This window comes from Bacillus rossius (assembly GCF_032445375.1).
Source record: "Bacillus rossius redtenbacheri isolate Brsri chromosome 9 unlocalized genomic scaffold, Brsri_v3 Brsri_v3_scf9_2, whole genome shotgun sequence".
In the NCBI taxonomy this organism is placed as follows: domain Eukaryota; kingdom Metazoa; phylum Arthropoda; class Insecta; order Phasmatodea; family Bacillidae; genus Bacillus; species Bacillus rossius.
In genome coordinates, this window is record NW_026962013.1 from 27,380,955 (window position 1) to 27,453,043 (window position 72,089).

At 38.7% G+C, this 72,089-nt stretch overlaps 1 protein-coding gene across 1 annotated transcript; it reads right to left on the minus strand.

Moving 5' to 3' along the window:
- Positions 1-2,156: 2,156 nt before the first annotated feature.
- LOC134543291 (probable G-protein coupled receptor CG31760) lies at positions 2,157-57,284 on the minus strand. The gene is made up of 13 exons (XM_063388200.1): positions 57,183-57,284; positions 45,921-46,104; positions 43,047-43,407; positions 39,303-39,453; positions 36,417-36,528; positions 34,131-34,263; positions 30,074-30,227; positions 26,243-26,352; positions 22,445-22,659; positions 15,393-15,531; positions 13,893-13,998; positions 11,837-11,980; positions 2,157-5,830 (listed from the first exon to the last, which is right to left on the minus strand). The coding sequence occupies exons 1-13, from the start codon at positions 57,264-57,266 to the stop codon at positions 5,624-5,626; spliced, it is 2,100 nt and encodes a 699-aa protein (XP_063244270.1). The 5' UTR covers positions 57,267-57,284; the 3' UTR covers positions 2,157-5,623.
- Between the last annotated feature and the right edge of the window lie 14,805 nt (positions 57,285-72,089).

Genomic DNA, 72,089 nt, shown 5'->3' on the forward strand with positions numbered 1-72,089 from the left:
TTTATTTATTTCTAAATACCTTAAAAGTACAAGAAACATTAAGTAAATTACAAAATTTAAGGGGTATTTTAAAATAAAATTTTAATGCATTACTAAGAACTAATGTATTTTCCTTTTCAATTCTGACTGCCCTATACTGTACTATTTAAAATATATATTATAGGTGTATTATATTTGTGTTCTACCTAGTTTGCCTGTTTGCAGATGTCATATTTAGAGTAAACTAGTTTGTAGAACTAAGTCAAAGCTTGCATCAGTAGCAGAAATTTGTGGTTGTTTCTGCAGCAGGTAAATTTAAGCTAGTTTAAAGCTGCCACACCATCGTCTTAACTCCCTTCATACCTAACCGTGATCTGAAGTCTCGGAACTTCTCAACAGGCAACTTTCTCGAGTATAATTAGAAGTGCTTTGGGAAGATTTCTTTGGAACTTAGGCGTTATGAGCATAATGTGGTTGTTAATATTGACTGAAATCATTTTAAATTTATGGTATGGAGTTTGTGCTCTATAAACGTTTTAAATTTTTGCCTTTTTGATGATAGTAAGCTTACAATTTTGCTTTATTCATTTCTTGATAATTTAAAATATAGCAATTAAAAAAAATAATCATATATCAGTGCTTTGAATGTTTAAGTTTTACAACTATTATTTTAATTATTTTTTTGCAAAAATTTATAAAAAATTTTTTGATAATTAGCAACATGGCATCTTAAAGTATTATCTTATATTAATTTAAATAAAAAATTTCACATGAATAACAACTACATATAACAGTACTATCATCCACAAAAAAGTGTAAATAGTTTTTTTTTCAAAGTAGTTATAGTACCAAACAATTTTATCCACTCAATTTAGTGGTAAATTAATGAAGAAAACTAGAGATAAATGTAGTATTTATGGTTATAAGTAAATGAAACTTAAAGTTAGTTCAAAAATATTTTGGATGTTGGTGTACTGAGTTATAATTTATTATTGCAGATATTTTAAATGAATTTCAGAGCAGGTTTGTTTGAAGTCAACTAACAACATTGTATGATAATATCAAACAGTTTAATTTTAAATTTCTGTTAATAAGTTCTATAATTGGACATTGAACACATTCTACTTGCTATAGAATATAAATGAGGTAGTAACTCCTAATATTTAGGGGATTTTGGACATCTTTGGTCTTGCTGTGCTAACACAATAATCCTGACGAATGACAAGTTGATGGTTAACAGCAGGAAATTAGCCACAGACTAAAACAGGATTAATTATTGTAACTTCACCTCCTCTTCTTAACCTTCATTTTGATTCCAACAAATTATTTTACTTGCAGTGTGTGAGATTCCTTTTTATTTCATGAACTACTGAAAGTAACTATCAAATAAAACTATTTGAAGATCATTATGAGAAATTTCAATCCCAGTGAAACATGCTATGATAATTTCTCTCTTTGATTATGAGGATGTTAATTTATAGATTATCAAGTACCTGCCCATATTATCACCGCTGATTAACATTTTAAAGTATGAGAACAGTTTTGAGAGCTATTAAATAGATAAAGATGCTAATAATATATAAGTAATATATGAATTTACAACTGTACAGTCTTAATATATTGGATGAGGTAATGCCCAATTTTGCAGCATAGCATCATTAAAATAAACAAAATCAGGCCATATACACATGTTTAAAACAAAAGAAAATTCCCCAATTTAGCTACATCTCCTTACCAGTTTTTTCCCCCTCAACTATTTAGCAGCTGAAGTGTTTAATTATTACTGGAAAAAAATTCTGTTACAAAATTTTGTAATACTCATTTTATTTTTATTTTTTACAAAATACTTTTTTTCTGCCATTTAAAGCCAGAAAAAAATTTAATTGAGCCATGATATGTAGAGACTGGAAAAATTCGCGGTTTCAATGACCTCTAGGATAGACTCCACATTTCTCTATGCACTAGGACAAATTGCACCTGCTCATTGGATAATGACTCGCGACACGTGTTACCGGGGATGCTTGTGATTTGATACTTCTTTTGTTGAAGGTTTTTCACTGGCTTAGTGACCTTCAGGTAAACGGTGGTCCAATCACTGACTCAGAATGAAGATGAACGAGTTTGGAGTCTAGCCTACCGCGAAATGAATCCGCGAATTTTTCCGGTCTCTAATGATATGTAATGATAGTCATGATAATAAGTCACAAATATTTAATGAAATACTAACAAATTTATGCATATCTAGACATTCAAATCATCTGAAATAAAGATTTTTTTTTATTATTATTCAAAAGTGACAGTAGCGGCCCTAAACTTTGCTGGGCCTGGAGCCTTAAAGTTTTAGAGGGAGAGGGGCCTATGGTGAATGAAATAGCCCCAACCAAAGAAGGAATTCCAGAGCCCTACCCTGGAAAATTTGTTAAAATAAAACCCTTTAAAACAATTTTTTTTTTTTTTTTAAGCTAGCCTGGAACTTTAATCTAGGCAGTTGTGTAGCTAACTTAAGAAATTTTGTAATTATTAAAATTTGAGTAAACTAAACTCACTTTTTATAATGAACATGTGTCTAAAACTTGACATAACAGGTGTGTCTGTAATATAAGAACCGCCTCAGGGCAATACTTGCTCTGCTTAGAAGATACCCCTGAATACAATCCTTAGAGAGAATAATCACAGCAAATCATTTAAGAACATTTGTTATTCTACTCCAATTAACCCTATTTATTTAAACAGTATTTGATTCACTGTGTGTAGATTGATAATGAATGTAAAAAGAATAATAACCAATGTGTTGTAGAATCCACAGCGTGTTTGCTGAAATTAGAATCACTGCTTCATTCCTAAATGTCAGCTGAATGTGTGGTTCATAGATAAGGTAATATAATAGGTTGTAATGTACGAACATTAGAACCTTTTGACTTGCTGAAGGAGAATAAATTAATAAGCCAAATGCAAATGGCTTATCTATAATTAAAAGATTGTTTTACTGAACCTGACCATTGGTAATGAAAGCTGAACAAAAAATAGTTTTATCAAACTTAGATTTTTTCATGACCTTTCATACAAATATTTAGCGGTATCTATGCATTGCCATTGCTTGGACCAGTGACTATTATTACAACACTTGTGCATGGCTCAAAATAAAAAATAATGTATAATTTTTTATTTAGTTTGATACCTCTTTCTTAGCTACACAATCATCTAAAAATTACTTTTATGTGTGTGTATATATATGTGTGTGTGTGTGTGTGTGTGTGTGTATATATATATATAATTTTTATTTACCTATTTTTTGCAGAGCTTTTGAAAACTTTACAAGTTTTTTCAGTCATAAGTTGAATATGCACGTCATAGATTATGTTTTTTTAATGTTGAGATTTATGTTTTTAAAGTTGGCATATATGTTTTTAGTAGTACTAATACTGTTTGGATTTTTTTTTCCATCTGCAGATAGGGTCCTTCAAAGATAAAAATCTAAAAAAAAAAAAATATTAATTTTTGTCTGTGTTTTAAATTTGGTTTGGAAACATGAAAAAAATGTTTATCGAGTTTAACTTCTTGCATAAGTAGCTTAAAGACTTGTTTATGATTAAAATTTTTCAGCTGGATTTAATTCGAATACGAATGTTGATATGTTGATGTATGACAGAAGGAAGGAGAACTTACAGCACACACCTGAAACCATGATATAAAAACAACATTCATGCGAGCCGTATGCGATAAACTTTCATGCCAAGTTAAAGGATCTGGGGTACTGCACATTCACGGAACGCTATTGATATCTAACACCCAATACAGCTGTAATTTTATTTTTGTTTAACTGCCAGACATGTAGGCCAACATGTACATCTTTGTTTCTTGGTTGTTGATGATAACTTAATGTAAGGCTACTGCTTCACTTATTTTTACAGGCAAAAAGAATGGTAGTAAAATATGTATATTCTTAAAAATAAATATGTTACTTTGATTTATAAAATACACATTAAAGAACTGAAGAATTTCACTTTATTAGAGGTATTTTATTTTCGTTATATGCTGGAAAGGTGACCTGTCATTGCATCTAGCGTATTTACCTGAATATAATGCTATGATTTTTTTTTACCAAAACTGTGGAAACTAAAAGTGGGGGTCACATTAATATCTCAAACTTGTATCTGAACAACTTAGTTGAAAAACTACATGCTCTTGAACTACCCATTCTGCCCGTAAACTTCATCACTTATACCTCTAGTCCGGGGCTTCCGGAACCTCTGCATAGGCGTGACAGATGAGATATGCGGAATGAAGGAGAGGGTGTAAATGAAGTTTGTCAGTCAGTGGGTTCTTTCTGCTTTTCCTCATTGTGCCTCCTCTTTCACCCTCCCACCCTACGTCACCTTTGCTTTCTGAACAGCCACTGTTTTTGAACTGTAGTCAAGAAACACAACTTTTTTCTAACTACGGCATGGTATTTTAAAAGAGACCATGTAATAAATCACTCTTTTTTGACAAAAGGGGCACCCAAAAGGGTCTTGTAAATATGGACTAAATTTAATCATTTAAATAGTTTTGAAATGCTATGTAATTGAATTGCGATTTCCAATCCATAAAATCCTTTTCACCAACTGATAATCAAAAAGTTTGGGGTTGCACTATATTTTTATTCGCATTATTTTCGGGTAAATACAGTATTTATTGCCATTTACATTTGGGAAAAAATTAGATTTAATAACATTACTAGGCAGTTAGTTACACACTCATGTAAAATTTTGTGTTTAGCCAAATACACATAGTAAAATTATTTACTGTGGAATTAAGTGCCCAGTACATTGACAATTTAATGTTCATAGTAGCTATTCAAGTAGTCTTGTGAGAGTGTTCAATACTGGGAATGAGTATGCAACAACGTGATTAATGCATGTTTTTTATGTAAAAAGAGCTAAGTAAAAAAAAATGTACCTCTACAAGTATTTAATGAGGATTTGACTACATACATCTTCCTTTACAAATATAAACATAGTTCATTACATTAAGTGCTTGCATAAGACTACCTGTCAGATTAAAGTGAATATCTGATATTTAATCACAGGCCACCTCACTGCATAAAAAAAACCTTTACTTACCATATTAACATAAAATTACGTAGTGCTTTGAATCGTCAGATTCATAAGTCCACTTTTAAAAAAAATTAAACATACAATAAAAACATTAAGTATGCAAATTGTAAAGCATAGGAATAAAGTAAAGAGAGTAAGAATATCATAGTTTTCCATATTTGTATTTTAGTTTGCAACATTTCTACAGTGTGATAATGGGGTTCCTGATCAGAGGGTATTTATGCTGCGTGAAGTTAATGAACAGATATGTTTTGGCCATTCAGAAATTCGGCAGTTACTAAGAAGGTTAACCAATTTTGAATATTCAGTATCTTCCAATAAAATTGGTGGCATCGCACCCGCCTAGTTTGCTGCAGACGTCCCCGCTAGGTTGCCGAATGCAGAACCGAGGGACATGGCACGGCCATGCTCTGTGGCCGCGCAGTGCAGCCGTCGGAGTACCTAGCGTCGCGCGTGAAGCACGGACCTCCCGATGGCGCGGTGGCAGCCTTAACACGCTACGTCGCCGCAGCCAGTCACAACCACACCTCCCCGCTACTGAGCACTAGTCAGACCCTCTCGGTGGCGCCGCCCCCGTCCGCCTCCTCCGCCGGCCCCTTGGCGCCGCCCCCCGTCTTGCCCACGGGCGGCGACTGCACCGACACCATCGCCGAGTTGAAGTACCCGCCCGGCTTGGGCTTCAGGTGGCGGTTATTCATCTCCATGTGCACGATCTTCATGAACTCTATTTGGGCGGCCAGCTTCTGGATCTCTTCCTGTGGGATACAACCGCTCGCACTGACACACACACGCGCGCCTGCACGCCGCGCAGCTGCCGTGCTCGGGGCCCCCCGAGCTCCCCTCGACTGCATTTCAGGTCAGAACACAACAGAATGACATGCACATTGGGTGTCTTCACCGTCCCAGTACAGTCTCCGGCTGCCTAGCTCCAGGGTTCCACAAGGAGGTACCCCATCAGTTTCTTTATTGATGACATGACTGAGGCAGTGGTTCTCAAAGTGTGTGCCAGTGCACACTGGCGTACCCTGTTGTATTCCAGAGAAATATGTGTGTCGGGATATAAAAATAAATATAGTTACTCGATTACACGATTTCACCACGGACATACCTCCTTTTTTTTTGTTAACACATCATCGTCATGTCTTTTTTTAAACTATTTTTTACAGGTTTTGCTTGAACAGTGATTTAGTTCAGTAGTTAACTATTTGTATATGGTGCACCTACAATTATTTGTAGAATTTTAAATGCACCCCAACTTTAAAAATTTTGAGAACCACCTAACTAAAGCTTTAAACCACACTGTTGGCTCTTTGCAGGTTATCTAAAAATGTACAGAAAAATTAATTTCTTACATGACTCCTACTTGCTTTCTATTGTAGAGTCGAGAATTTTAAAATAACTTAAACTATAGAAAAATTACTGGGTACCATAATTTTCTGTACAAAAAATTTATCCTATTGATTTTGAATGTAAACTAGAAAAACAAACTTTTGTGTAATCCTGAAATGTCACTAGATTCTAAATTAGTTTTTTCATATTTTATCATATACTAAAAAGAACCCTTGGTCTCATTAAATATATTACTAACAATATAATATATCTAATATAGATTACATACTTTGTCCCTATATAGTTTTATTTTGATCTAAACTTGAATATATCTCTAGTATTTGGAACCGCATTAATAAAACTAAAAGTTAAAAAAATTAATCATCAACAAAAAATATTAATCAAAATCATAAGCCAAAAAAGTTATGATGTAGATTACATAATATTTCTTTTTTGGTTCTCTGTCAACTAGAAGGCAAATATTAGATGCAGTATTTGTTTTTAACTACTATAACTATAATCTGAAATGTAATTATCTCCCTTCAAACCTCTGGCTTTAATAAAAGTAAGAAACCATTATTAAGTACTTTAAAGAATGATAATGTTTTTATACAGAGACTCATCACACATTTCAATAAATCTGAAAGATTTTTTTAGCTTTGTTAGATATTAAGATAAGTTTTGAAAAAATTCTAGTATCCCTTTGCTAATTTAAATATCATAAAATGTTCTTGTAAACATGTTCAGTGTTTGTTTAGTGTTATTCAGTAGTTAGTCTTTTATTAGCTATGTCCTTTTTTCTGTAACTGTTTTTGTTTAGTTTTGTGTTTATGTAATAATTGTTGTATGCTGGCTACTTTTTAAGGCTTCTTAGCTGTTGGTAGGCATATCACAAATAAAATTAAATAAATAAAATAAGTATAATATGCTTTTCTGTAGCTTTGCCATTGACCACACGTATCAATTGTATATAATTTCCATGTGCACATGCTACTTATCATTGTTAAATTATTCCTTGTTAAAAGCATATAGAGTTATCATAAATTTTGGGAAATGATTCTATCGTAATGTGTATTATGCATTTTATGTCTAGAGCAACTTCTCAGTATGCTGATAATCAGTTTCAGTTTTATAAATTTAAATTCTTAATGATTTCAAAGTTTTTCATTAGTGCATGACATTGTAATGGTGAATGATGCACATGAAGAAAGCAATAAAAGGTGAGTTCAGCCAGCAGGAAACAAAGGGAAACGACACAAAATTTTGCCTGTGATAAATGAAAACTAATGATTTTGTGATTTGCCTGTTGTCAGTTTTATTTAAATCTATTGTTGCCTTGCATTAGTGAACTCTCTGATATTCTTATCCCAGATAAATATGAATATCATGCTGCCACATTCAGTACATTAATGAACTTAGGGAGACCTAGTTCTTAAATAGCATTCATTATTGTTTGATAATACACTCAGAAATGTAGTTGTTTCCATGATGTTAAATCAATTTTTCTTTTACCAAGGCTTTTACAGTATATTTTATAAGTTCATAATCCATGGTTTTCCCCCCAGTGTTGTAAGTGTTATGAGATTACCTGACTTAATAAAATATTGATTTTGTAGCTTAATTCAAGCTTCTTGTACAAAATGCTGTAAAGATTTCTGAAGCCAAATTGCCAAACATATCATTCAAATTAAAAAAAAAAGTGTAACTCATTACACGTGATAGAAGTGAAACTTCTTTGGCAATTCAAACCTCGACTCGTAAGTATATCGTAATGGGTAAAATGCCAGAAAGAGAAACAAGACAATTGTATAACTTATATAATTAATAGGATTTAAGGAAAGTATTTAAAGTATCAAAATGAAAACATTATAGTGAAAATATCAGTTCAATTTTTGAATTTATTTTCTCAATATTTACACAAATTTTGATATTATACCTAGCTTTAAGGTAACTAAAATACGAAACGTATGTAAGCAACCATTTACGCATTGTTTACAGTATTTTAAACGTAGCTAACCTAGCCTTACCAAATCATTAAACTTTTAATTATTGGTAAATTATTTAAAATATTTAAATTTTACACAATGATTACAAACAAGATAACACAGCATGGAGATTTTTGGCTTTTAATTCTTTTTCAAATATTTAAGAATCCTAGCCTTTTTTGTATTTACTATAAATTTTATTAAAATAAAAATTAAAATAAATCAAAACAAAATTATTACTCACTTAAAAATAACTACTCAATTATTGATCAATCAACAATGATCATTTAACAATAATAATTACTCACTGGTGAAATACTCACACCATAAAGAAAAACTGTGTGTGTTAATGTTTCTTCAAATAATTCTGCCATTTGGAACATGCCAAATATCTGAACGAAATATGAAATTCATAACAGGTAGGGCTATCTATGCGGGAAATGCAGGGACTGTCTCAACAGCGCTCTCTATGCTGCTGGTTGAACAAGCGGGAATGTGAGCGAGCTGGTAGCAAATATTAAATTCAAGGCACTCACAGCTGACTGTACAGGATACCTATTCCTATTTTCTGAAACAAGTTTATGCCCCCACTCTCTATTTATTCTTTTCATTCATCTTTCTCTCTCGGTTCTATTTTTTTGGGCGGGGGATGAATCATCACACAAAGAGGAGACCGAAAACTAGTCCAGTAACGTATATAGCACAGTTCACTCTTTATATTTCTTTGGCCAATTACGTATTCTCTTTCCTTTTAGGGCCAGAAAAGTTTCACAGCAATGTTTCACGAAAACGTATCTAAATTTGGCCTTAAAATTTTACTCTCATCACTCCCAAAGAAGTTTCACTTCAGAAATGTTCACTTATTTTCATTCCATGTTTGAGCCACTTAAACTAATCTATATTTTACATCCTACTGTGTACGCTCCTTCAGTTCACTTTCCATACAAGCAACAGCAAACAGCTAAAAGGAAATTTCAGGGATGAATGTGAATACAACTACCATGGTTTGAGGTGTGTACAAAATTTCAACTTCACTTCTTCCAGATCATCCATGAAAAAAAATGTTGTCTTTATTTACTTACGACAGTTTCCAAACCATTCAGAGCTTTGATTTTTAAGTTACACATGTTTAAAAAACATAGTAATTATTTGGGACAGTAAGGTCTTGTGAACAGCAAAAAAATGTGAAAGCTGATTCATTTCATTAAAAAAAAAAAAGGGTTGTCTGTAAAGTCTGTTAACAGACAATAATTTTACGTGATAATGTCATAAGAAAACATTGATGAAAAATTGCATACTTTTTAATTTTCAAATAATTATTATTTACAAAATTTAAATAATTTGTTTAAATATTATCACGAACAATTAGTTAAAAAGCCCACCTTAAACTGTTTGATATTATTGAATATTTTCTCGCACGGTGGTTGGCCGGTTCTTGCCTGCTCGGCTCAGGCGGAACGTGACAATGAGTCATGCTTTTTCGTGCGTGCAGCCGGTATTCATCGCTTTATAAGACTTTATCACGTCAAAAATGCAAATGCAAATGCAATTATTTGGGAAATGCTGTTTGTGACATTCCAATATACCAAGGAGAAAACAAATTATTTTCTTTGAATTTTTGACAACCTGGAAAAATATTTGTGAAAATTTTTCATGGTGAAAATTTTTCATGGTAAAAATTATGAATTATGCAGTGCAGTAAAGGTTAGTTCATAAATGAGGCATTATTTTCTGGGTTAATATCACACTTATTTGGTTTGTGGTTTGTACATAAACTTCTGTAAATTTCCAGCAAAGAATTTGTTGATTTATACAAAATTCTGAATAAATAAATAACTTTCACAGGAGTATGAGTAACCAAATAATAAACTTTGTTGAAAATCTGTGGCACCTGATACATTGTGGCTGTTATAACTATTGGCAAAACAATGGCATTTAAAATAAAAATAAAGATTTAAATTGTTTAAAAGAATATATATAAATATAGTGTGGAACAAGCTGCTACTTACAATGGCAGTAGAAATAAACTTTAGCAACAGAATATAAACAGGTAAATAATACAGGTGATAATTGTGTGTTTATTTAAGTCAAAAAAATTAAACATAATTTGAACAAAAATATTGAGTTATATTAAATCTCGATGCACAATTGACCTCAAGACATGTTTCTAAAATCAGCTGTGGATGATTTTACCTAACATTTGTGTACAAATATTGTATTAATTCAACAGTAGATATAATTATATTACTTGCACTATTTTAAATTTTACTTCTAAGCAATATATTTAAGTGGTTAAAAACCGTCTTACTTAGCAAACCTCCTAACTTCACGTACTGTCAGTTTTTATTTTTTATTTTTGCCATTTATGTCCTTGGTATAATTTTTTTCTCCTCCTCATTATAACTGAGAAAAATGTACGACGACCACCTCACATATAACATTACCTCAATTGTAAAACTACCTTCAATGTAAGCTGACCTTTAGTGCAAGAAGACATCCAACATATGACCACCTCAAATGTGAGAACCGTGGAATAAAAGGGTATTTCCAAAATAAGACTACTTTGAGTGTAAGGCATTCAAAAATTTAGGTGACCACGACCGTATGGTGACCTAAAATGAAAGGATACCTTAAATATAAGACAATTCACTCATTCAAAACCAAAATAATTTAAAAAAAAATAATTTCAAAATTTGCAATTTTTGGATTTTATACTAAGTTATGTATTTGTAATTTTGGTTATATTTTATTTTATGTTTGATAAGTGTTGTAACTGAGTAACAAATATTATTTATTTAAGGTCAAAAACAAAAAAAAAACATTATAATTTTGTTGTGTTTCATTTTTCACAAATGGCTTCGATCAGTATTTCATTTCTATAGCATATTCATCATACATAGCAATATTCACATAACCCTGTTAGTTATACGTAGTTACAAACATTATTATCCGTTAATGTATTATTACTTCAATGTACGAAGATCTTAAATTTACGAAAAAATTAAAAAAAAAATTAATTTTCAAAAGCACATGTGTTCATTTTTTTTTCTTAATTATTACTTGTCTGCACGCCTGGCTTACTGCACTGGCTAACGCATGGATATTGATAGCCCTCACAAGCTGCGTGGTAAAACATTTTGCATTATATTATAAATTTAGATGTAATTATAAAAAAAATAATGTGTTCGTAGGAGTGTCTACCCATTTGTAAAAAAAAACCGTGCGTGGTGTTGTTTAACTCGAGCTTAATTCAACAATAAGCCGGGAATCCGTCTGCGCCCGCGGCGGCCAGTCCACGGCTCACGGCATCAAGGAGAAGCGGGAGTGGAGCGGCGCGCGGGGGGGACCCCGGCACAGCACGGAGGCTATCTGAACGCAGCGCACCTGCTTGGTGCCGTCCTCCGCCGTGCAGTGAACGTGCACGCTCACCACCGCCGCGTCGCGTACCTTCAGCTCCTCGTTCTCCTGGAAGAGGTCGGCCGTCTCCTCCGGCACCAGGCCGATGCCGTTCAGCGAGAAGGAGGCGGTGACGCCGCGCGCGCGCGCACGGTTGTCCCACTGGTCGCCCTGGCCGCGCAGGACCCGCACCACCTGTTGGTTCATGCACACGAGAGGAGCTCTCTCTCCCCCTTCGACCACACCCGCGTGTCACCTGCTACCAGGGGCGCAACAACAGGGGGGGGGGGGGGGAGAGCAAGGGTATTTTTCCCCGCCCCCCCTCTGAAACCTTGAAGTGGGAGCAAACGGGGGAAAAAGTGCTGTGCAATCAATTTTTAGATGATAAAACTGCTTAAATAGCACCATTTTCCACCTTGAAATACAAATTTTCCCAGGGGAGGACCTTCCGGACCCATCCCCCCCCCCCGCTTCAATTTGGGGGGGGGGGGGGATCAATGATTCTTTATAAAAAGGTAATTGCCGCAAAACCCCCCCCCCCCCCCCTTTTTTTTGGAAATTTAGTTGTTGCTCCTCTGCCTGCTACCAAACTTGACGACTCTGATCACTTGTCTAGTTTGTTTTTTCGTGCACACTCTTAAACGCAAATGATATTATATATAGACTTGTTAACGATTTCAACATATGTATGTTAATCACTTACGACCAACCAGAGAGAAAAAAAACTTGTTAAAAAAAATTATTTTTTTCGGCATCCAAAGATTAATCATCTTTACCATCCAATGTTTTGTTTTTTTTTCCCTAAATTATTTAATACTAGATATATATATTAAAATAAAATTGTGGATGCTTACTGTATTTATCTACATAATTTTTATATATGTCGTGTGCTTACCTCAGTTACATGTAGTAGTATATTATTCCATCGTGTTGTAATGCATCGTATTTCCTTTTCGTATTATCTTTTACTGTATGTTTCAATTATTCACGCTAGGTATAACTTCAGATTGTGTGTCTGTTGTATGTGTCAATGTTTTAATTCATTTTGTTTTTTATTTGTTAATTGTCATTTTTTTTGTGTTTGTTTGTTTTTATGTACTGTGGCTACCACCGTGGCTCATCGCTGTTGGTAGTCATCTCACAATATATTAATAATAATTAATAAATTAATAATAATAAATAATCTAATATTGCTTTCTGAGTTTTAAAATTAAATAATGTATATTTATATATTGTTATGTTAATTATATCTTTATTTTTAATTTTTTTATATTGGCCTTTTTATATATATATATATATAATTCATCAATTTCTGTATTTGATATCTTAGTGACAGCTAAACAGATAGGAGTGTCCTTTCATGGACTAGTTATTTAAAAAGAAACGGAGACATAATTCAGATACTGTGTGTTATTATTGTAAGGAGCTCGGAGGGTGGAGGACATATTCTTGCAGGCAGTTGGCAACGCGTGCCACGTCGAGTGATGGGAAAATGGAGTTGGGAGTGAGTTGTTTATAATCTTGTTAGCATCAATTGTAGAAAGAATGAAGAGAAAGACTAATACACTGTGATAGGTTTTTGAATTAACAAGCACTTGTAAATGTGCATATTTTTTTTAACTGCACTTTGAAATTTTACATTGCAAAAACCCAATGAATGACTGAAAAATAGTCAAATACGGCTGACAACTTGTCTCACTCATATTTCTTCTTGCCACAATATTTCAGTTCCTCACTTTGACTTACTGAGATCATCCAGACAAACACACAACAAAACCTAAATTTTAATTAACATTCTTAACAGATATAACTACATACAATGGCATGCAATAGAAACTAATTTTCTGTGGTCCAGATGAATGTTTTAATAGAAATAAGTCATTAAATTCCTTGTTTTGAAACTTCATTTAATTTTTCATAAATGTTTTCTGAATTTTTGAGAAAAGTGAAAAAAGGGGGTTTCGTTGAATTCATTTAGATATGCTACTATTTCTATGTTGTGATGTACATTTTTAAATGTAGTTATCAATGAAATTATTTTGTGCCTGGTAGGAAAAATAATAGAAAAAATATATACATATCTATTTACAGTAATATTTGATCTCACCTTGGGCCCAAACACCAGTCCAACGGTAACAGAAGTACTCAGCTGGGTACGAATAAAACCCAGCAGGTACTTGATGTCCGGTCCAGCGCGAGGAAGAAGGAAAAGACTGTGGGTTTCAAACAAAGCTCAATAAATTTTTGCATAGATGCTGAGCTTGAACTTAATGTAATAATGACACTCTCCATAAGCAAACATGTTTTTTTTTAATTTAGCCATAACATAAAATTGCAGAAAAACTGTTAAATGTTAATTTAGTTTTTAGTATAATATGGTAATCATACTAATTATTCATTTTTACCTCCCTCCTTCCAAAAATAGGCATTGCCATTTCTAAAACATAAGGACAAAAGTGAAGGTAAACAGTTTAATGTTTAATTTAATTGAAAGGAGGGGTGAAAAACCTGAAAAATTCCAGGGGGGCAGGGGACTGCAGAATTACGTTTATCATTCCCATTTCACGTTACGTGTTTGCAAGCGGAAGTGAGCTCCATAGGAGGGGCTTTTATATTCTGAGAGGGGGGAGGGGCTACCCTTCCTCTACCTCCTGGGATTTAAGTTCATGACTTAAAGGTTCATAATTCTTCTCAAAAAAATGTTATTTATGATTACTTACAACCATTACGTACTACAGGGCATCATCAAATTTTCAAATCTTATTTTGTCCAAAAATATAGGTAATTGTAAAAAATAAAATAACAAACATACTGTGTTTACTTTTGAATTCTATTAAAACACAAACGGTCCAGTGTTTCGTGATTAGGTTTGGTATGTTTTATTTTATTCTTACAACATTTTGATTTCATATTTGTTGCTTCTGAAACATTCTGCATTTGTGTTAATTTTACTTATTACTTTCAAATGGTTCTATGCAGGTTGACAGTATATACTCATTAACCATGGCATTATTTATTTAACAAACAACCCATAAATATGACTATAGTTTGGGATACATTCACAATAACACTTACACAGGATGTATGGAAGTTGAATGCACACAAACACACACAGCAATACAGCTCGTACAGGGCTCACTGAAAGTTTACGAACTTCTAACTTTTCTCCGTGCTGTGCACGAATTTCCATTTGCAGCCAATCTGCACAATCAGCATATACTATGTCAATGGCATAGAATAACCGACAGTTGTTTTGATATTAGTATGATAAAGAGTGAAATATATTAAAATATTAATTTATTTTTAAGGAAATTCTTTGTAACTTATTATTCCAAAATGTTAAAAGCAAAATTGTGAAATATAATGTTTGTATTTAGGTAAACAACTGCTTCTGTAAAATAGCTGACAAATTTCAAACATTTGAAACTGAAAAATCTCAACATGATAAAAGTAAATGAGGGAAAAATCTCTTGGGGTTCGAACTGCTGTGTTGTGTGTGAATGTAGATTCAACTTCTGTGCTGCACTTTTGCATCTGTGCTATTTATATGCTGTTTGCACGCTTTTGCAAATATAGCCTAGGCTTAAGGGTATGGCATGTCACTCACTGGAAGGCGATCATGGCTGTGTTGACCAGAGCGATGTTGTAGATGGCGTAACTAATGAGCCTGGCCTCATTATAAAGAGACTCGGCATTGCGCACGTTGTAGCACACCTTGATGCCCCAGGCCAGGAACAGGATTTCACCTGCAATCATTATAGTTTTCAGTGGTAAGTATTTTTTAAACTTATTTCAAAATATTTACAATGCTATTTAAAGCAAAAAATTTAAGAAAAAGCTTTGGAGATATATTTTCCAAATAATTTACTTCATCTTCACAACAAATTTTTTTTTTAATGTTCTATTTAGTCACCATGTTTAAATCCCAGTCAAACATTTATAGATGTGATGGTTGTCTTAACATGTAAGTATGAAAAACATTTCCTCCCTAGCCAGCAAACATGATAGGTCTAAAAAATGAAAAATAATTTTAAGAATTTGTTTAAGCAAGATTTGCATCCACTAGACTAACAGAACAAAAGAAATAATTTTATTCATAACAATTTAAATCACTTTGCATTGAGCCTCCGTCTAATGCACTGTGCCGTCTGATGCACTGTGTTGTTTATTACTACAGTAAAACCCTCTTAAGAATATTCCACATAAGAAATTGCCCCCATAATGTTTAAAAAATAAAGCACTGGAACTATAAAAAAATACACATAAATTTAATCTTTTAATAAAATTTCTCAGTTTAGTTAGTATTGTTACGATTATTGTGGGAATAACTAGTGGGTTCGTAAGGGATAGCCCAATTAATTAACACACTTTTATTTAATACTAATGTTTACACTATAAATTTAATTACTGCACTCAAGATCTCTTTCCACAACAATCAGTCTTAAACTTATTGAAACATTAACACTTTCCACTGGAGCTTGGCTCGACAGTGGCTCGCTCTTCTGTCCGCCTCTGACAGCTTCCTTCGCACACTCGCCCACTCCGTGCCGCAGCACAGTCGTCGACTATCGCTCGTCGCACCCGACTGGCTCGCCGGGCCTTCTCGCAGGTATCGCCTCCCGATATGTCCGCTTCGCTCACCAAGGGTCACTTTCCCTCTTCACCTCTCGCTGATCGCACGGGTACCGCCATTATCACTCCCCGAGGGGGAGACACTCTCACCTACGATCAGAGCTCTCCGAACCCTTGGAACTCTCGCGGAGACCAGTTTCGTCGCTTATATACCCGTGGCGTCCTTCTCGAAGGGACGAGAGCGGCTGTGACGTGTCGCGTCATCCCGGGCCGACCCGACGCCCGAAACACCCAGAACAGCGACGCTTGTTCATGCCACTCCTCGCGGCGGCTTCGGTAAGCCTGGAATTCCTAGACCGCTAAAGGTGACAACAGCCCGTGGTGGGACGGGGGGTGAAAGGTGGTGGGTAGCGAGGACCCTTGTAATCCGGCCAGGCACGCGTAGCATGCCTTACGTCAATGGATGGCGCGTGACGTCAGTAGCCGTGCGTGGCCATTAGCCCGCAATGAACTTGGCGCGCATCGCCAGGTCTGGTCTCTCGCGTTCGTAACACTGCCCCCTTCTTAAACCTGTTCGTCCCGAACAGGTAACGCATCTCTTCGTGGGTGTTCCCATGCTACTCGAAGATTAGGCCGCCTGCCTTTCCTCCATCGCGGGCTGTACAGCCTCACCAGATATCCCTCGCTCGCAGCAGATGTAGCCTCTCTCGTCGCCCGGTGACACTTCTGCGTCGCAGATGCTGCATGTCGTTCAGCCAGCTGCCCGAGACGGGCCGACCGTTGCCTTGGACGGGCCCGATACTCTTGAGTGCATCGCTTATTACCCTCCAACGATGTGCTTGTTTCTTTCCTTTTCCTCTCTATTCCTTCTCTCGCAGCTACTTGTTCACACAGCATTTCTTCCCGGCTCTTTTTCGTCTCTCGTCTCTTCTTGGTTCCTCGTCTCTTATTGGTTCTTCTGAGTATCGTCTGGACTGCATTAATTTCTGTTGCGGCGGATGGCACGCCTAATGACTTGTGTTTTGTCTAAATACTATTTTATTTAATTTCACTTCAAGGTCTACTAGTTTTGGCACATTGTTATTTAATAATTAACTTTCTACACTTATAATTATTGAAATGTGCTAATTTGCTTATCAAAAATAACTGTCAGTTTCAAGGGAAACGTTTTTGTAAGTCTTTTTTATAGGTAATCTTTATTAATTAAAGTATGGGTAACACAAATGCAGGAGCGGCGTACCGGAAGTGTACGAGAGGTGTGTGCGTGGGTTATGCCACCCTGTGCTGGGACTCATACCAGAATTCCGGTAGGGTTTTTTTTGTGTGTGCGTGAGTGGCGCGCTCTGCGCATGGGCAGTGTGGCACTGATCGTCGGTGCCGCAAAATTGAAAGTCTGCATCGTGACGCTTGGTGGTGTGTATACCTACGTTGGAAAGGGGAAGCCTTTTTTTTCACAGACGAGAGAGCCAAACGTCCGATCGTGCATCTTCGAATTTTTTTTTTCATTGTAAATAAATATGGCAGTGTTGATAAAAGGATACTAATGGTCAATTAGGTTAGTTTATGTACATTATATATACTTTAAAACATTGTGTACGGTTGATTTGGTTAGGATAACTACATTAAAGATACGGAAAAAAAACATAAACTTCGGGGAACTTCGGCTCTCTCTCGTCTGTGAAAGAAGGCTTCCCGTTGGAAAGTGGGGTGCTCAAACACCTTTGTGGGGAGGAACATAGAGTTCAGAGAGACTGCACGACCGCCAGAGCGACGAGCACCGCCTGGACTCTGGCTGCAACTCCTCAACTGTCAAGGTAAGATCCGCTCTTTATTTTAGCCTCTATGGTGACGGAACAGATTCTGGAATTTAAGTTTTGCATGAAAAAAAGTGCCTTTCCAGTTTGCTTTTGCCGAGGCTTAGCACTAATTTTGTTTGTTTGATGCGGCACTTTTTGGGGGGGTGAGGGGAGGGCAGGGGAGGGAATCCTGGAACTATTTTGCCAGTTTTTAACGGGGCCCCGTAACTAACTCATTTTATTTTTGTAACTAGTTTTAAAGCGTGACTTAGTGTTACGTTTCCGCGCGCCTCCTACGCGAGACAATGTTATGGCATGCAGTGAGCAGGAGTGCGCGGCCAGGGTAATCTAGCCCGCGCGCACTGGACTGCGAGCGCGGCGCGTGCAGTGTAATCCCTGCGGTAGCCACCTGTCAGTCTGGAGTGGGAGGGAGGTGGGCGTGGGGGAGTGACAGGCTCTCTTACACTAAGCCGGCACTACCAGGACAGTTACAAAAATCAGTTTTGACCCTTTTTTTTTTGACGTGACGTCTAATAAATCGATGAACGCCGGCTGCACGCACGAAAAAGTGTCCCGTTACGCACATTGGCCCGTTACGCTGTGTCCCGTTACGCTCATTGGACGCTTGCGCCACATCTATCTCCCTTCCACTCTATTGGCCTATGCGTCCGATTTCATTTCTAAACATTGACTAAAGTTTTAATTGCTAACATTGAAACTTTATTATTTGAAAAAATTGACTGTCTGTAAAGTCGGTTTACCGACGATAGTTTAACGTGAAAAATTATGGTGATTCAAATGATTGATTATAGATATTTGATTACATTTATATGAAAACTTGTTCATAATTATATTTAAACTTTATAGCTAAACGCCAGTCTTTAAAATTAATTACAAGTCATCTACACGTGAACTGTTTCGTCGACTGTTTATAAAGTGAAGTGAAAAGTTAATGTGGTTTTCATTGCTTATTACAACAACAATTTCGGCAATAAAGGTTAATTATTCTTGCATTTTAAAAATCTAATTACTAGTATAATTTCAAGTATTTATTCTTTTATTATTAAAATAACAATGATTCAATTTTATTCATAAAAGTATGCAATCATTTCATCAATGTTTTGTTATGACGTCACGTTAAACTATCGTCCGTAAACCGACTTTACAGACAACCAATTTTTTTTTGCCCTATACTGCAGTTTTACTACGAACTATTGCTTCAGTTTTCGTCCCGGACCTGTCTGCGCAAATCAGTTAAGTAATGGAGCCATCTGCAATAAACTTACATTTCACATCCTTCGTTCACGAGTCGTGCAGAGACGCGATCGCACCCACAAGAACAGTGGTAAATTGGTGGCACACCCAAACCATAGACAACACAGACTGGAAATTTAGTTGCTGGTTTAGTATTAATTATTGTAGGTTTAAGAATTGTGTACATGTATGAGTAAAAGGTTTGGTCCACGACTAAAAAATACATTAATAAATTCAGTAAGAAGTAAAAACAGATTATTTCACTCTGAATCGTCTTAATTTTTCTCTCTGTTATTCTTTCTCTCCCCCTATTCACTCTGCAGTTTGTTACACACTTTGTTTTGAATTTTAATGTGTTTAACATTTTGGATGTTAGTTAACTTTTTTTTTGTGTTGTACCCCCCTAAATGATGGAAAGGGGGAGGAAGTTACACTCCTTGTACTATCTTCATGACTCCTTGTGTTCTCATCGTCTCTTCTTGGTCATTCTTCACCTCTTCTTGGTCAATCTTCTTCTCTTTGCATTTCCCATCTATTCTTCACTCATGTTCACTTCTCGGCTTTTCTTAACATTTTTCCTCTCTCTTTTGTCTGTCTTAGACTCTCCTTGATCTGTCTTTATCTCTTCTTGTTCAATCATCATAACTTTGTAACCCATCTTAATCACTTCTGTGCTCTTCTTCAACTCTTCTTGGCCTATCTTCAGCTCTTATTTGATATTTTCTGACTGTTGTTGTTCTCTTGGCTGTTCTCTTCTTTGCTGTTATTCTTCTCTTGGCTTATCTTCACTTCATCAATTTTGAGCATCATGGCATTATCCAACTCCTCTTGCGAGTCTTTCGTTTCAGTCTTCTTTTAATTCTTCCCTTCTTGGTTACATTTACTCTTCATGGCAATACTAGCCTCTTCTTAGTGGTCCATTATTTCACTATTAATTTCATTCTGAATGGCCTCCTGGTTACTCTTCATCTCTTTCTGATCAACCTTAGTCTCTTCTAGGCTATTATTTGTCTCTCTCTTCAAGGCTATTATTCGTCTCTCTCTTCATTTATTCATGGTGGTTCTTACTCTCCTTCATTTCGCTCTGTTTTCACACTCGTAACAATGCGTATATATGAAATTTAAAAAAAAAAATTTTTAACAGGTTGGTTGTAGGTATTTAAACACTTTGAAAAAAACTAATTACGAAAACGAGACACACAGCATCAAATGTGAGAAGTTATAAGATCTTGATCCCCATGAAAGTGGTTGAATTCAGAATATATTTATTTATATATATATATATGCAGGAGTTGCATTGTGCGTTTCTGCCGCTGTAGCTCGAACTTCCGCAGCAATAATTTGGCCGAATATTATATATTATTTCGACAGCTTTTCTTGGAGTGTGCAATGTTCTCAATAATGTGCCAAGTAAATTTACCAGAATATAACATAAATAATCGATGTAGAAGAAATTGCCGAGTAGAAACTGGCAACCGCTCCATTTCAACCGCATACTGTGATACCGGCCAGATGTTCTTCTCTTCCGTTTTAACGCATCGCTAATTAGAAATTTCGGTATTTTGCTTCTAGGCATTGTAAGCGTATGTCACTTCAACAATGTAACGCACAAACCGGAGAAAGTACTCTGACCCCGTAAAATTTGAGGGAACAATATCTATCATCGTGCAGCAAGAATTTTTAATGAAGAATGGAAAGACCTCCTCCGTGTACCTAAGCTTTAAATTTGTGGTTGATTTTAATCTTAGCATGCTGCTGGTAATGTTCAAAACTATGAAAAGTGCCAGTATAACTGCACTGTGTTTGTTGAGGTCATTCAAACCACTGGGACAAGCAATGAGCACCTTCTTATCGTACCAGGACCTGGGGTACTGTCATATTTGATCAGACTGATTTATGTAAGAAAGTTTCCCTAGTTTAAATTCAGTTACCAGTATAACTTCCAATGACCGTCTATGACGACTTTGCTGCTGTCGACGCTAACATGTACAGTCAAGAGGACAATAAAAACAAAACATTAAAAAAAATATTTTTGGAAACCAGTTGCCAAGAAATTTATCTTTTTCTTTTCTTTTGTAAAAGTTTAGGGATAAAGCTGTTAAGTTCTACAGCGTATTAATGAGAAAAAATACAAATGAAATTCTGCATTTCTACAGTACAACTGTCTGTATCGTATCTAACATAAAGTGCCATCTGTCGGCATTTGGCGCAACTTCACGAGTCCACTGCCAATGGTATAAGCCAAGGTCTTAGAGCTTAGGGGGGGGGGGGGGGAGCCCCGTTTGCGCTTACAAAATCGTAACTGGGAAATGAGAATGATAAACGTTATCCCGAGGCTCCCTCCCCCCTCCCAACCCACCCACCAACCAACCTGGGAATCCTACAGATTTTCGTCCATGGTGTGAGCACTTACTTTAACATAATTTTTTTTAATACTACAGTGATTTTTCTTGTGACTATTCAGTAGACACAATATTACAAATATACATCTGTAAAATTACAAAGATTTGAACTTTAACAGAAAAAAAAGTTGTCAGTACGGTACGAGTTACAGATGGAAAGGGGGTGTTCCATGGGGGGGGGGGGGGGGGGCAAGGAGGGCACGGCCCCTTTCTGAGGTTGATCTTAATTGCGCTTGCTTCCAAAATAGAGGTTATGAAACGGGGTTGACAAAATGTTAAAACCGTCAAAACGATATTTTTTTTATGGGAAACTTTCTGCATGTCATATAAAGTTTTCTGCTTTTGTTGCTCGAGTAGATATAGGCCGATAAACGCGGGTAGTGCCAGTGGCGTAGCAAGCGGGTGGCAGGGATGGCCTCCGCCAGGGGCGTTGGCTCTGGAAAGGGGGGGGGGGGGGGGCGGTGTGCGGGACGCCACGACGGTTTCGCGGTTACTGGAACCCCTCCTCCCCTCTCGTTTAATCCAAGAGGGGGCGCCATTTTCTAGTCGAGCCAGGGGCGCCAGTCACCTTTGCTGCGTCACTGGGTAGTGCACATCATCCGAGATGACCGGTGTCGGTTCACCCTCCAGCTCACCTATGGCGAGGCTGTGGTCCCACCAGTTGTAGACGCACTGCTTGAACTCGAGCCCCGCCTCGTCCACGATGACCTCGGCGGCGGGCGGCGCGCTCAGCGTCCAGGTGCCCAGGTAGATGAGCATCACCAGCAGGATGGGGAACATCCACTGGAGCAGCTGCTTGTCCGTCAGCTTCACCTTGTGCGCCGACTTGACGCGGTACGTCAGCGACACCCTGCACAGCGGGCCCAGCTCACATTACAGCGGCCCAGCTCACATTACAGCGGGCCCAGCTCACATTACAGCGGCCCAGCTCACATTACAGCGGCCCAGCTCACATTACAGCGGCCCAGCTCACATTACAGCGGCCCCAGCTCACATTACAGCGGCCCCAGCTCACATTACAGCGGCCCAGATCACCACTGCGTTTGTCTTTGCTTCTCACATCTCGTCTTCTGTACACGATTTTGTTCTCCCAAAACAAAAAGTCTTTTTTTTTTAATGGTTTTTACGAGCTTGATGGTAAATTTTGGACGTGACAACGTCTAATAAATCGACGAACGCCGGCTGCACGCACGAAAAAAGTGTCCCGTTACGCACATTGTCCCGTTACGCTGTGTCCCGGTACGCTTGATTGTACGCTTGCGCCGTATCTATCTCCCTTCCACTCGATTGGCCTATGCGTCCGAGGAGAAGAAAGACAGCGGCAGCACGCAACTTACATCCACACGTGAACTGTTTCGTCGACTGGTTATAAGGTGAAGTGAATAGTTAATGTGGTTTTCATTGCTTATTACAACAACAATTTCGGCAATAAAGGTTAATTATTCTTGCATTTTAATAATCTGATTACTAGTGTAATTTCAAGTATTTATTATTTTATTATTAAAATAAAAATGATTCAATTTTATTCATAAAAGTATGCTATCATTTCATCAATGTTTTGTTATGACGTTGTCACGTTAAACTATCGTCCGTAAACCGACTTTACAGACAACCAATTTTTTTATTTCAGTCCTAGCATGTACTGAAATCATACATTGTTCATATATCATTCGTATGTGAATTAAAAAAAAAAAAAATGTTTTCCAAAAACCCTGAAAAACTCAGGTTTATATGATTTTCAGGAAACCTAATTTTTTTATCGATTTGATTAGTGATACACAAAAATACCATCGGTTGATCTAAAACCGCATACCACATTGCTTCACGATTTCTTTAAATGCTAGGACTGACAAATATTTGCAATTTAGAAGAAAAAAAACATTTTATAAACAATTGAGTAAGGTTTTACTATGAATTTATTTGAAATTGTGTCCAAAAACATGAAATAATAGGAGAAAAAATAATTAAGGATACTACCGCCTTAGGCCTCGTTTTCATTGGTCGAGCATGCTGGGCCGGGTACCCCGTCTAGCTTGTGCCAGGCTGTTCGCACGAATGTGCAAGACTGATCACGTGACGTCACGAAGAGCACGTGCACGAGGGGAAGGAGGGCGGTTGAGTTACCGGGCCTCAGAATGTACCACTCGACGGGAGACCTAAGATGTAGGTACATAAAGTTCTGCCATTCCCGATTACACCCGAACAATTCACCTTCGGCCAACTTCGGGTTTTGTTTTATTTTTGCGCAAGGAAAAATGAATTCAAAATTTAAAAGTGGTCGTCGGTTAGGTTAGCTACATTAAAACGCTTTAAAACACTATGGACGGTTAGTTAGGTTAGTATAGCTACATTAAAATAAACAGAGAAATATAAATATATATAAATAAACCCGAGGTTGGCCGAAGGTGAATATTCGGGCGTGTTCGGGCAGGGACAGAACTTGATGGACATCTTAGGCTTCCCACCACTCGACTCGCAGGGTAGAGACGGGTACTCGACTACGTCATACCTACTCGCCCAGTTCACACTGGTGTGGTGAAAGGGCGAGTCACGGCAACTGGACCGTTTCACTCGCCCTTCGACCCGACCGATTCAAACGAGGCTTTACACACGCCTTTCTTCAATGGGCCTTGACTATTTGGGGGGGGGGGGGGGGGGGTTATATATTGCTGATGTCACTGCAAAAAAGTTAGTTTTTGTTTTTGTTTTTCGGTGTTCGGCCGTTTCCATTCCTTCGTTGCTCAATTCTCATCGAATCACGCCCCTCCTAATCTGGAAATTCCGCAACCAGAACTAAGTTTACTGAAACGTCTTGTCACAGTTTGGTCAGGGAAAATAGGAAGAAAAAAAATTGATACTATCATCAGGGTTACGTGATTTTTTTTTTTTTTTTTTTTTTTTTTTTTTGCAAATTGGTGCTGAAACTATTATTTTTTTTAATTTAAAAAAGGTTCTTTTCATGATTTTTCAAAGCATCGTGATGGGGAAAAAAAAGCGTTTGCGTGGAGTCGACGCGTGACTGAAGTGGAACTTCTTACTTGTTGGGTACAGATAGAGATAATTTATTTACAATTTAAATCAAACTATTCACTTAAAGTGAAATATACTTTTTTAAAGTTGATTGCACAAATCAGTAACTCTTTTCCACACAAATAAATAAATTGTAGATACTTTAAATAAAATAAAATAAATATGGCAGCATCAATCAGCCGTTACGAAAACTGATAAGTTCACGAATACACGTTACGCGAATTTCGTAGCAGCACTGCTGCATCATTTCTGCCTAGAATATAGCATGGCTACGCTACGAACGGAAAAAAAAGGGGGGGGGGGCATTCCGTCTTCCCATTCGACCGCTATTGCATGCTGACGCACTCTCCTCTTCTACCGGTTCCCCCACCACGTACCTAACTATTACCCTTATGCGATCGGAGTTTTCGTAACGCAAGACCCTCAGCAAAGTAGTTTCACTTTAAAAAAAAGGGGGGAGGGGGTTGTCTGTGAAGTCGTTTTACGGACGATAATTTTACGTGATAACGTCAAAAGAAAACATTGATGAAAAATTGCGTACTTTTTAATTTTCAAATATTATTTACAGTTTTTGCAAGTTTAATTTAAATAATTTTATTTAAATATTTATAATCACGAACAATTAGTTAAAAAGCCCGCCTTAACCTGATTGATATTAAAGATGATTTTCTCGCACGGTGGTTCGCCGGTTCTTGCACGCTCGGCTCAGGCGGAACGTGACAATGAGTCATGCTTTTTCGTGCGTGCTGCCGGCGTTCATCGATTTGTAAGACGTTATCACGTCAAAAAGTATTTTCTGTTGCGTTGAAAATTGTGTGCTCAGAGACCAAGTGTTGCAGATGAGTTTCGAAAGTTATACCTACCGTGAGGGCGAAATGCCCTGCACCCGTCAATCTCTTAAAGAAAATATGAGTGTTTGGGGAAAGCGTGCACAGATCTACCTCGTGGCCGTCATTTCAAGTTCAAGGTCACGTGGGAAGTCTCATCACGACAAAATATAATATAATATAATATATAAATATATATAAATATAATATATATAAACATATATAAATATATATTAATATATATAAATATAATATATATTAATATAATATATAGTCAAATATAGTGCTTCCCAAGACTAGTACACGTCTTTGAAGATGGAGCAGAATATCATTTTCACCGTAAATAATGGAGAAAGTATAATATAGAACATTAGACGTCTGAATTACGTTTACAACCACCACGGATTTGGCCACTGCAGCAAAATTATTTACATTGAAGTGATTTGGGGGTGGGGGTGGTAACATGCCGCAAAAATATGAGGAAAGCACTCTCGTATAAACAGATCTGCTCCAACTTTCTAGCGGCGGTTCTGCTCGGGAGGAAGCGGAATGAGATTATCTGAAATGCCTGCTTGCCTCCAGGTCTTCATCAGCAGAGCCGTGTAGGTGATGCAGAACCCGAGGTGCCGCGTCCATTTTGTGGCTATGCACGCGTACACGTCCAGCACTGGAAATATGGCGGCCATCTAGACATAACATTTTCACTTTCTTATTACCTACAATAATTGCAATTACTGTTTACAATGCAAAGCAGAAATTTTTCTTGAAATGTTATTTAAATTAGTTGTAAAAGTTCATAATCAACAAAAGAGTCAGTTTTGTACAAAAGGGAAAAAGAGGTTAGAGCACTTTAACTGTGTTAGAAAAAAATCATGCTAAATATTATATACTTAACCCCTTCCCACCTTCCAGGGGGAATATTTCGCATACATCCCTTACGATTTGTAATGAGAAAGCCAGGGTCATTGTGTATTTCCCCCCTTCCCTTCTGTACCTCAAATAATTATAGTTTCCAGTGTACAGACGTCTTAAAACATGTATATATAACCTAGTGACGTAACTTCACATTCCTACTCTAGAATTATATTTCATATTCTAAAGCGCCTGTATATCCATGACCTTGAGGCCCATTTAGATCGCCTCTAAGCGCAAAGCTTTGAACATTGTCATGCACGAAGCATCTGAGATTTTAAGGGTTGGCGCAAAAATGGAGACACATATGTCAAGTCTTTATGGTGCTTTAAAAAAAATTGTACAGGGAGCTTCAAGAATTATTTTTTATTGTATAAAACACCTGTTATGGATACTTTCTCCGAGTTAATTTTGCAGTGTTGAAAACTCCGAACCCTGCTATACGGGCCGTTGTCAACGCAATTGCAACACGACACACAGTATCATCACATTTCTCGATTGCATTCCACGCTGTTCTTGTTATTGCGTTTGACACTGAGTTGTTAATTTATGTGTAATTCGAGAAACGGCCACCACGTGGAAGCAACCCGGATTGCTAGGCATAATTTCAATGGATGGTATGAATGTCAAAACAAGCTTTATTGATTTTTTATTAATGTTTATTTATGTGTGTTTACTAATTCTCGAGTAATGCCTGACGAGAGAGCCATACCCCGAACTTCCCCGAAGTTCATGTTTTTTTTCCGTATCTTCGATGTAACTATCCTAACCAAATCAAACGTCCAAAATGTTTTAAAGTATTTATAATGTAGCTAACCTAACCTAATTTACCATCAGCACCTATCATTTTATCAACACCGCCATATTTATTTACAATGAACCAAAAAAAAAAAAACCCGAAGATGCACGACCGGGCTTTAGGCTCTCTCGTCTGTGAAAAGAAGGCTGCCCCAGTTTCACGATTGCAAACCCGCCTCGCTTCCACCGCAAATGTTCGAAAGCACCGCCCCATTGTCCTCTCGACGCAGAGGCCTTGCAGCGGCGATGAAGCGCGCAGTTACGCACTCCGCGTGCGTCGCGCGGAATGTTCGTAAGCCGCCGCCGTCGACGAGCGTTGTTGCGATTCCAAAAAAACTGTCCTCGACCGGCGCGCTTGTACAGTCTTGTTTCGCGCCTGGTCTGCAGTACAGATGTAAATGGCGAACATTGTTGCCAGATTGGCACTACCCGCGTTACGTTCTTTAAATGGTTCTTGCAACGGACAATCTTTATTTAATGCAGGTTTTTTTGTACATTCGACATTGCAGTTTTGCACTGTTTGTCATTGTAAAAATGTCCGAAAATCAAAAATTAAATAAATATGAAAATAAAAATTTACAGAAATTTTTTTATTTTCATATTTAGTTTATTTACATTAGCAAAAAAAAATTTGCGTGCTCCATAGTTATTTTAAGTAGGCTATCGCCCAGTTTCCAGCGTCATCAGCGTGTCGCTGCTCGGACAACATGGCCTTAAAAGTTCTTCAGCGGTGGCGTTAGCGACGCGAGCACCGCACGCCAGTACCTACCTAGTTCGTAGAGGCCAATGGGCAAGTGATGCACGAACCATTGTCGACCTTAGCGCACCCCGCTTGTTTAGTTTTTTTTATGGATCGTGCGTCCGGCTAGACGGTCACCTTGTTCGACGTAGTTGACGTCACTTTCTGCCTCGCCGTCGCCATATTGCGACCTTTCAGAAACATTTTGGAAATAGTGTTTGTCAATGGCTAATAAGTGTGAATTAAAATTTCCGTTGTCAAACACCGTCACTTCAGTAAAATTCTGACACTACACTACAGCCAATATTTCGGGAAGCCAGCAAACATGGCGTAGGCCCAGTGGCGGATACAGGAATTTTTTTTCGGGGGGTATTTAAATACCTATATATATAAACTTAAACTTTTAACACGTGTATTCAAATAAGCTTGCATTACTATTGACATTATCACACTGACGTATGGGCCTACAGTAGTAGTAGCTGTATGCTAAGTGGCTTCTCGCACAGAAACAATCGATATTCACTGATATTTGCAGGGACGTAACTTGAGGGGCATACGAGACTTTTTATCCGGGCGCCGCATTTGGGGGGAAGGGGGGGAGCGGTAAACTGACAGAGTAATTTTTAATATGGATATTTACTTGAATGTCGTAGTGTTAGAACACACAAAAGAAAAGTTGGAAGGACAGAAGAACTGAATTATTTGTATCGACAAATATTTCAGAACTGGCATTTTTCACGTATTATCCAACTTGCGATGTATTAAAAAATGAAATGACTGCAAATAAGTATATTTATTTACAATCTAAGTTAAATCAAAACTATTTGGAAAAGAGGAATTGATATGTGGCGGTGATATGAGTTGTTGTCGGGAAAGGTTTTGGTTTGGTTAGTTTGAAAAGAAGAAAAAAAAAAAGGGCAACAAGATGAGTTCTTGCCCCGGGTGGAAACTATTCGAGATACCTCCCTGACTCCCTGGTAGTGTGAAACTTAAAAAAAGAACGGGTACCAACTAAAGGTCAAAAAGTATTCGAAAAATATTAGTTATTCATGAATAATTTGATCCGACATTTCAAATCAAATACATATACATCAATTATTTGATGCCAATAGATACACTAAGCGAGCCTAATTCACAAAAAATAAATAAATGAAAGAGAGGTGACGTGTATGAACCCAAGAAGATCACTTTTATGCAACGTAACACTTTTTTTAGTTAAAAAATCATCTGTGATTGTAATTAAAATTATTATTAGTAAGAATATATATCAAACTTATAATTTTACCGTATTTTGCATAAAATTTTCTTGGACTACTGTCAAGTACTTTTGTACGTTCGTTTGAAGTTATACTTACTTGACGTAATAAAAAACTAAATTTAATTTTGAATTCAAATAATAAATAGAAATACAATAATAATAAAAGGACTATACCTATATTATAAATACTGTTGGTAAAGTATAAATAAAAACTAATTATTTTTTTAAATTAATACTCAGTTTTCAGTATTAATATAAATACGTGTATAATATTAATTATTTAATTTAGTAAAATATTCTAGATGAATTTTACTTAAAAAATAAAATAAATAAATTATACATAAGGGAACATTAACTCGCTTATATGTTTAAATAAACTTGAAAATACACTTGAAAAAGTTTACAATTTATACCACTCTTATATTCACAAAAAATAATTGGTTTTTAATTATATGGATCAGTATTCAGTGTCAAATCACTTGAGTGTATGATTTTAAAAGCACGTGTAATTTTCATATTGCCAATTTTTGTTGCATGCTGCGCGCTCATCGTCAAAATTCATCCTCGTCATTTTTTTTTTTTTTCAAAACGCGTCTAAAGAAGTTAAAACTTGAAAAAAAAAGGAAGTACACTATTTTTGTTTAAATTTGATTTTAAAATATCTATTGGCTATGTTGAGAGTGATTGGAGGGGATCGTACCTCGAGGTACATGACGGCGCAGCCGAGCAGCGTGATGCACAGGAAGATGGGGCTGGCGACCTTGAACACCTTGATCCTGCGGTGCTGGTACACGTAGCCGACCAGCACCAGCGTGAACAGGGCGCAGCAGCAGGAAGCCGTCAGCAGCGTGATCCTGCCGGCAGGTCGTCGGTGTCAGGCACAGAACAAGGAGGGAAATATATAGAAGTGCGACTCTTACAGTGGAAACTGAAACCATGTTTCACGCGACATGTGTCGCTATCTGTTGGGCGGGCCCATAACTACCAGCAAATAAAAAAAAAATTGGAATAGAGGTTATCATACAAAAATTTTTTTTAGTTAATACTCTTTTTGGTCATATTAAGTTATCTCCTTGGCGGCGCAAAACTAATTTAATCGATGCGAAAATACTTAATGCTGTTTTGTAATAAACCGTCATGTAATAAATAAAGAAGTAGGAAGTGCAAAAACTCATCGTATTACACACCACAAAATTAGTGGCTACCTAAATAGAGTGAATTTTCTCTGGTTTGTTTGCCTGATAGCTTATAGCCTGTTCTGGCCATTGGCGGATCCAGAGGGAGGGCCATGGCCGCAGGCCCCCCCCCCTCCCCCCTCCCAACCCTGAACGATTTCTGACTTTCCTGATCATAGTTTTCCAAAATTACTAAAGTACTATTTCACTCCAGAGCTATATATATAATAGGACGTATTTGAACCATAAATCAAATGCACACGGCTAAATGAGAAGTTACAAAATTGTTATCCAGCTTCCAACCCCACTGTTCAAATAGAGCAGCAAGCTAATTATTAAGACCATACTAATCTTTCTGTTCGGTATTTCAATTCTAAATAAAGTAAAATTTATTAGAAAAAAATATCTGGGCCTCGTTCCAGATCCGCCCTTGGTTCGGGAGACAGCTGCCGCCGCGAAATGCGCCGTCGTCGTGGCTTTTTGAGGGAGGAGCCTCACTGCAGACCTGGGAAGGTGGAAGGAATAGTCCCTCCCCTCCCGCCAACAAGAAAAGGGGCGTTTTGGGGCTTCACGTTGGAAAAATCTGGAAATTAAACTCCTTTGAAACCACACAATTAAGCCAGACTATAACTTATATTTCGATTACGAAATTTTAAATATTTTTCCCTGTATATACTCGAGCTATGGAAACTCCGTTGAAATCGCGTCATTATAAGAGGCAATAAATTCTTTGAAAGTTGCCTTTTTTATAATAGGCAATCATGAAAATCCAACTGATATCGAAAGGTATAGACCACCATTTTAAAATTATGTGTTATTGTGGGCCAGCTTGCCATTGCGTCGTAGCGGTGAGGTCTTTATACCGGAGCGGTCACTCGGTGATTTCTCACACGTAAAGGCGATTCGGATTCAATTCCGGGCGGGGTCAAACCCGGATTTTTTTTCGCAAGTGGAGAACGAGGCGGACGTTTCCGTGGCCTGTGGGTATTCCCGGGACACTCCCGGATTTCGGCCATCTTCGTTAACCTTCCCAACAGCTGCTAGGATACTTAAAAAAATGCAGCCTTTGGTGGAAGGGCGAGTTATTCGCACGCTCACTCGCATACTTGCGCCCTTCCAAGGGATATGGTGGCTCAAGCAACCGTAATAAAAATAATTTTTGCAAAAAGTTCAATATCCTGATCCATTTTAACGCTGTTTATTTTTATATTTGTTTTATAGGCGCACATTCGACAAGCAGATAATATTCCTACAACATAAACAAACATCACAGTTATGAAACAAACAAAACACTTCACCTGGCTGGGTTTATAAATTACGCAAGAACGCAAGCCGCAAAATTTTCAGCAACAACATTATAGAGAACCTGTTTGTAAAATGTACGCAAGGCGCAATAACGCAACGTAATATTGTTTTACCCTCCAACATTTTTGTGCGTTTCTGACGGCCATTTTTAAAGAGAAGTGTTCCAAAAAAAACTTTTTTTAAATACGCAGACGTTATAAGTAGGTATCTATACAAGAGCATGATGTTCTTTTTATTATTTATACGATGTTTACTTTTTTTAAAACTTTCACACAGTGAAAGAACTGTTTTAAATAAAATTATTAACAATCTAGTATTTTTTTCATGTTAAATATGAATTAGAGGATAGAAGCCTTGAGAAGAAGGTAGTTTTCTTCTGATTTAAAATTTCTTGTTGCAGGGTTGTTGACGTCTTGCGACGTTGCGTTCCTTGGCGTGGTTTATAAACCTGGCCTTAGTGTCGCGGTGATTCGGATGGTCCTAACAGCGCCGCTGCTTCTTGCGTGCAGCCTTAACACTGAAGGATAATTTGATTAATGGCCATTATATTATCTTTGAAAGATTTTTGCAATGGGAGTGCATGACTTGATGTAAGCTTTTGGACATACGCCATTGCTAAGCATTTTTTTTTCTGTAGAAGAAATTTAAAAAAAATACCCAAAAGACAAAAACACAAATTAAGCAAAAAATTGCTGTTGTCAACAGGATATAAGCACCACATAATATTCCATAACAGGAATATGGTCAACAAACAAAGTAAAAAAAAAAGAAAAATTGACTAAGAGAACAAAAAACCCCCACAAATGATGACAGCACAAAAAATATTGAACCCAAAAAAAAAAAGGCCCCCACACACACGATCAGTCCAGGTACTCTGTTCAGTCGGCTGAGCCCGAACCGACAGTTAGGATAGAACTGAAGCCTTCCCCACACACGATCAGTCTTGTGCGCTCGCTGTTGTTGTTGGATATGTAGTTTCATTGTAGCATGCGGAAGAAACTTTGATGCTGCAATTGAAGTTGCAATTTTAATTAGAAAAAGGAAACAAAAAACATAGCTGAGCGACCAAAGATGTCTGCCCCGACACTCGGCTGATGGGACTGATGGATTGGACTGGCGAAACGCTGTTCACGCACACGGCAGTTCGGACTAAAGCTACGGCCACACTGGGCGCTATGCTCGTTACGTTCGCGATGTTCGCTACGCGAGTGAAATATAGCCAGCCGCATCTCAGGTGTCACTGGCCACACAAAGCTTTGTTCGATATGTGCGATATGTTGGCGACTTCGCCAGGTGTTCGGTTCTCTGCTATTTGTCTAAAACGTCGCTGACTTCGCGAATGCGCAGATGAGCAAAAACATCTGTTTTGGCGCCTCTGTACTTCCTGCGTTTGCTTTGTATGAAGTTTAATTACTATCAGTTTTTGTGCTTTGAATAGTCTAGTTGACGGAAAAAGTTCATTCAAGATTACGAAAAAAATCCATGTTTATGGAATAAATCGATGGACCAATATAGAAGGCAGGATCTGCAGGAAAATGCCTGGGATTTCATTCCAAGGGAATGCTATCAAACTAATTTGAATTTATACTGCTTCATCAAACTATAAAAGTCATAAAATTCTTTTTTTTTTTGTATTAAATTCACGAACCAATTTATTTTTACGTTTCCATACTGTAAAAGCCAGCAGAACATCATCATCATCATCGTCGGAATCATCACTCGACGTCTCTACGACGCGACGTCGCGAACTAGACTATCCCGTCTGGCCACCCGGCGCAGCGAACATGACGCAGCTTTCTTGTGTGGCCCCTGGCTTGGGTGCTCTCGACCCTCGGTCCGATCTGACGGGAGTTCGCCGGTCCACTAGTTCCGACTGAAGCACGACACACGGCACTGATCGTGTGTGTGTGTGTGGGGGGGGGGATGACTGAAGGGGTCGTTACCACAACGCCGAACGTACAATAACGCCGAATACCGTAACGCCGAATGCCAAATTGACCGCAACGCCGACATCTAGAAAACTGCTGTGTACCACAACGCTGAAATACAGTAACGCCGAAAAATGTTGCTGCGGGGAGGGGGGGGGGATTGGGGGCCACAGGAGCAAAATGAAAAACAACTGAATGAATTTATGTGCTAACCTTACCTAACCTAACCTTTGTGGCAGTCCTGCAATGACATTTTTCGGCGTTAATGTATTTCGGCGTTGTGGTAATTCGGCGTTGTGGTGCGTCCCCGTCTGAAGGGCGCATCGGCCGAGCGCGCGGACTCCCCCACCTGAAGGCCCAGTTGTAGGGCGCGAGGCAGGGCGAGCCGTCCTTGCAGCGCCTGCAGCCGGGCGCGCAGGCGCTGCAGCGGAACACCTCCTCGTACAGCGAGCTGACGTTGGCGCGCTGCTCCGACCACGCGGCTGCCGAACAGCGAGGCCCTGGAACCTTCCTCCGACCACTCTGCCTTCCTCCGACCACTCTGCCTTCCTTCAACCACACTGCCTTCCTTCAACCACTCTCTGCCTTCCTCCAACCACTCTCTGCCTTCCTTCAACCACTCTCTGCCTTCCTTAAACAACTCTGCCTTCCTTCAACCACTCTGCCTTCCTTCAACCACTCCGCCTTCCTTCAGCCACTCTCTGCCTTCTTTCAACCACTCTCTGCCTTCCTTCAACCACTCTGCCTTCCTTCAACCACTCTGCCTTCCTTCAGCCACTCTGCCTTCCTTCAACCACTCTGCAGGAGCGGGACATCGTGTTTCAAACACTGTGCTTGCTCGTAATGAGCGGTCCAAGACTTCTCGGGGCCCTGGGACAGTCGCTGTTAACGGGGGCATGGTATTTTGAAGAGGTGACTTACCAGGAGGAGGGGGGCTGAGGGGTGTATGTAACCACACCTCTTCCCCCCCTCGCCCAAGGTACTTCTCTCGAAAAAAATTTAAACTTTTAAACAAAGTCTTTTTTTTATTTTAAGACAATCTGAAATAAAAACAATTCTTTTGCTCGTTTATCTCGGGAAATTTCTTGTATTCTTCCCTTATAAATTATTACGATAACTTTCCGGTTAAGTTGCGTTACTTTGTGAAGTAACCAAATCTAGGAAATCATGAGTTGAAAAAAAAAAAATATTCGCCTGCGCTTTAAATTGCATACTACGAAAATTAAATTTTATTTCCTACAATAACTTTCATATATATATATTTTTAACAAAATTAAAAATGAAAGGGGCTGGCGCGGGGCCCCCCGAATAGCAGTGGGGCGCTGGTATCGTTCGGCCCTGTGGTGTTGGACGTACGCCATTGCAGGTTGTTCACTGTGAGTCGCGAGGAAAACCTTAAGGACGGACAAACAAAAAATGTATTCATCACATCACACACACAGAGAGAGAGAAAAAAACCAAGTCAAAACTAACCGATGTAAAATATTAACTGCATACACAGTGCAGAAAATTCCTAGGAAGGAATTAGTCTGAACACAATCACAGCGCAAGAGGAACCCAGTGGGTGTAAAACGATAGTGAATGCACACAGACAACCACTGTGGACGACACAGAAACAAACAGTCTGCTTGTAGGGAACAGGAGCCCTGTTCTTGATGCCGTCGGAATAATTCCGCTAGATTAATTACCGGTTACTTCCATTCCGGTAGAGCAAAAAGCCTGTTCCTGAAACTGCTATAGTGGGTATCGGAATCAACATTTTCGGGTTAACGAAAAGTCTTAAGTGTGGCAACGGTGCTTTTAGTGTTGACGTCACTGGTAGAGGGCCAATCAGAATGAGGAAAGTAGCATGTATTAATTTTATTTTTCTCTTCCATGTAAATTTCCACGGGCCCCACATGCGTATCCTACAGATTTGCGCCCCTGAAGCCCCCCATTACTAATTTTAAGTTCATTATTGTTATTAAGTTCATACATTCATTTTAGCAATGATATATCTTAAAATTTTCGTATGGACTATATTCTATAATTCGTGATAGAAAATCTATTATAAATCATAATGTTATTACTGTAAGAAAATTTCAGTCAAATGATATCAAGCAACCCACGCTTTTTTTTTTTAGTTATTCAGAGTTGTGGTGCGTTATTTGGCTGTTAGATAAAAAACTTAAATTTAAATTTTATTTTTTTATTAAAATTAATTCAATGATAAGAGCGGATTTTTTTTTAGTTTTTTAAACTATTCAGTTTATATATATATATATATATATTATGGGTATATTTTTGCTACTTTCAAAACATAAATTCATTTGTTAAAAATTTCCGTCAACAAGAGTTGTATGAATCCTACGTATTTAAGTTCAGTATTTGAGACATCGGAATTTGTAATTATTCCACTGCCAGTACCTGGAAATGCATCGAAAAAGTCTTCCTGGACCCGTCCTCAGAAAAATCCGCGTAATTAAATCCGGCTAAAAAAAATTCGAAATTTTTTTTTTCTATTACGTGATGACGAAAGACTCCCTTTCACATTAACGTTCACGTCTTTTCTCAGAAAACCGGGACGGGCCGGGAAAATATAATAATTTTAAAAAAATGGGGAGGTGCCGGCGAGCTCGGCGGAGGGCGAACTCACCTTCGACGAGTGCGCCGTCGAAGCCCGCCGGGTGCCTGGCGGAGTAGAAGCCGTCGCGGCACACGCACTCGTAGGCGCCGCGCGCCCAGTGCCTGCCCGGCCTCGGCTGGCACTGCGACCACGGAGCACAAGTGGCGACTTTTATGGCCCGTCTACAATAGTCCGAACCTGTGCGTGGTCCGTGTCCTTATCCGAATGTGAGTGACGTCACATTGTCTCACTTGAAAACTGCCCTGTCCACAATTGCGATGTCCGATGTCCGAATGTATTGATTTCTAAAGTTGTCACCAGAGCGCAGTAAATGTGCCAAACCAAATGTTTTTGTTTATTGTTTTGATGCTTTGTAGTTTGAGATTGAACTTATGAAAGTTATGTAAGTTATAAGTGACTTACAACACCTTCCATTTCCTTCAATAAAAAAAACAAACACCACGTTTTCAAACGGGAACCGGAAATTCAAATATCGTGAGTGTTCTGTTCTTTTTCTGTGTCCGAAGTACACAGGTTGGGACAAAAAGTTCAAATTGACGAATGTCTTCGGACCAGGTAGGTTCGGACCTTCGCCCACTTGACGCATGACGTCAGAGGGTCGCTTGGACCAATCAGCGACGAGTGTCCTTCGGACACAGTTTAGGACATTGCTATTGTAGACGGGCAATTAACGGGAAGCCTTCTTTTCACAGACGAGAGAGCCAAACGCCCGATCGTGCATCTTCGGGTTTTTTTGTAGGTTAGGTTAGCTACATTATAAATACTTTTAAACATTGTGAATGGTTGATTCGGTTAGGATAGCTACATTAAAGATACTGTGAAATCATGTAAACGGTTTCCTAGCGCTGGATAGCTACATATTAAAAAGTTATTTGCTAAGCAACCATAAAATGATTTTACAGTATTTTTAATGTAGCTATACTTACCTAATATAACCAACCATCCACAATGTTTTAAAGTATTTATAATGTAGCTAACCTATCCTAATCGACCGCAAAATTTAATGCCACGCCGATTTTTACAATGAGATAGAACGGAAAAAAGAAAGCGAGCATGAACTTCGGAGAACTTCGGGTGTGGCTCTCTCGTCTGTGAAAAAAGGCTTCCCACTCTTTAACACTGGGAACTGGCGACTCTTACACTGGAAACCGACGACTCTTACACTGGAAACTGAAACCAGTTTCTTTTTTTGCGCGACATATGACGCTATCTGTTGGGTGGGCCCCGTAACTACTAGCAAAAAAAATATACTACCTCGGGATAGAGGGTCTAATACGAAGTTCATAATAAAGTTATTTTATCTACTTGACGACTAATTGCTTAGTAAAGGTGATATAAATTGTGCGGAAAAATAAACACCAAATACTGTTTTGTAATACAAGGCAATTTAATTTATAAATTAAATAAGTATGAAGTGAAAAAGATTTCTGGTATGCCACAGCACAAAATAATGTGGCTACCAAAATAGAGTAAATTAATTTTCACTGTATTTTTTTTGCCTTCTGATAGCTTATGCATTACTTCTCACAATCAATATAGCAATATATTATGAAAGCTACTGTCTAGTGGTCAGGCCCAAAACTACTTCTCTGTCTCGGCAATTAGAGTTTCTAACCCGTGACTGCAACCACACAGCGCCGCTGTCTGGAGGCGTCCATTGGAGGGGCGATGTGGTCAATCGCCTGCTCTTATCCCCCCACCTTTATTTAAAAAAAAAACTGGAATGATATAAATAATAATCTATTACAGACCGCTTTGAAGTAAACTAGATTTTTTTATATCCACGGGAATTCTTTATTTTTAGTACTTCTGTACTGTATTAAAGGTTCTAGATTAAAATAACATTTTAACTGACTGTTTTCTTAATGTTTTTTTTTTTTTTTTAATTTTTGGACCTCCCGTTGAGAAGTATTAGACGCGGCTCAAAACTCTCAGCTCATCCGCCCCTCCCAAAATTTGAGGCTGATCCCGCCACTGAATGCCTTCCTCTCCCCGAGAGTGCAGATCGGTAGGATCTTCTCAAAAACCTTAAAAATTTTATAACGGATAATTTCAAGCATAGTTTACAGTCAACAATATATATATATTTATATTTATTTATTTATATATATATATTTATATATAATAGCCATTGAGTAGCGATAATTTTTTTCGACTCGTACACACTACAAAGCTGTTTTGACGAGTAGAACGAGCCGAAGAATGGAAAAGTCGAACCGAATGAGGCGAACGATGCCATTCGTCATATTGTGAATGCGCCTTAACAAAGGTCACGGCCGATTCTCTCCCCGGTTTCGAGTTTATTCATGTCTAATTACCTCACTGTTGAGATTTTAAGTCCAAAAAAAATATGTTTCCCATGTGGAAAATATTCGGGTGTAACTATGCCGGGAATCGAACCCGTATCGCTTTAGTGGGAGGTGAATGATGTTACCATCATAACAAACTTCTACCTCAGTGGTCAACCCAAAAAAGGACATTATGGGCGCAAGACCGGGTCTGACCTTCAAGGGTGGAGTAAGGGAGGGGCCTACTGATTATGAAAAATTATAGACTAATCAGCCTTCTCTTTGAAACGGGTATTAGGGCACAATCATAAACAGCAGTACATAGCGCAAAGATATACCGTTCGTAACTGTCAAAAGTTTATTTAAAATTTTCAAATTTTGAAAAGAAAAAAAAAAACACTTGAAGTTCATAGTGTCTTTCATATCGTCTTTCGTAAACATATCTGGATGAAGAACACCAAACCAGCCTCTTTTCTGCGAACGTGGAGTTTGGTGAGGAAAGTGGATCCCCAAAATACAGGACCATCAAATATGTATTCCCTCCTTTTTTATGGCTTCATTTTGGCCACCCCTTCTCCCGCAAACTCTGGCAGGCTCCCGTGCTGACCTTGGTCGACTCGTTGTGGCACTTGTGCGTGCCCCAGAACGCCTGGATCTGGTTCTGGAGCGAGGCTGGCCTCGTCCCTCCGTCGGGCTCGTCGCACTGGTTCACCTCCAGCCCCGACACGTCGATGTCCAGGCTCAGGTAGCCCTTCAGCCTGCAAGGGGAAGGAGGGCAGAGTTAGTCAGTCTAGATCACCGATCTGCAACGGTAAAAAAGCCGTAACTGAAAATTCCGCCGAGGAGCTACTGTCCACTTCTTCAAGTCTTGCAGAGCCAAAGAGCTATGCATGCTCTGCTTCGGGCTATTTCATTCGCCTTCTACGTGTTAGTCACCCCCCCCCCCCTTCGTGGGTCGCCAGCTAAAAATAGACCAAAGAGTTCTATATTCAGTCACTTATCACAACCGTGACTCGACACACACACTAAAGAGTTCCCCCAATGAAAAAGGGAACCTGAGACCCAGTGCCATATTACAAACGGGGCATCCACGTCTGTCACAAAGCTATTCAAAACCCTTGTTTGTAACCTGTTCTATGACAATTGTTTGACGTCGATTTTGAGCCTTAGGTAGGTATGTAACTTACCTACTTTGCCATTGGCCACATAACAAAATTTACATTATATTACAGTTCATGTTGCTAAGAACATGATGTGGAGATTTATGTCAGTAAACATCGCCAGGAATCGGTCCTTGGTGGCTTTGATTGCTGATTAGCCACGATAATTTAGCCAGGGTCGTGAGTTCGATGTTAAAACCCTGGCATGACTCAGATTCACTAACACCGAATCGTTATCTATGTTGTTCAGAGACCACTGTGTTCTTGGAGGTTCCGTTGTCTAATCCTCTGTTCATTTAAACGCGTAGTATAACGAACTTAAAATAAAATGAAAACACCAATATTAATCATCAGGAATCCGCACTGGAGTAAAACAAATGTAAATATCATGCATCAGTGACATTATATCATTGAAATAAGCAGATGGGATTTATATGTGTGATCAGCTATTCAATTTAAATTTGGTTTCTCGCCAACATATATATATATATATTTTTAGGGAATTGTGGCCCTTTGGAATACTTCAATTTCCAAAAAGTGTATGTTCGAAAAATTCTGTCAGTGATCTGACGAGAATCTAGAGGGAAAACGTTAATTCTAACGACGAGCAAACTGTCTGACTTAAATTCGCTGGTTGCACAAACTTGCGCAAGAATTTAATCGCGATCGACCCATCCAATGCACATGCCTCAATTTGAAGACAGATGGGAAAATTGACGTGATTCGTATTAAATAAAAATCTAAAATAACTATGAGCGTGTGAAAAGAAACTAATGTTTTGTCTACGTCTTCCCAGGAAAACATATTTTGTCGAATGCAGGTTTTCAATTAAGTGTTGAAAATGAAGAAAGTAATCTCACGTAATTAATAACGTTGACAGGGTCAGTAATCGACGGAGCACACAATTAAGGTATAGCTAATGCGAGTGCCACGTCGTTGACGCTTCCCAACCTCCCCTTTGAACCCCAATGCGAAGCTGACTTCGGTGTAGCCGCAAACTGCTGGGTCTATAAGCGGCGCGGACTTCCCATTTCAGCGAAGTGCGAAGTTCCTGCGGTCCTAGACGAAGATTAGGGAAGGGTTTGATGTGTCAGTGGTGATGGAGGGGGGGAAGGGAGAGATTAAACTTGCACGCACAATGTTCACGAAGTTTGCACGCCTGTGTCTTCAAGCACGATGATTCTCAAGCTCCTCCCAGTAAATCGCTTGACTGAAGGCTGTGATGTACCCCCCTTTTGTCATAACTCACTTTCCAGAGCGGAGCAAATATCGAAATTCTGATGTTCTTTTTTTTATTTGAATATTTTTGTCTTTTTAAGGGCAATTTTCTCCTTGCAGACCTCCAAAATTCTCGCCACGAAAACAAAAATTGCTTATATGAATACTGTTCACTGGCGGAACCACGACTGAATAATTTTCATATTTAATTTACTTAAGTATTATTTTACTGCAGTGCTATAGGTAATAGGCCTTTTTTGAACCACGAATAAAATGTACAAAATATTTCAGTACTAAATGTACTAAAATAGAATTAGAAAATTTTAATTTGGCTCTCTTCTCGTCGTGCACGGGAGAACTATGAAATCTGAGCGGCGAAAGGGCAGATAAATGATAATAAAGGTGTATCTGTACAGTTTTTAAAACATAATCCGGCATGAAGACTAGCATCTGTGTTCCATCCTATGGTTGGCACCCTCCACCTGTCCTCCCAAATATGCGCCCTTTAAGTGCAGATCGGGAGTTGGCTTACAGATCGATTTTTAAATTCCAGAGCAAGTAATATTCAGACAAAGATGTCAAGGGATTGCTCCCCTCTTTGATCAGGAAGGTGTTAGAGCTTCAGCCATGACCAGGCTAGTTACCACCTCTGCCCCCTGCCTCACTCAGCTAACCGGACAGATTATTCTGACCTACGGCCGGCATTCTCACGTTACCCTCCCACATATGCGCCCTAGTAAGGTAGGGTGAGAGTAGCATTGCAGTTCGCTTTTTATAAACATTCCAGAGCTTTTAAGAAAAACAGAACTGTTAGGGATCGCTCCCTTTTGTTTGATCGGGAAGGTATTAGAGCTTCGGTAATGACCAGCGGCTGGGGCCACCAACCCAGCATAGTCATCGCCTCAGACCCGTACCTCCACTCAGCTGACCAGACAGTTGGCTGTGTCCTGAGCCCTAAAGGCTTTATCAGCACTGCTGGCGCCTTCCCCGATCTCCCACGTCACACTGGGACCCCTAAAAACACCCAGTGAACCCGTGGTCCGGTGGAGGCCTATCCAACCTCTGCTAGCTGTCCAGGCTAGTACCGCTCACTCACCACGTCGACTCCGCATCGGGCTAGGGAACCCTTGGAGCCTAGCTAACCAGACATGTACATTAGGTTCACACCTCAAAATACTCATCGACACTCCCCCAGGCATGTAATCCCGTTAAGGCGTGGTCCTGGTTAGGAGAAGGATGGGTCTTTCACATGCCAGACACTGTTACCAGTGCCTAACATGGGTTCCAAGAACCGGGAAATAGATTCGCCATTTCCAATCGCGGCATGTTACTGGAGAGCGCCCGGCTAGGTCGAGAGGTTGAGGAGACCCATACCAACTTCGGCCCCACCGACCTGCCCCCAGCTCCGCCGTTAGACCCCCAGACCACCTACAGAGCCAGCCCCCTCTGTGGGATCTGAGTGGCACCGACACGGAACCATACTTCTCACTACGCTAACCTCTCAATACTCTAACCAGACATGTTTTGAGGATCTATCCTCCAACATATTTGATAACTCAGCCATCATATCCTATAAGGATGTCCAGGCTGGGGGCCCCATGGGCATGGATGCGGATACGCCGCATACGCAACCAGGAGGGCTTTAGAGTCATTAGCTATACACATAGACTGAGGCTACCCATCCCAGCTTATGCACCACCTCCAGCCCCCTACCCCACTCAGCTTACCAGCAAGATGGATGCTCCCTTAGCCCTCTGGAGTTGTCATCACTTCTGGCGCCTACCCCAGTCTCCCGCATCACACTGGGACTCCTCAATCACCCAGCGAACCCGTGGTCCGGTGGAGGCCTACCCAACCTCTTCCAGCTGTCCAGGCTGGTAACCGGAGCTGTCCTCGTCGCTCACACGTATGTACCAGACAGTCGGCCGTGTCCATTGTCAGGAGGGGGAGGGGTGGGGGTAGGGTGGACTCACCCGCGCCGCAGCGGCACCGCCACGCTGTAGGACACGAGCCAGCGCCGCACGCCGCACGAGTAGTACGGGAAGGTGAACCAGCCGCGGTAGGCGGTCTCGCCGGGGCTGGCCATGAACTTGGGCGAGCGCAGCTGCGGGCTGGAGCCGGCCTCCTCGTACCAGGGCAGCAGCGCCGGGTCGAGTCGCTCCCCCGGGTCGCGGCGCGGCTCGTCCAGCTCCAGCAGCGGGGAGCGGTCCGGCTGGCGCCGCCACAGCGCCGCGGCGGCCACGGAGCCCGTGGACGAGTTGAGGGCCAGCGCGCGCGCCGCCAGCACCAGCCGCTCCGCGCCCAGCAGGCCGCGCGCCAGGGCATCCAGCACGCCTGTCGGTTACACGGGAAGCTCTGCCATTCCCGATCACACCCGAACAATTCACCTTCGGCCAACCTCGGGTTCATTTACATATACCTATTTATATTTCTCTGTTTATTTTAATGTACAGGGTGGGCACAAAGTCCCGTAACCTCCCCCCCCCCCCTTTTCATGAAGAGGTGGCGAGTAACCCTCCCCATGTAATGATATGGGCTGCATTGGATGGCAAACAGATTAACGGTCCATATTTCTTTGAAGGAACCGGAAACCAACATCATTACCTTCAGATGTTACGAACCTGGTTCATAACCCTGTTGGATGACAAAGATATCAGAGAGGATCGCTGGTTTCAACAAGATGGTGCGCCTCCCCATTATGCCATTTCAGTGCGTGAATATCTTAATGAGGTGTTTCCAGAACGCTGGAATAGCCGTGGATCACCTGCATTACCAGCTCCACTTGTCTGGCCACCCCGTAGCCCCGACCTCACAACATGTGACAATTCACTCTGGGGGTTCATCAAAGACATTGTTGCTGAGCAGCGGTATGCAAATGTTGATGACTTGAAGGAGGCCGTAAGGCAGGCATTTCAAAGGGTTACTCCAGCGATGCTGCGCAAAATGTCGCACAGAACGTGGCGCCGAATTATTTTGTGTTCGGAGAATGACGGGATGGAAACAGATGTTGTGGACAGTTAAAGACAAACTGGTGTATATGTATTGGTGGTACTGTGTATTGGTCCAACATATTCACCATTTAACATGTTAGTAGGTGGGTAATGGGACTTTGTGCCCACCCTGTAGCTATACTAACCTAACTAACCGTCCATAGTGTTTTAAAGTGTTTTAATGTAGCTAACCTAACCGACCACTCTTATATATTTTAATTTATTTTTCCTGCGCAAAAATAAAACAAATCCCGAAGTTGGCCGAAGGTGAATTATTCGGGCGTGTTCGGGCAGTAAACCAAACTTTATGCGCATCTTAGGTCTCCCGTCGGTACACAGGATTGCAAGTCGCGATTGTGTATTCTTTTTGTGTCATGTTGTCTATGATTTGTTTTGAAAAAAATAAAACATATAAAGATTACAGGTCGATTTGTTTGTTTTGTGCGGGTGTTAATAAATCTTATTGTCCGACAAACCTCACTCAAAACTTTGTCACTCACAAATATATATAATTTTTCAAGTGAGACTTCTTTGCTGAGGGCGTTACGAAAATTCCGATCGCATGAGCGGAATAGTTAGGTGCGTGTTTGGAGGAGAGTGTGTCAGCGGCGACGCCACTCCCAACGCGCGCGCTTGCGGTACGAATGGAAAGACGGCAGCGTAGCGTGCTATATGATAGTTGTGACGGCCGGAATGGGGAAACGGCAGGGGAGAGGTAGAAATGACGCAGTAGTGATGCTACGAAATTCTCGTAACGCTGCTTGGGTTTGTCTACTCCTCAGTTACTCCTCAGTTTTCGTGACGGCTCTTAGCCGGAGTGACACCCAGCCCGAGATTAAAGGCAATAATGTTTGTGTTGGAAATTCATTTCAAAAATATAAAAAAAATTATCTGTAATGGGACGTACACCTTTAAGGGGCTATTCTAGTAGGGAGGCGGGATGTTAAGCGCGACGCGCGCTGGTGCTTCTAACGCGGTGTCGCCTCTAAGCGCTAGGCTGTGAACTGGCGCGCAGTCTTCTCGACGTCCATAGGGACAACTGCGAAACTTGAAGGTAAATGAGTAACGCAAGTCCCTTAAGTGCTTTCGAGAATCTGTGCCAGTTGTTTCACGCCTAAAAATTCTTTGAAAACACACGCCTCATCTGAAAAATAAGAGTATGAAAATTTAAAATCCGAAATCACTAGTACTTTTCGGCCCTCGCCGAATTCTTAAATGCTTTTCGTAAACAGACCCTCAACTCGGATATCTTGAGTTGTTTTGAAATACGCGTAGTTTTTTCCCTGAAGCTCTGCACACCGTGTACAATGCAAAAGGATTTGTTTTTAAACTTTCCTTTTATGTTAGTGTATTGTATATACAGACGTGAAAATTTAATAATGTAACCGATTGTGTAATTGGCGAAAGATTAATGATGCTGGAGTGCCAATGTAACCACTGTGAGTTTTAAAATGTTATCGTGTTCAATAAAACACTTTGAATTTGAATTTGATTTGCACACCACACCGTGTGCGTGTTCAGGTAGGTGTCAGGCTACCCGGGTCGAGAAGGGGTTGTTGGTGGAAGGGTTGATGGGTTGATGGGTGGATGGGTGGATGGGTGGATGGGTGGATGGGTGGATGGGTGGATGGGTGGATGGGTTGATGGGTTGATGGGTTGATGGGTTGATGGGTTGATGGGTTTAAGGGTGGAAGGGTGTATGGGCGGAAGGGTTGATGAGTTTAAGGGTGGAAGGGTGGATGGGCGGAAGGGTTGATGGGTTTAAGGGTGGAAGGGTGGATGGGCGGAAGGGTTGATGGGTTTAAGGGTGGAAGGGTGGATGGGCGGAAGGGAAACAGCGCGGGGGCGAGGACTCACCCTCGTGCTTGGAGACGCCGAGCTCGTGCAGCAGCGCCGCCGCCATGTCAGCCTTCTGGCGGATGGCCTCGAAGCGGCCCGTCAGCACGGCCGCCCCCAGCGAGCGGTACAGCTCGGTGACGCACAGCGAGCCCAGGTTGGCGGTCGCCACGTCGTGGATGGCCTGAAGCGCGCGCTCCGCGACCTGCGAGCCCACGGCGACTCTCACAACAACAACAACAAACCCAGTTTGGAAATACTACAACAAAGATATCACAACTTCGCACAGCAAAAGCCTGCGGTTATTGTTTTGCATATATATGACAGGCGTTTTAGGAGATAATACTGAGTACTTAAAAAAATCATAAAAAAGAAAATCGAATATCCAAAAATTTTATTTTTGTTTTGTTTTACAGTGCTTTTTTACTATGCGCAGTTAACACTGGAAAGCTATTCAGGGAACGGTTTACAAATAACTTTCAACTATCGGAGGTCCTGGGACAACGCAAGGCATAAATACCCGGTTAAGAATCCGAACCCAGTATTACTGTAATATACAAATGTAAAAATATATGTTAGTTTACTGTTACTTTTAATTTAAAAAAAAAATAGTAGTCAAGCGTTTATAACTTATCACAGTTCTACGTTGTGTGTTCAGCGTTGCGTACAATTCCATGTTACATGTTTGTTTTTTAAAGTGGTGTGTAGTAGTTTTTGACAGTTCTAAGTTACAGTGTTTATACGTTATGGGCCCGATGTTCACGAAAGCTAATACATCCCGTTGCACGCTGCCACGCGCGGGTACACCAATCTGGACATCTTCGGCACGTGGGTAAAAGCAGCAACACTCATGTGCATTGGACTTCCGACAGTTTTAATTTTTCTCTGCGTGCGTGTGTACGCATTTCGTTTGTAAACTAAAATTTCACTCTTGACATACGCCCACAGAATGAGTGTTTTAATAGAGGCTCCGTCCGTGTCGTGGAACATATGTGGAAAGAATGAGTGATTGAGTAGGGTGGATGGGTGGATGGTTGGACAAGAACACACCCAGAGGTCCTCCAGGGACCTCGAAACACGTGTTCTGAAAATCACGGCCGAGGAAAACCTTCAAGGTGGCCCGCATGTCTGTGGTAATGTAGTTCTGGAGTTCTTAGAGTGTGTGAGGGTTGTTTCTATACCTACTCCTGTGTGCCACGTTTAGGTTATTTATGACACTTTGGTTTTTATTTATTTTTGATATTTAAGTTATTTTATATTTATTCAAGGGAATTTTTATTTTAAGATATTTATATAGTTTTCTCAAGCCTTTCGGCTCTGCATCCTCAGCATCCTGTCGCCAAGCAGCAGTGTTCTTGATTGCTTTTATTATTATTATTATTATTATTATTAGTGCTGTTCACATCATTTCCTGTATCCCGTGCAAAACCGCATCACGTCACTCTTAACACCCTCTCCCCACCTTCCTTCCAGCGCGATGCTTCGCTCTTGAAAAAATCTTTCCCCGTGTCTCGCGCCTAAATCCTTTTCGCAACTCGGCAGCGTCCTCGCCTGTCCACTTTTAGCCTTCCGCGGACTACTTCTTGTGAAGTTTGATCCTCTCTCTCTCTCTCTCTCTCTCTCTCTCTCTCTCTCTCTCTCTCTCTCTCTCTCTCCCCCTCCCCCCCCCCACACACACACACACACATACACCACTTTTCTGGTCCGAATACTCCCCTGTTTGACTTCGACTTCTCGCACTACTTTCGGCTTCCTGCGCACTGATACACGGTGTTTCCCGCTTCCCTCGGCTCTCGCCGCGACGCCATGAGACAATTGCGCACCTGTGTCGTGAACAGACGTAACATCCGTGTTCGTCTTGAGTTTTTTTCTTCGCGTGCTTTAGTGCCGGTTTTTAATACGGCGTTCAGTCGCTAAGCTGTATGGGATAGTTCCCAAATTTTTATTCTCTTTCGACATGTAGTTTAGTTGCTGGTATCGTTTGTTATTTTACTTGTGTTGTGCCACACACACACACACACCGGAGCATTGATGCCCCTGTGCGACATATTCTCGTTGACATGTCGTGACGACACGCATTCTCCACCCACTTTTGATAAGTTCGACCTACGTTTCTTAACTTCTACCCCCCCCCCCTTTTTTCTGTTAACGTAACAACCTTGTGTCGGTTTGTGTTCATTTTATTTGATGTTAATTCACTGCATTATTTGTTGTGCATTGGGTTAAACTTTTCAAGTTTCTTGGTGTTTTTCGCGACTTCGATAATTCTAATTGGTAACCTGCAGTCAATAATATGACTCGAAAAATTTCATCCGTCGTCCGTTAAAAGTTTGGTAACTTTATACTTTCGACGAATGAGATCAGAACCTCCAAAAATATGCAAGGATTTTGCGTATCTAAATGCATTATACTAGAAGGCTTTGAAGTTTGTTTGATTGTTTAGCTGCTTCCTTAATTATTTATTAACTTACGTTTGAGCACATTTTATGGAAAAAAATATATCTCAGTCAGAGAAGTGTTTTTTTTAACGTATGGTAATATGTTTAAATAAATATCAGAGTGAGAAAAAGTGAGATGAACTTACATGATTGTTAAAATAATCTAATTATACAGCGAAATGTTTTCAAAATTGTTTGTTTCGGCAACGTCGAAATGGAAATAATATAATGTTGGACGAGCGGAGTATTGTAAATCACTCGGCGGCTAACGGACGGACGGATGGACGTTACAAAGCATTAGAACTTGCTAAATGCTTTTTATTAATAAACGATACTGATGTTGAAATCCACGGAATTTTACTACTGATAGAACTAAACATCTTTAAATAAATTATTTGGTATTTTGTTTAGTTTCATATTGAAATGTGAGTCAGGATTCTATAAATATTTTCACTGTAGTTTCAAATAACCATCAGTTCGGCAAATTTCTAATATTTTTAAATGATGTATTCCTACCTTATAATCCAGCTCCCGCTTGTGGAATATAAATATTCCTGACAATAACGAATTAAAATTCAACAATAGTTGTTTAATAAAACGTTACTTTTAATCACCCAAATTTAAGAGCATTAATCTACGGAATTTGTATGGTATGCTGGAAAATGCTTTAAAGCAATTATTCTGCAGATTATTTGAGGTAATTTTATACTTAGCATTATCGATAAGGTGCATTGGGGCATTGAGTTTTTTCGTGCTATCTAAAAAAAATTCTGATGATAACGGCTTAAATGTATTTCAGCATCTGTAAGGAACTATTGGAAACTATTCGTACACAAAAAAAAAAAAGAAATATCTGTATTTTTTCAGAGGGACGAAAATAGCTCGAATTCTAACTACACTTCTCACAGTTTGACTTTTTGTTTGCACTTGTCTACATATGTGTTGGTGTAGATTCACAAGTACATTTTTCATGCTCTGATAAAAAAAAAAAGCTGTCTCGCTCACAGGAATACGTATAGCCATAAAAAAAATAGCAGCGGAAATTAAATGTCATATATGATGTGGCATAATAGACATGTGTCTAAAACGTTGAAAGGAACAATAGATGAATGCACGAAATATTTTTTAATCCCCATGCTGAGTTTTTGCAGGATGAATTTCTGCCTTGTTTCATTCACGACGACTACGTTAATCCTCATTTTCTATATTTTGTGAATTTCAGTTACAGTAGTAACTAACAAATTCTTTATTCATTTTCTTTTAAGATGTGTCTCTTTTCTATTAATTTATGGTATAGAAATCAATGCAGACATTCCTAAATTTTGATACATTGTGTTATACGAAAACGTAAGTGGATACAGAAATTTAATCACTAAAAAAATTTCTACTTAAAATACTTACTAATTTGGATGAAGTGAAAAAGAGCGGTATATATGTATAATTTTAAAAACATTTTAATAGCAATGCAGGAACACACACTTCTCACACAGTAAATTTAAATGTTGTCTGGGCGTGGATTACTTAATTCCAATTGTAGTAACTGGGAGATGCGATAGTTGATGTATATTATATATAATTATGCTAATATTCCTAACAATCCTTGTTGAGATATATTGCGCAGGTGGTTTAGTCATTTACTAGAGCGAAATAAAAGAAGGTTTAGTTAATATAATTTTCTGAATTAATTTTAGCAATTTTTACTAGTCACTTATCTCATGAATAAACCTTTTTGTTTTGTTTTTGAAAATTATTTTATTTATGTCATTAAACTGAAGTTTTGAACCGATTCTGTTAGGTATTGAAGCTGGTTACTTACATTTAAAACATATTTTTAAGATAGTCTGGTAAAGATAAAATATATCTTGTAAGTATGAGTCAAATTTTATTTATAAAGTATCAAATACTCAAAATGTTCTCAAATGTAGCCTATTTTGTTGTTCGTTATATTTGTGTTGACGTACTTATTTAGACTTTGGCAGTCCGATAATTTAGCTTAGATTGTGAGTCAAATGACGTCAATTCAGTTTCTGGCGGAGGTAAAAAAAATCTAAAATTTTATTATACATTTAATCTCAAGCACGCTAGTTATTTGCAAATTTTCTTTTTTCGTATAAATAAATGCTATCGGATACATAACGAGGTCACTGCGGTGACCAATGGCTTTGACTATAACAACGAAAAGCACTTTAATTCCAGATGTTTCAACTGCCAGACAGCTACGAGATGAGGTTTATATGAATAACTGACTGAGACAAAACTTTAGAAGGTTGTGTTTTATAGTGAAGACAGAGCTCCACAGCTATTATTAAACGTGTCGCCGCTTAGGCCCGTTTTACAATGAAATGGAAACGGAGACGGATAATGTAAAAGGATATATATATATATATATATATATATATATATATATATATATATATATAATCACGGATCATAGTTATGGCTCGCAGACGAAGACGGACCCGTACGGATTAACTCGGCAATGCTTAGCTCTTCCGTTTACGTTAATCCTGCGACCAATAGAAGCTAAATATTTGGCTGCGGTGGTAGACATGTTTATTTATGTTCTAAATACGTTAAAAATTGTTTCAAGTAAAAGCATAGCTATTGTTCTAGTTTGACTTTGTGGTTTATTTTTATTGTATGTGCAAATTCTGCATGCTATTGTCTTGGGGCATTATATATATATATATATATATTTCATAACCTTGAAATGCAGTCTCAATGATGACCATTTTTACGTTTCGGTGCATTTTTGGAAGCAGCTGAGACGCGATAGTGAAATGTTCCGGGAAATCCGTCTCCGCTTACGTGATCCGTCTCCATTTCCGGGCCATTGTAGAACGGGCCTTATTGCTCGTCCATACTTCTGCGGTGGCTTATCTTCCCACCACGGCATTGCCGCTGCTAACAATAGTCGCTACTGTGCAATGCCACGGCTATGACAGATCTTGTTTCCGAATAGTTCTTTACCGATGCAGCCTTGACTGAAGGAGGCTTTAATTTCAAGACTGATTAGAATCTAAGTCACGAAAGGCTATCTAAATTCCTCTACACAAACTGGTGTATCAACACAGAAGTACTTTTTCAGTGTTCATTTGTCTGCGTTTACAAGAATTTTTCAATTTTTTTTATGTTCAAGTGAATCATTTGACTGTAGGCTTGGATGAATATAGAAGGGCGTAGACACCAGTTGGTTGGCTAAGCAACAAACTGTGGTTACATTTTTACTGAAAAAAAGATGTCGCTACAATATTCCCTCAAAAGCCAGAAGGACGCATGTGAGTAGCGAGTATTTCGTCCTTTCCACGAACCTCTAAGGATTGTTAAATCTATTCAATAGGTCAACATAAATGGTTGAATTCCTTTAAAACGTACTTTTCAAGTATCCCTTTGACTAGAATTCGGAAACAGCAAGAGTAATTTACGTAAATGTATTTTCCAGTTCTATGAGCAAATTTATTCTGATGAAGCTTTGAGGAGTCGGTTAATAATGAACTAAACTTTTACGAGCAGGGCCTTTTTGTTGTGACAAAGTAGCGAAAAGAAATTTAATGTAATGATAGAGAAGATTTCTTCATATATTTTCTCTTACATCGTAGCAGTTTATTAGGTTCTCCTATTGCCTCAATTTTCCTTCGTTTAATAAATGGTATCATCAAACCATACGAAGCGTTAACGGAATAATGAAACCGCAATCAACGAGTCTGATAAAATTTGTTTGTAATTTCTCGCTCAAAGGCATCGTGAATAGAGAAGGCGGTAGATGCGCGTGTTCTATTAATGGATACAACTAAACGGTAATCACGTTTAAATTACATGCATATATCCCACGATTCTCTTAAGAAAGTGGATTTCTCTTTTGTTGGAAAAGTTGTTTTGATAGTTCCGAGGGAAAGGTCCTACCTATAATTTTGAAGACGTTTACATACTTTCTATTACTTTTACAAACTTTCACAACTCGTAATTCGGAACTTTAAACTCTCAGCTCTCTGATGTTGGATACGGTGTTGGCATTAGAATTGTGACAATTTGTATAGACATTTCCAGTAGGGTTATGCCTCATGCATTAGCTCTAGTAAACCCATTTATTCGTTTTTAGATTCCGCTGAATACATGGACAGACACTAGTAAATCAAGATGTATTTTCAAAGTATGATTATGCATGTTACAAATATTGAGTACCCTAAAAATTTCCTTTCCGTATTTTCTGTGAAGTTTCTCTTCTGATGCTCGTAGCGGCCACGCATCCATTTTTTTAATTTTTTTAATGCGCTGTCTCTCACGACGTCGGCTTCTCCGGCGGAGTTTTACCAAGTTATAAAAAAGTTCTCGAGAAACTGGATGGAGCCGCCATGTTGCCGAGATTGCCGACACTCCGGAGCAGATAATTACTTTTAAAAATGTTATCCTTGGGATCATCTTCCACAGCGGACCTTCACTGTTGATGAGATATATCACGAAGGGAAGAACAGTTCCCAGAGCTGATAGCTGTAAGTTTAGTGGGTTATATTCATACATATTTTTTAATTTTTGGATGATAAACTTCTTTGGGCGCGATGGGAGTAAAACATCAAGGCTGAATTTTAATGCAAAATTTTCATGAAATATTGTTTTTCTTTATCTTTTTTTTTCTGACGCGAAAAGTACGCAGTGTATGTTGCGGACGGTGCAGAGAACTTGTCAGGCCCCGATGCTTTGACCGGGCTTCACGTGGCGGCGTGCGACTCAGGTTGAACCCCGCCATGCTGCGGGGATAGGCGGGTCGCAGCGGTAGGGACCCGCCTGCGCCTGACGCCAACCGAATTTCTGGCATATATTAAGGGAGTATTTGGATAGAGGGCAACACAACGGGGTTTGAGTTTATTTTGAAGTGAGTAATAATTTGGTTAATTGATGTTCATTAAGAAAAAAAAGGCTTATTTCTCTCATTATCGCTCTCTGCCTTTCACCCCTTACGATATACTTACGTTTGAATTACCAAAGAAGTTCAACTTCTATCTCGTGTACTCAGTTACACGCGCTCTTGTTTTCTTTTAAAGGTTGTATGCTTTCATAAGGTGTGCTAGTCGTTAAGTTTTTAGTCGTGACGGCGATACTTACGTTTAAGCTCGCCCCAGTGATAAACAATCACTCGTGACTGATCATCTTTCAAACAAGGCTTCCCTCCAACAGAAAATGCTTTAACATCTTCTCCTTAACTATGCAATTAAATCCAATGGCTAAGTTAAAAAAACAAAATCGAGGGAATGCAACCTGGCTTAACGTCGTTTCTAGGGGCCAGTGTTAGGCCAATAAATAAAATAGTTGCCGGCTCATTATGTTATTGTCATGTTAATCAAAAAACAGAAAGCATTATCTTAAAGCGGTACCACATCTTAACATTCCAGTATTGCACATATATAACCATACATGAGGAATATTTACACTTCAATAAAATTAATTATCAAAAATTACAATAAAAACACACACATTTTAAGATTGTCCGATGTATTTTCCCAGTGGAAATAATTTCACCTTAATTCGTAGGGTGCGATGAATTTAAAGTCAAGAACGAATCACTCCACTAGTGCACGCGTCAATTCGCTACTCGTCTTGCACGAGCGAGGACTAAAACTTGAAAATGTTCGAGGATGTTCGACATGAATGAAGCAATCATTAAACAAAAACATGAGTTAAGTTTACTGTCTGCTTGGTAGACTTTATACGCACGATAGTCACTATAAACTTGTTTTACAATTTTGTATTTTTAAAAAGAAGACAGTGACTGATGTTATAATTTAACGTATACTCGGTAAATCTATTACAGCATTAAATAATTACATTTGGCTGCAGGGAAGGGTGGGGATTATAATTTTTTTGAAAAAAAAAGGCTTATAAGTAATTTGAAATATACTACACTTGATATATTTTTATTTAGAGCCTTCACTAATTGGCCTATCAACTGATCTCGGCTTGGCGTTGAGTTCTAGGACACCTTTATGGCAATTTGTCAACCATCAATTATCCCAACCAAAATGTACTTCAAACATGCATACAATTCCTGCACATAAAAAATTACATATATTTTAATTGGCTGAAATTAACGACCAATATTTCAAACGCAAAACTAGAAAACCGCAGTATTGACCCGTTTTCTCAGGTTAAGTTATAAATCTTATACGAGCCTCTAGTCCATGGCAAGAACACGCATTCAGCAAGCAATTGCCTCTGGAAAGCCTACTATTCACTGACCTTTTGCGTTTACAACAGCAAAAAAAAAAAAAAAACCGAATGAGGATTATTCTGACGTCTGACTGTGGTAGTGCAATGCTAGAATTATGGAAACACAACAGTACGACGGCTTGAAGCGAAGATGGCGAACCGACAACAAAATATCGCGTTATTGTGAACGTGAGCAAATGGTAACTAAGGCCGCGGTTACACGGAACGCTAAACTACAGTGTGTCCATGAAAGAATGTCCCAGTTTCAATGGTATATTATAACAGTACTTAAGTAGTCGCATTTTCTAAATATTTCTTCGCAAACATCTATAAATAGCAAAACTTAGAAATACAATATGGCGGGTGAATTCAAGCGCATTTTGATGTGAACAGAAAGTTCGGTTCATTTTCCGTCCTTACAGAAAATACAGTATGACTTTACAGACATCCTGAATTTCTCTGATCATTGGAGTGAGTACTCTGATTTGAGCATGGACAAGCTGATCATGGGCACGAATTTACAAAGCTCATATCATGGCTGTAACCAGAATTTTGTGAAGGAGATCCGGTTCAACCATTATATAATTTTTATGGGTAAGTTTTCTTTATAACTTAATCGCCGGGAATAGTGGACTCGGCACATTCGATAGTTCGGCATATTGGACAATTCAGCATATTCTATAATTCTCTACGTTCGAAAATACGGCACATTCGATAATACGGCACATTCGATAATCCAGTACATTCGATAATTCGGCACATTCGCGCATACGCTTATTAAAACTGTTTGTATTACGTTTTAATTGTGACCTTGAACCAAAACTCGACAACTCTTACAGTTGAAACTATTAAAATTTATAAATGGGGCATTCTTTTGTGGACTTTCTGTATTTCAGTTGAACCGGTTTAAGTAAACATGTGTACAAACGCGAAAGTGTGCGGATACACTGCAGTTGGTAAAAGGTGTGTTCAACTCCAAAACCGATTGTCTACTGTCCTACTGTCATGGAATGAACGTGTTGTTGATCCTGTTTTTTTTTGTATGTAGAAAAACTAGTTTTTTTTCAATTGTTTGTTCTGTAATGTAAGTAGAGATTTAAAATGAATCAGCATTGCTTTTATTTAATTATATTAAGCACTTTACAGCTGACGAAATAGTTAAGAAGACGTCAGCAAAATAGGCTTCGAAACAAAATTATTCGTGTCGGACATCATTTACAACAGAAAATGTTGGTTGCAACTTTTCTAGTAAAAATTTTGGGGCCATTTACTCGTAATCTATGGCTTTTACGGTAGTTTCCGAGATTTTTTTTGTTGCAGTTGGTAAAATATTACACGTACTTGTGCCAGAAACATTCTCTGTCTTGCATTTTTCGCAAAGGACTGTTTATGCTCTCAACACTGAACAGCCAAACAGAGGCTTACGCATAAGAGATGTCGTTCTGAACTATTTTGCCAACCTCTTAAGGACGAATGAGAAATGGCCTCGAACTAAACATGTCCAGACTATGTGTAACCGCACGCCAAAGTTGAACATGTTTTCCTGAAGCAGTTTGGTATCCCATGTAATCGCGTCCTAATTAATTTTATGTTTTTTTACTACATATGCAACCCAGATGCGACAGCCATCGATGTTTACAAGTTTGTTCAAAAGGACCTCGTTTGAGAAATATTTGTCTAATGCAAAATATTTCAAAGACTAAGTAAGAAGATAAACCCTAAAAAAAAGGAGGAAAACACGCTAAAAAAATTGTATTACAAACAAACCAGTTTAACCGAAATTTTTAAAACAATTCTCACGCCTTTTTCAGGATCATCGCTCTAGTCACGCAGCAAAAAATAGAATAACTTCCTAATCGGAAAGATATGTAGCGTCTGAAAATTCCGTCGCGCTGACGTCGTAACTGTGCAAGGCGAGTAGCGAATGGCGCGTCCAGTATTGGATTGGTCGTACCCTGCGCGTTAAGGCGGGATTGTTTTCACCGGGAAAAATACAGCTTTCATCATTCATACATAGGGCAATCTCAACATGTATATTATTTTTATTGAAATATTTCACAATTAATGTTATTGTAACGTACACTATAAACATTTTTATTTGTAAATATACACATTACTTGTGCAAAACTATGTAATTTGACATTTAATGTAGGTTGATATTGGTGTAAAAATACACAGTTGTCGTGTAAATGAACCATTTTTCTTACAAGTTTAATACCCACAATGTCCTAGTGAAATATCATTAATATAACGTATGTTGTGATGATACCATATATTGATTCACTTGTATCCACGCGAGACTATCAGTCTTCGTGAAATTTTAACACCAAAATGCAGTTCGATATTCATAAATCTCGACATTTGTAAAAAAAAAAAAAAAACATTTAGTTGCTTGCAAATTTCTTCTACAGATTTTTTGGTCATATTTGTGGTCTTTATTTTAAAAAAACTAGCGATTCGCCCCGGCTTCGCACAGGTGCAATGCTGATACTAAATATGAATATAGACTAAAAACAAAAGATAATCAACAAATATCAACAACAAAAGATACCTATTCTATTCAGTTCTTTTTTGAACTGAAATACCTTACCTTGAACTACGATTTTCAATAATTAACACCTGTGAGGCATGTTCGTGTACTCACCTCCGAGCCGTGCATTTCCGCGATGGATAGGGAGCTGAGCAGCGTGGCCAGTAGGAGCGTCGTCCCCAGCCACTGGCTTGCCATTCCTCGTCCTCATTGGTCCTGCGGCACACACACGACCCCGGGTCAGCCGGCGGCTCGCGGACATCACCCCCCACACCCCCCACACACCCCACACGTGTGGTCACAGCGCACGCTTGTTCCGGCGAGAAGTTAGATGTCCATCAAGTTCTGTTCCTGCCGCAACACGCCCGAATATTCACCTTCGGCCAACCTCGGGATTTGTTTTCGTTTTGCGCAGGAAAAATTAATTCAAAGATTAAAAGTGGTCGGTTACGTTAGCTATATTAAAACACTTTAAAACACTATGAACGGTTAGTTAGGTTAGTATAGCTAGATTAAAATAAACAGATAAATATAAATATATATATATATATAAATCCGAGGTTGGCCGAAGGTGAATATTCGGGCGTGTTCGGGCAGGGACAGAACTCGATGTACATCTTCAGGCTTCCCGAGAAGTTGGGTCGGGACAGTCGGACGACGCGAACAGAAACGTCAAGTGATCTAAACTGCACTGCAACCGCCTCTTGCAGTCCACGCGCGAAACACGTCAGAACTGGTTGGTCATTCTGAACCGGTTTGATTTTTTTTTTGCTTCCCCCGGCATTTAGTTATGACGTCCGACGTGCTTTTTTGCTGTAGGTTAATCAGTAGGTCATGCCAATGGTCAGTTAGTCTTTTATTTGAAGGGGGGGGGGGGGGGGGAACAAGTTTCTGTAAGATATTTGAAAAAAATATATATATTTACCACAGCAGATATATTTTCTCGGCAGAAGTGGGATGTAATTGCTCTCGTAGGTACACAATTATCATTATTTTACCTCGAAGCTTCGCTGGTGGATGGAAGCAGACTTGACGTCAGAACTACTTTTTGCCAGAACAAGTATCAGCTGTCTAACCGTAGCCTTAATGCGGGTGGTTTGACGTTTTCAGGTTTATTAGTGTTAAGGGGGGAGGCTGGGTGGCATGTGTAAAGGATTCAAGCAAACTGGCAGAAATATTCTTCAAAATTTATATATATATATATATATATATATATATATATATATATATATATATACACGCACACACACACACAAGATATTACTCACTTGGTTTTGTATTCCAATTTGCACGTTCAGCTAAGATATATCAAATTTCCACTCATGCTTTTGTGTGCGATTAAAATAATATTTTTTAACACCACCTATGTTACTCATAACGAACACTCTTTTAAAATTATTTTCTAGATGGGTGTTAAAAAAAACTTCAAAATGTATGATTACATTGGTTTTAATGGCTTTACTATAAAATAAATATTTATGAAAAAAAAATATTTTTTTAATATTATCCCTTTAAAATTAAAGAATAGTACATGCATAATGCATTTTTATACCTCTTAACTTAATTTCTAGCAAATTAATAAATTTCTGAAAAAAAATTACCCCTCGCTTCCATTTGACCCTTCTCATCCCATTTTTCTCAATAACTGCTTAAAATTAACTTGGCTTGTTTGTTAGCAGAGCTTTGCGTCATGCGATTATGTCCTTGGATGCCGACTCGGTGCTCATAAAGTTGTGGTGGAGCGTGGAGTAAGGATCGAGCTCATGAGGAGCTGTGCTGGAATCACAATAGTGCAACAGGCACGACGCAAAGAATGCGATAGAAAAAAAATATATCGCGTTATTGTAAACATGCTGTTTTTAACCGCGCGTCAAATGGTCAAATGGAAACTGAGAACTTAGGTATTGTTGCAACATGCGCAACCCACATAAGACAGCCATCAATGATCACAAGTTTTGTTTAAGTGTACCTGTTTGAGAAATATATATTTGTCTAATCCAAAATATTTGGCAAACTAAGTAGAAAAATAAACTTGAAAATTATTTGTGTTGCCAATGCATCAGTTTAACCAAAAATGCTCTTACTTATTTCAGTTACATCGCTTCCACGATGCGACGAAAGTGGAATAACTTCCCTGTCGCACCCGAGAATTTTATCGCACTGACGTCATAAGTGTGTCTAACGTGAACGTGATTTGTTGTAAAATTATTTTAATCGCGTCGCGCTCATCATGTCGCGTCTGTCGCGATCATGGTCCCACAGTTTTCGTTCTTGTATGATTATGTGGTTTAAAAGCATTTAGGTAAATCGCAAAGATTTTTATTCTTATTTCTTCGTAAATATACCTACGTGTATATAATGGATAGTAAAAAAAAATTGCTAAAGGTAAAGCCGGTATTTTCACTAAAGAGATATATTAATACTAAGTAACTGGAGCTCGTCTTTATTATCCCGATGTAACATTCTAAGTTTCTAATATAAATGGCGTAAATACTTTTGCTTTTGAGTCTTGGGCGCGGCATGTTGAGAAATTACTCTCCAATGTTTCCGCTGACATTTCAGTCGTTATCTTTAGGGTAGCAGCCGCCTTATTATCGAAATTCGGTGTGCTTCCAGACGTATTGGTTTTTCAGTAGATGTGCAGTAGCTCTCGAGCACTTGCGCCTTTCTGCGCCTGCGCAAACGCGACTGACTGCGCCCGAGACGCGAGCGAGCGCGGCCGTCAGCTCTTTTTTCGCGAGTTGTTGCCAGCGGACGCGAACCTTCAGGTCTCGGCCGAACTGACGAGCCAACAGTTGTTCTTGTCGGTCTGAGTGGTGACGTCGGGGCGACTGAAATGCTGCCCCTTGGAAGGGCAGCCCTTCAGGATTTTTCTGGCAATGGTTTATTTGTACAGCGACTGGAAGGGCAGCCCATCCAATTTCTGAAAACATGTTTCTATAAGTGTTTAAATAATCCTTAAAACTTGCCCCTTGGAAGGGCAGCCCATCAGGATTTTTCTGACAGTAGTGTTTTTGAAAGTTTGTCTGAATTGTTGCCCTTTGGATGGGCAGCCCTTCAGGATTTTTCTGACAGTGGTTAGTTTTTAAAGTGACCTAACCTAACCTAACCTAAACTAAGCACTGTCAGAAAAATCCTGAAGGGCTGCCCTTCCAAGGGACAACAATTCAGACAAACTTTCAAAAACACTACTGTCAGAAAAATCCTGAAGGGCTGCCCTTCCAAGGGACAACAATTCAGCTCCCCCGTGACATCGAGGAGGCGTCGTTCATTGTCGTCAGACGACAAAGACGATGATCACATATCGTCGAGAGAGTAATATGAATACGGTGTGCATCCCGTAAACAGCACGAGACAAACATATGGAGAATTTCACCAATTTTTCTAGAATACGGCATAAAGTCGGCAAGAACATTTTATTTAATTTTGCAAAGGATTTAAGACCGAAGCATTAAAAATGTAGGTAATTGTTATAATTCACGTATCCAAGTTTATGGTATTATCCTGTGGTACTTGATGATTTTTTTGTCGAAAGATCCCGAACATGATAAAAAATAACTTGCGATATAACAATGAATTAAAACCGCAAGTAGAATACAAAATAAAATAGCATTACATACGACCCGACCTAATCTGTTCGTTTTCTGATGTCGAGTATTGGTTTGGTCAGTATCTTTCAAATTAAAATAGCAAGTATCGTGTACCACAGGATCAATATGTGCAGGAACATGCCAGCAGGATTGAAGGATAAACGTGGATATGTGATACGTAACAATTACCGGAAAGAGCCTTGCCACAACGCTATACGATACTGAACGGCGCTAATAATTATTTCCTTAGCCGATTGAGCGACTGACGATGACGATCAGGAATCAAATTATTTTGTTTGTGAGCGATCGCCTTGCGTTTGTTGGTTTTTTTTTTTTTTGTCACTAGAGATCACTTTATCGTAGGGAGGTAGAACGTTAGATAGTTGGTTTGTGCAATATTGGTCATGTTTATAAATGAAGCCAGAATGAGAACTACCCCAAATTGTCTTTTCCAATATGGATAGCAAAATGCTTTTTTTATTTTTGTAATGAAGTTGAACTTTAATTTTTGGCTGATGTGTTGTTAGCATATTTTGTGATTCTTCCCTGAGGTGTTTATTTCAAGCTAGCAACAAATTGTTAATCTGAGCGACCCCCAAGATTACAAACAGACATTCTGTAGAGTGTAGACTAATGTACATTCTCTCATCAGACTGTTCGAGAACTTTTTAAAAATGTACGCTACAAGCGCTGCAATAACCGACAATCGGAACTCCCGTGCGGGCTTGGCGCGATGCTCTTCTGTTTATTCGAGATGGGAAATTTTGGTGGAAATGAGGGAGCAGGAGGAGGAGGGGAGGGGGTATTTATCCGGACGTCCGGGCCAACAACAGCTCGTGCCAACACGTGGAAGAGCAGACAGCGCGCCGCCTCCTTGCCGTGAGTAAGGGGAAAGAGGGGAGAAAGAAAGAGAGAGAGTAGTAGAGAGAGAAGGGGAGGTTGTAGGCCCTGTCACACTGTCAAATATTTGTCTGCAATATACCCGACAATAGAGTTGGAAATGTCTTCCAATTTTCTCCATCATATTATATTTGGACAGATAACCTCAAATGTGTTTTATATAATGTCACACTACCAAAAAAAAATTATTTTTCGTCTGAGGTATCTCAAAATTTTCAATTTCTTTTATCAATTTTGAAGTTAAATAATTATTCACAGTGCTGGAAGTATTTTTTTTTTCAATTTTTAAATTTTTTGATGTATAAATGTAAATAATAATTTTCGTTACTAAAGAAACAAATTTTCTGGGATTTTTTTTTAAAGTTATTGGAACATAATTTAATTTTTAAGCACAAAATATTTTTGCATACGACGTTCATGATAACATTATTTTCGTTAATTACCTTTTTTAACCTCTTTAATTGGCCATGTATTCTTCGCCATTTTATAGAATCGCTGAGAAGGACACCGATGACATTTCTTTTTGCACTGAGCATGGTTTTGATTGGCCGATCTTAACCAACATCCTACTTAATTTAGAACTCGTCCTATGTGCAAAATACAGGATGTTCATAAAAGAATATCCCCGTTTCAATGGTATATTATAACAGCTTAATTTAGACTATAACAACAAATCACACACTAACCTAGTTTTTCTTACAAATCTTCAATATGTACCCTTTCAGTTATACGTACGGTACTCGTCCAACTTAGTCCAATTCTTTCCACACTTTGGTTAACAAGTCCGAAGTAATGAAAGCAACAGCCTTTTCAATTCTGTGTGTCAACTCTAGCAAATAATTAGGTAGCGGCGGAACGTAGACATATTCTTTTATGAAGTCACAAAGGAAAAAAATCGCTTGGCGTTATGTCAGGTGAACGAGGAGGCAAGCGAAAAAGAGCTCTGTCGTTCGGCCATTACGACCAATCCAAACCGTCAGGGACTTCGACGTTCAACCACTCTCGCAGAAGGATATTCCAATGGGGAGTGTTTCCATCTTTTGTTGCCAAATAAAGTTTACAGGTTAACCCTCTTCTCAATGGAGAAAGAGCCATTCTTTCGCGCTGAAAGTGAGAATAAAACAACAAAAGCGGTATTCGCGCATGTGCTTAATCTAAAACCGTTTTTTGAGTTACTCTTTAATTGTGACCTTTGAACCAACACACTACAACGCTTACAGTTGATACTTTTTTAATTTTTATAAGAGGGGTATTCTTTTATGGACATGCTTTATTTGATGGAAGATCAAGTCATTTAACATGGCTACGCTAGTGACGTTCATGGTAACGTCACGACGCTCGAAAGTTACCTAATCGACACAAACATGTTGGAAGGTGCTGGAAGCGGAAATTTGACAGTGTGTGGCAGGGCCTTAAGGGCGTGGGGCCGGGCGGAGGGATGGGTAAGGTCCACTTTCACGGCCGCTCCTCTGGGCTCTCATCGATTCCCCGGCTGTGCGCGAGTCCTTATCGGCGTTCTCGCAGCTCGCCGTGTACCGAGACACGAACGCGCGCGCAAAAAAAAAAAAATAAAGTAATGGCATTGGTCGGTCGTCACGTGTGATGGAAAGAAAAAAAAATACAAACAAAAAACAGGACTGTCGGGGAGAGAAATCTGTTTACGTATGACCAGTTCTGCAGTAGCATCTAAACGGAAGTTCGTATTTTTCCTCGTAACTATTCGCGTGACGCATTTCACAATGTTTTTTTTTATATAATTATATAAAATTCTGACTACTTGTGATACGTTCATGCATATATCCAACGCGTGCAAGGCCGGTTTTTTTAAACTGGTAAGGGGTGTGTGTGGGTCATTGAGGCGACGCTCGCTGGTGCTTCTAGCGCGGTGTCGCCTCTGAGCGCATGGCGCGCAGTCTTCTCGTCGTGCATAGTGAAGCTACGAGATATGAGCTGTAACCGCAACATTATGTAGCGGAGAAATGAAGTAGAAGTTTGAGTCCGTTGAGCGCTTTCAAGAATCTGTACCGGGAGTTCCGTGTCAAATATTGTTCTGAAAACACGTGATTTTAGACATTTGCACACTTCTATAAATACACAGTTTAAAAAAAAATTCTGAAACAGAAATATTCATCCTCCCTCAGCGTTTCCATAAATGCCTTTCGTAAACAGACACCACTCTTATATCGTCAATAGTTTTCAAATCGCGTGTTTTTTTTCTAAGTTCTGCACACCACGTGTGTGCCCAGGTAGGCGGGGGCCTTACGAATTCTTGCGTGCTTGAATCAGTGGTTATGTCGTACTTTTTTTTCCAGCGTGGCATGAATGCCAATCATAAAATGGCCAGCAGCAACCTGCAGGGTCTGACGTAGGATATGGCATTGACATACACTTCTGAGAATTGTTTAATAAATCTGTTTCCTAGAATGGGGGAAGTATCAAAGAGAATATTAGAATATTATTAATGTGTTATTTCAGACTCAGCAGGGAAGAAGAGCGTTATTTAAATGCCGTATTCAAACACACGAGCGTAATATTCTTTTTGCTGAAATTCCGTAATGTGTTTATCTTGATTTACATATTGTCGCTCATTCGAAAGCCAGAATGTTAATTACAATTTTGCAACGTGCTCTTGATAACTCGACAAATGTTTCGGCATCAACCATACATAGCTTCATCAAATAGTTTTTCTTTAGTCGAAATGCGGTATTTGTAAGAATGTGCACAGTGTCACAGCCATCCCGATATCGTGCAGCATTTTAAATTATTTCTGCTCGAAAAGGAGGAAGTGAATGCGAAAGCGTGAGAGAGAGAGAATAATGAGGAACGCGAGTCACTTTCTGTAAAATCTTCGCTCGTGGCACGCATGGACGAGCAACGTAAAAACGAAATGTAGCCCAGAGTTGTCCCTCCGGGAATGGTAATTTCCAGCTCAGGCGTGAATGTGTTCGAAGGTGCACCGAGCGGCAAAAAGTCAGGAACTTTGCTCTCTCTCTCTCTCTCTCTCTCTCTGAAAAGTTTTTTTACGAATGGCCGTTAAGAGTTGCTGGGACTTTTAATCTGAAGACACATGTTTCAAATGGTTCATTTCAACGAAAGGGGAAAAAAAAAAAAAAAAAAAGCAAGAGGAATTTTCTCTTGTACAGAAGACGAACTTAACATTCCTCTGTGATCTCGTAAAAACGAGTTGTGTTTGTTGGCAACGAAAATCTTCCAAGAAAATAATGGTTTAGTGTTATTATTTATCTATCACTACTTACAAATACACCTTAAAAAATAAATAATGCTTAACAGAATGTTGAAATTGCTGCCAAGAGTCTGAAATCTCAAATCTATACTAATATTATAAAACTGAAGAGTTTGTTTGTTTGAACGCGCTAATCTCAGGAACCACTAGTCCAATTTGAAAAATTCTTTCAGTGTTGGATAGTACATTTATTTATATTATCAATAACATTAGGGATCCTTACTAAAAGTCCAATTTAGAATCAAATGCGTTGGAGGGGGTTATATACAACATGCAGTACACGTACGAAGTGTGTGTTGACGATGCCGCAGGCGCTAAAGGTTAACGACTATTTCATTGTTAGTGCAGTCCTCATCACCGTTGAAATTTTGCGGGTACTTTAAATATAAAAAATTGCTCTTTTCTTCAAGTATATATATTTTACAGACATGAAACTTCACAGTAATGTTCCTTATGTTACGCAGGATGACATTTTCCGAAAATTAGATCCCATGGGTGGTTAAAACCAGGCAACAGTGGGTACTTTGTCTGCATGAGAACAGGATTTTGCATTGTTCATGCCTTCTGCGTCTCCATGGCAACGGGCATCGCGCAGCAGTGGCGTACCCACAAGGAGGGGCATGTATAATGAGCGGCGCAAGAGTGATCTGCCTGTAGACTGCCGTAGCGAAGTACGGGTACATCAGTTGTAAGTTGCGTGCACGAGTCGGGAAACCATCGGTGCTATTCATTTTCTCTCCGGTACATTATACAGCATTGTAATAAATTTTCACTGAATTTTTTTTATTTACCATTACTGTAAATGGGAGATGTGGCTTAATTTTTTTCCATTAGTATAGCCGTGCGAAGCCGAGTCGGGCAGCTAGTAACTGATAACCGTAAGTCCTCCTTGACTGGATCTTTTGACTCTAAACTCTCCTAGATGAAATTATGTTATCAAATGCATTACCTTCCAAATATTCTTGAAAAAATCCAATCCCGGCCATTTTTCAATGTGCTGAATGTCGAAACAAACAAATTTATTTAGCCTTTGGTTGACTAAAACCATGTAGTTTATGCATATAATGTGAAACATTGTAGGAAATTTAGCACGGTTGAACTCAACAAATAGGCATGAAGGGAAGGCGTTAATACAAAGTGCAAACGTAGATCACTCCTCAACATTCATTGTAATGTTTTTCATGTCTTGGGGTACGTTTACACGGTCCTTTGAAATATGTTGAACTCAACAACTAGTTACATGTATTCTAAACGTGCCCCGATCGCGGATAATTCTCGTTGAAAACATAACGGTCTTCCAAGTACTTCAGAACGACATACCTTCTATGCCTACTTGTGATTGGTTGGGTTAACGTTCAACAAATCCTAACGTTAAAATATGGCCGAATGCAGACTAGTGCAGCCGCGGGAAAATAAACATAATTAAAATTAATGAAAATATTTATTCTATCTAATTTAATGTCAGGTAAGAACAGTTTTTTTTAGTATTTTCGCGTGAAACATTTATCTAATTTTAGAGACTTTTAAGATACTTTATTTTAATGGAATTCGAAATACATCCTTTTAATTTTGACGCTTCAATACAAGTAAATACGTGTGGAGCGAATTAGTTTGGTGTTTAGACATTTGTCTCGCTTACCAAAGGATCTGGGGTTCGAATCCCAGTTTGTTAAACCTTAAATCGGCTATTCCCTGGTTTCTCATACTCACTGCAGCCAAATGCTGGGCTGTGTCCTTCCACTCGCAACCTTCGTTTATTGAGACAATAAAATAATAAGTTTTCAATTCTGTGTAGGGATGGGCCAATCAAATCCTCCAATTCTTAAATACCGTCAAGTTCTTAGTATTCGAAGGATTCAACATTCTAGGGAAAAGATTTGAAGAAGAAATAATAGAGTAAATAAAATAAATTTTAAAAAATCAATACTCATAACTCTGAGTTTACTAGGTACATTTTTTTCTTCATTCTATCATGTTATAGTCCCCAAGATATTGTACTTTTAAGGTGTAATTATATAAATAAAATTACAACATGTATTGATTCTGGAAACTCAGTTTGTGAAACAACAATTTAAAGGGTATAATGTTTCAACGTCATAGTTTATAATTTTTTTTCATTTATTGAGCATTATTTTATTTTAGACTCGACAGCTAGATTCGAGACACTCTCTTGGATGCTTATTCGAGATTCGGATTCTAAAAAATTGGGCTCTGCCCCAACACTACTTTTGAGTAACAAATACTTTGTGAACAACTGTTTAACCTTATAATTAATGTGTGTTATTTAAAATCTGTATTGTTAAAACCACTGCTCGGAAAACTTATCTTAACATTCGTCAACAGAAGACTAGGACACAATTTTCATATAGATAGTAACCCCATGCATATGCTTAAGTGTATATATAATAAATTTATAGAAATTTAGTCATTTGTTTCCAAAAAGCATGCACCAAAAAATTATGTTTGTTGGTCATTTTCATCTTAAGAAAGCACTGCATTCATTTGAAGTTAAGTAATGTGTGCCACATTAAACAATCAGTTACCAAATTGCCTTAAATAGTTTCGTTTTCTTTTTGTAAAATACAAATAAGACTTAAAGAATTTGGAATGTATTACAAATGAACATTACATATGGCCAGATTTGTAGACAATATATTGAGGAAAAAATCATGAAATAGATAGTATAACTCAAGTAAAATATTAAACTAACCCATTACATCATCGCCATATATAAAACCGATGTACTCAAAGTTCAATTTCATACGTATATTGTCTATAGGCGATGAGCCTAACATACGTAACAAGTAAAACATAAAACACTTTTTATAGAAAATACTTTCTTATATTACAATTTAATATGGAGTGATTTACGTAATATAAAAGTAGTTAGATTCCTAAAAGAGAATTTTCTTTCTTTGCTTTATTTACCGGTTTATCTTTCGATAAAAAAGGTAAACAATATTAAAATTATAACGAATAGGCCTAAGGTGCAATGCAGATAATACAGACGCGAAAAATGAATGATGAAGTGGCATACCAGAAGTGACGTTGCAAATTCATGGAAGTAATGGAAGTAATAAGAACAGGATAATTGCCGTCGATGTACCGTAATCCTCAAAAGAGCCCCTTTGTGCATAAATACAGCGAACTCCCTCACGCAGAAAAAAAAATTATTGTACGTTTACTAAAGATTCTTTGGAAACCAGTTGCCAAGAATACTACAAGAAAGATTTTGTAAGTTGTTTGTTTTTGCATACATGAAAAACCTTATTTTCGAGAATATTTTCTTACAAGAATTGGCGTAATTACAATTTTATTTTTTAATTGATGCTTCATTCCTGCTAAATTTTTTAAAACATGGAAAAGATAAATATATATTCAACAATTTGACTTCGTTTTATCAGGCTTATTACGAACGCAGTTAATACTGGAAAGCTATTCAGAAAAAACGGTTACATTACGGATAACTAACTATCGGAGGTACTGGGACAACACAAAACACCGAACCCAGTATTACTGTGAACACTATTTTGTAGAAATACAGTTTGCTTTCATGTAAATGTACAAATTTTCAAATATATTTAATTTTACATGAATATTAAAAATGCCGTGTATGTTCTGCTTTAGTCAATGAGATCTGAGAAGGAATCGTGGGAACTTAATGGGGCGGGGGGGGGGGGGGAGCAGCACTTTGGTGGAAGCGGAGAGGTTGTCGGGCCAGCGTTATCTAACCACGTGACCCAGTTGAGAGGCGTCTGGAACTATCTCTCTCTCTCTCTCTTTCTCTCTCTCTCTCTCTCTCTCAGGCACATGCACACATCTACACACATACACGCACGCCACGCATTTTGGCCAACCACCGCCTCGCAGGAAGGCTGTTTAGAAGTCGTTGAGGAGAAATAGATAGCGGGCCGTTTACCACGGGAAGCCAGATGTACATCGAGTTCTGTCCCTGCCCGAACACGGCCGAATATTCACCTTCGGCCAACCTCGGGTTTATTTATATATATTTATATTTCTCTGTTTTTATTTTAATGTAGCTATACTAACCTAACTAACCGTCCATAGTGTTTTAAAGTGTTTTAATGTAGCTAACGTAACCGACCACTTTTAATATTTGAATTAATTTTTCCTGCGCAAAAATAAAACAAATCCCGAGGTTGGCCGAAGGTGAATATTCGGGCGTGTTCGGGCGTGTTCGGGCAGGGACAGAGCTTGATGTACATCTTAGGCTTCTCTTTTACCATGGGCGATGCCACACCGGTCACGTACAGCCTTACGCTGGATTCGAAACAGCGCGACGGCCCGACGCGAAATACCCGTTATTGTGAACATGGCAGTCCTCTTCTGCGCGACGAACAAAAATATATCATTTCACATGATAGCAGCTATTGATACTAGCAAGTTTATTTTAATCAGCGTGTTTGAGATGAATGTAATTTTTTTTAAAATCACAGAGATATTTTACAAAATAAATTTAGTAAACAATATCTTTAAAAATGTGCACGGATAAATGTGCACCAGTTTAACCAACTTTCGAAAACAAAAATCTGACTTCCAGTGCAGTATTGTCGCCCCCGCGATGGAAATAGTAAAAATTTCTAATCGGAGAAGTCCGTCGCGTCCGCCATTTATGTGACTCCGGCGTCGCGGATGTGTTGAATAATATTCGCGTTCATCGCATCGCGTCCGTCGCGCTGCTGTGACTCTAGCATGAAGGTTCGTCAGGTTTTTTCACCATCTGTTCGATCCGTGCGTATACCTACATCGTACATTTTTTCTAAATCTCTAGTAATTAATTAATTAGTTGCTCAAGAGCACCACAAATCCTAATTAAGTTCTTGTCAGCGGGATGAAATATATTGGCAAACAAAAACACAAATTGAAATTTGGAAAAAGAAATTGCAAACCATCAATTTTTAATTTTTATTCTAAGAAAGCCTGTTTATTTAATAATTTCTCCGGAAACGAAATACGTTAAATAATAAATATGTTATGGTATTTGAGGATTTGACTGAACCATCCATAGTTAAAAGAAATTTTTTGCACGAATCCATGGTATCACTTTTTCTTTTTTTTTTAGGCAAAAGTTAATGTTGAGGTTAGAAAATATATATCGTATTTGGATGGCAAATCTCTTGAAACCTGTAGGCCGGTCCATTCAATGTTTAAAATCTGAACTCTTTTTTTCATTTTTTTAAAAATGAAAACATGGATTTTCATTGGAATTGTGTTCATAGCAGAGCAAATTGGAGCGGGTAAGTTGAATCAGAACAAATTTAATCATGAGCACTGTTTTTAGACTATTTCGCAATTTGTCTGTTGCTGAGGATCAAAAATTAACTTTAAAAAAAACTATTTTGAATTCTTAAAAAAAGGTTTGATTCTAACATTGTCGCACTCTTAAACATTTTCCGTTTTAAAAAAATAAATAAAAACGGTGCAACGAGGATGGTTTATGATGTGGGGTGACAGTATTGCAGACACGTGTTGGACACGTGAGGATTCAGGACGACGCCTAATTAACTTTGCGTTCAGCGGTGACAATCCTGGCATTGCGATGGAGGGTGGCGCAGTTGTATAACCGGGATCAACCTAATTAGTCCCCGGAGCGCTTTGCCTCGATGCCACTCGCTGTGCGGGTCCCTAGAGCCGCATTACCAACTACAGCGCGTTGCAACCAGTTTGAACATCGTCGCATTATTCTCTTCTGACGAGTCACTTCTGCCAACTGAACTTACAATTAAGAGTGAGGAGGCGTGGTGTATAATATAGTTAATGGGTGAATTACATTTATGTATATTTTTCTTCTTCTTCTTTTAATATGATTGGAAAACTTGTCGATAAAAAAAAAGGTTTTTCATATGTTTTAACATAAAATTTATTTTTTTCTTCTAATTTAGTGAATTTCAAATCCAAGTTATCCCAAATAAAAAATATGTTACTTTTATTAATGGTTATCTGCTTACTGCTATGAACCCGTGAACAACTGAAGTTTACTTTGAAGGTAAAGTTGCTGTGTAATTTTGATTTATTTTGCAAAAAGCTTATTATATAAGAATATTTTGGTAATAAACCCATGTTTAAAATTGTTTAGTTCAACCCTAGGCTTACAGAAGTAAAAGCATAAATATTAATCCTCTTTCCCTCTCTCTGTAACATTCTTGAGATAACTAGCCCGTAGACAAGCTTTTTCTCCCTATTTGCTCCATATTTCTCTCTCTTTTTTTCTATCTTTCTCTGTTTTCCTCTGTTTTCATTTTATCGCCCACTTTATTTTTTATATATTCTACCTCACATTTTTCTCTCTTTCACATTCTTTATCCCTCTTTTTTCTTGCACACACTCTTTCATTTTTCTCTTTCACTCTATATATTTCACTCCTATGTCTCTTTATCTCAAACTCTACTTGTTCCCTCTTTTCATTTTTTCGCTCGCTCGTACTCTATTTTTACTTCTTTCACTCTCTATTTCCATCCTATTTTCACTCTTTCACTCTCTTTCTCCTTTTTATCAATTCCAATATTTCTTTTTTTTTCCTTTTCTTTCACTGACTTTCTTTTCTCTCTTTCACTCTATCATAATTTTTATTTTTCACTCTTTTTTACCATATCTTTCTCTCTTTTTTACCATATCTTTCTCTCTTTTTTACCATATCTTTCTCTCTTTTTTACCATATATTTCTCTTTCTCATTTTTTTCCTCTTTTAACTATCCTTTTCCATATTTTTTTTTTAACTTTTTCAATCACTCTTTTTCAAATTTTCTCTGTTTTAATTCCTCTTATATCATTCCCTTTTCTCGCCCTCTTTCTCTTCTTTTATTCTTTTTTCTCTCTGACACTCTTTCTCTCCCTTTTTAATCTATTTCATTTTCTTCATTTCATTTACCGTTCTTTTACCTTTTTGCTCTTTTCTTCCATCACTATTTTTTTTCTCCCTTTTACTCTTTTTCAATCTTTTGCTCTTTCATTCATTCAATTTCTTTCTCTGCTTATATTCTCTCTTTCTGTGTCGCGGGTTGGCGACGGAGATGCAGCGTTTGCGTCACTGCCGCGCCTTCGCGCGACGCACTAGGCTGTGGGCCACGTCGTCGCAGTTTCGAGATCCAAGCTTTATTGTTTATGAACTCGCCTTTCATTCACTGTTCGCAGGCTAATCCTTTCGATGTCCTCCTCTTCCTCTCTCGCCACACCATCCTGAGAGGTGGAAGCTGCGACGTGCGGTGGTTTTATATTCGAGCTCCCTCTTCATCCATCTCTCTCTCTCTCGGCCACATGTCTAAAGAA

Excerpts from the sequence above, each read along its gene's own strand:
- LOC134543291 (XM_063388200.1), bottom strand. The coding sequence starts at position 57,266 with ATGGCAAGCCAGTGGCTGGGGACGACGCTCCTACTGGCCACGCTGCTC. Across the intron at positions 46,105-57,182 it reads CGGAAATGCACGGCTCGGAG|GTCGCGGAGCGCGCGCTTCA; the intron begins GTGAGTACACGA and ends GTGGGCTCGCAG. Across the intron at positions 26,353-30,073 it reads GCGCCGTCATGTACCTCGAG|ATGGCCGCCATATTTCCAGT; the intron begins GTACGATCCCCT and ends TGTTATGTCTAG.